Here is a 72,089-nt window from a genome sequence, read left to right as displayed (position 1 = left end):
TAGATGTCCCCTGTATAGGTCCCCTATAGTATACGCCCCCTGTGTAGCCCCCCCCCTTTAGTAGATGCCTCCTGTGTAGGTTCCCTATAGTAAATTCCCCTGTGTAGTCCTCCTATAGTAGATGCCCCCGCGTAATCCCCCTATAGTAAATGCCCCCTGTGTAGGTCCCCCTAAAGTAGATGCCCCTATTTTAGTCCTCCTATAGTAGATGCCCCCCTGTGTAGGTCCCCCGACAGTAGATGTCCCCCTGTATAGGTCCCTTATAGTATATGTTCCCTGTGTAGCCCCCTTTATTAGATGCCTCCCGTGTAGTCCCCCTATAGTAGATGTCCCCTGTGTAGTTCCCATGTAGGCTTACATACATCTTTGATGTGGCATGATTAGATCTGATCTGCAATATTTGCTGCCCAGCATCAGAAGATGAGACCTTCTATCATATCCAGTGAAGTGTCTTTTAGAATCTTACCCTATGCACAGAATCCAAAAGTAAAATGGCGGTCCTTTTTCACAGTCAGACAACAGATAACAGCCATGTGCGAGTATTGCTGTACCCAGAAAAACACGTATAATGCATTGTTCCTGTGCGTCAAACCCCTAGATAGATAAATAGATTGTTTGTAGTGTGTACTTCTTAGGGGTTCCTACATGCTGCCCAAGAAAAATTCCACTAAAACCAATGCTCAAAAGCAAAATGGCGCTCCTACCATTTAAAGTGACTGTACCACCAGGCCCAGGCTGAAGCACTGGAAGCGGGCCGACCCACCCCCATTAAGGGGGGCTTTTTTCACATGGAAACCACAGTATAATAATTCCTTTATTCATATAACAACAACTTAAAGGGGTACCCCAGCGAAAAGCTTTTTCCTAGTAATTGAAACACATTGAAAAGTTATATAACTTTGTAATATACGTAAATCACCTATCTTCCCCCCTTCCCTATCTTTTTCCCCTTAGTCCCCAGGAAGTGAAGTAAACTAATTCTTACCTAATGACTGTTGACCCCAGGCTGCTCTGTGGCAGCCATTTTGTGACAATGACAACATCAAAAGGGAGGCGGGTCTAAGCCCTGTTAAGCCAGCCTCCTTTTGTCAGATGACTCAGGTTGCTCAGCTCTGATTGGCTGAGCAAGCTGTAAGCCATCTAACAGTTTTACAGAGTCAGTTAGACATCACAGGACACAAACTGTATCATGGGAAAGCCCAAACCAGGAAGTGAAGAAAAAATGATGACACCAACTGGAGCTTCAGGGACCTTTTTTTTATCAGCGCCAGAGTACCCCTTTAATCTGCAGTACTTCACTTAGATTGGTCTCTGTCCCCACTAGGGCTCACAATGTAAGTTAACCTATTTATATGTTTTTGGACTGTGGGAAGGAACCAGAATATCCAGAAGCAATCCACACAAACGCCTTCCAGATGTCGTCCTTGGTGGGATCTGAACCCAAGCTGCTGGGCTACCCCTCAATGCAATATAACATTTACAGAAGGCACACAGCATATACATATTCCCCGATTTTACCCTCCTTACATCTATGGGACATTACTGATCTTTGGCTGATCCTGGGTTACAACTTGTATCATTCTCCTTAAGTAGACTTCAGAGCTGAAATCCTTCCGCTTCCCTGCTTGTGGAGTAGTTGAACACAAATTTACATTAAACACCTGTCTACAGATTATAGCAGGTGTCTGTCAAACTTTTTTTCTGTTTCTAATCAAAACCAGTCAATCGAATAACTAGGTCATCATGGGGGTCTGAAAACTGGGACTCCAGCGGTCACGAGAATGGAGGTCCACTTGTCCTGGAGCAGGAGAAGCATGCCACCTGCCCGCTGCTCCATCCATTCTTGGTAATGTTAGAGAGTTCCATGCCTGCTGCCGATCCGGTCCCTGGTGGACAGAGGGCCTTAGTTCTTGTGATTGTTTGGTTACCGGGAAGAGGAGATAGCTTTGTATTGGTACATGTTTCTTCAGAGGTCTCTAATGTCATCGATCATGAGGATGATTAGAGATGATACTTGGTGCCATTGATGGTGAAGTTCTGGTAGATGTCAAGAGAATCAGATGCCTAGGGAGTCTTCTGATGTTTATTGGTAATCATGGAGCACAAAACCAAAAACTGGAAGAAAAAAAATCAACAAAATATTGCCAAATATTCTCAGCATGAACGATAATATGAAGCTAAAAGCAAAAGGGAGAGATCTCCGTATGAGTATAGTCTATATAGTCCATGTAGAAGTCATTCCTGCACATATACTGTAGTTGTCACTATCTGCTGCCTTATTCTACTTCTGTATACTTACATCCCTTCTTGTAGCAGCCGCCGAATAGGTGGAAGGAGCTAAAATAAGACACGAAGAAAGATAAACATCAATGGCTGTGAGCGCCTCTTGGACATTTACTTCTACAGTCAGATTTGCACTGGTGGGATCCATCCCATAACCTGCCTATTACCGATACAGCACTCACACAGACGTTCAGTATAACTCAGTAAATCAATCTAATGTCAAGAAATCATCAAATGCATGAGTTCTAACGCTGCCTTAACATAAACCTACAAAAAAAAGTTGATTGATTTGTAGCAAAATTTAAGACGTTTTTAGAATATAAAACCGGTAAAAAAAAATTAACGGTTTGCTTAATAAATCTGTTAGTTGTGGCAGGTTTTAAAGGACACGCCCACTTGACAAGTTTTTGTACAAAAATTTGTTGGGTTTTTAGACAAAAATTACCGGTGTGTCAGGTTTTTGGAAAAATTGTGTCACGCACCGGTAGTGAACAAGTTGGAACACTAAACCAACAGGAAAACTGGACAAAACCCTGACAATTTGCTGCCGGGAACAAGTTAGTAAATCAGCCCCGCTGTGTAGCACTGACCTTGTACTGCTTTACCAGGAACGCAGGCATACATTTCATCTCCATCATGAAGATTATTCCCCAGTTCTGTCAAAAAAGGTAAGTTTGTCAACCCTTTCGTTTTAGGACTCGATGAATTATGAGGTCGATACCCTATGTGGCAGAAGGTAAAACTAGAGCCCAAAAAAGTAGACTAAAAGGAGTAAAAGCGAAAGGATTGGAAAGAGAAAAGGAAGGGAAGAAAAAAGCAAAACCAAATGTAAGAAAAGTAGTAGAAATGGAAAGAAAGAAGAGAAACAATGGTGATTAGACACCAAAGAGGAAGGAGTGGAAAATACAGTGGAGGGAAAAACAAAGGGCTAAGAATGAGGATGAGGTTCAGCTATGTTCTGAGGTTCCGTTAGGTTCTTTTCCTACCATTTTCGTAGACTCCTTCCGAATTCCTTGCAGTATTTTGCCGTTTTATGTCGTTGTTTTTCTGTAGCATCTCCAATCCTGTAAAGTAATTGTGACTGTTTTATGGCCTTTATCAATTTCCACTAAAAAGTCATTCACAACCAAATATAATTTCTTAAAATTGAATAGAGCGAAAATGGATAATCAAGGGTAAGGGAAGGGATGATAAAGTAAAGGAAGGAAAAACTCAGCCCTTAAAGGTCTATCAATAAGCTGTGTTCTCTTGACCCCTTTTGGGCGCCTTAAAGTGGTACTTTGGCCATGGAAAACTTTTTATATAATAAAGATACTTTAAGACTTTAAGACATAAGGATGGTAGTCTTACCTTACCTTGCTCCCCGAGGGTCCTCCTGTGGCCTCTTCAGGTCCCTCGCTGAATGCTACCACTGCCACCATTGTCCTGTCTCAGTCAGTGATTGGTTGAGTCGGCTGTCACTGCTGAGATGAGTCCCAGAAGTAGTGGTGAGAGCATTAATTGGGGGACCCAAAGACATTGTATATGGACATCAGGGGAGCTTGGTAAGATTAGAATAGCATCTTTATTATGTTTCTTGGAAGGGCAACAATATATAAGAAGTTTTCCATTAGAGGATTACCCCTTTAAGCCAAGGCCCACTAATTCCACTTAGACTACTAATTTTTCAGGTGACCTGAGATGAAGTGAGGAGCTTCACATTCCATGAACTCTTTATATTCAGTTAGAAGAGTTAAGTAGTATTAATGTCTAATAGGGAGCAAAGCTACAAATAAGCACAGTATTAGTATGGTGGGTGGTAGCTGTGTGATATCAGGTTGAATATTTGGATATTAGTAGTCATGACCTGTAGATGGTGATGAAGGTGATGTCTTAGGACAGCATCTGACACTAGTCACTTTCTTCCTGTAAATTAAGAGCAGGCCAAGTACTAAGACAATGACCAGCAGCAGAATCCCAAGGATTGACCAATAGATACTACGGCCTGTGAAAAAGAAGAAATCACAAGATCATAAGAATGTTGTCATTATTTACAATCATTGTAAGGTGCAGAGTAACTGTAAGTCTTATAGAGAGGGAAAAAGAAATAAAAATATCAAAAGGTGAAGAAGAGGGAATAGACAACAATAAAGACGAGGAAATTAACATAAAAGATAAAGAAACTAAGTAAAAGATGAAGATGAAGAGGAGGAAGACATAAGAAAATGAAGAAGACAAATTAGAATACAATGAAGAGGAGGAAGAAGACATAATGAAAACTATGAAATTAAAGAGAAAGAGAAATAAAGATGCTGTTGTAGAGCAGAAGAAGAAGACAAGCTCATACTTAGAATGAGGAAATGTTTCAAAAGTTAAGTTTAGCTGAATTGCACTTCACATCAAATTAATTTGTGAAAAACCCCCGGCATGACAGAGTTGTAGTTTTGAAACAGCTTAGGTAGGAACCTAGGTTAGCATAGGTATAGGAAACGTGTTCTGTGCACCAGAAAGGAAAAAAGAAACTAGTTTCCTGGGAGGGTTTCCATTATTTTCTACAACCAGCAAGATACAAAACTAAGCAGTAGCAGCCTGGCATTACCAGAATGGCTATTTATTTTGGGAGCCTAAAAATACCAGCCTGCTTCTGGTCATCTGGGGACATCATTTTTTGATGCTTAGGTCCTGATGGTATATGGTTCTCCCTGGTACTCCTGTGCTGGTGGGTACCAGGGTAATAATCTTGAGTTAGAGATAGCCGCAGGTGATATAGGAGTAATAATGGGTAGGCTAACTTTAGACATTTATTGACTAACATTCAGCCCGACTTAATAATGGATGCTGTCTATTTGACGAATTCCATGTCAAGGCCACATGTAAGTCAGGGGAAAAACGTAAAAAAAAAAAAAAAAAAAAAAGACAAAACAACCCCTATTTCTCATTCATATGATGATGATGGTAAGAGATGACGAAAATAAGGATGATGGCAGTCATTGATGATGATAAACAAAACTACAAAAAGTGCTCTCATATAGCTTTCCCTGAATCTTTCCCTAGACCTGTCCCTGAACACTGACCATGACACCAGACCCCACTGATGTCTTGTTTCAGCAAATATCCCTAATAACCATCCCTATCTGCAAACAACCCTATGACAATCCACTGACGGACAGTAGCAGACACCTATGAATTAATATTTTCCGCAACAGATATTTTTTTAAATACCCGGAATCCATACCAACCTCCTATACTGATATAGGACACGTCACTCATCTTCATCACCGTATCCGATAGAGTCCGCACCTCACAAGTATAATTCCCAGCATCCTCCAGCTGAGCGGACTGGACTGTGTATATATTAGATGATCCGGGTTCCTGCAGTCTCTGTCCATTTCTGTAGAAGGTATACATCAGCTGTGTGTCCTCTCTGAGAGGGTTACGTCTTGTGTCACACCGCAGGGTCATGGTGTCTCCTTCCCATATGTCGGAGGGGAATGATATTTCTGGTCTTGTGAAGAGATCTAACACAGAGTATAATAATAATCTGGAGATTAGGACTAGGACTGTCCTTACCTTGGATGGTACCTGATGTGCCACCTTCTATTAGTAACGCCATCCTCATATAGTGTACTGTCTTATAGTGTACAAATAGCAATATCATACAGTGCCTAGATATAAGGGCCATATAGTATAGTGCTTAAATAACAGTGCTGCAATAATACCCCATAGGTTCCTCTGAGGACCACTTCCCACTGAAGGGTTTTAAATATTTTTAAACCGGCGACAAGACCAACCTGGCATTGACCTCTTTTCTCTTGAGGTCCCAAGGAACCTACGTGAGATGCCTACATGGTCTAATATAGGGAACCACTTTGAAGAGAATGGGGGTATTAGGCTCAGTAAGTGTTACCTTGGACAAAGATAAATGTTTCTTCTGCCTTTAAATTTCTTTTCGGAAGAGTTTTTTCGCATCGGTAAATCCCGCTCATGCATTTGGTCACGTTCGGTAGATGTAACATCTGGCCTGATCCCTGGATAATGACACCATCCTTATAAAATGTTGTATTCCCCTTCTTATTAATGTATCTCGGAGGACTGTGACATCTCAGATCCAGGGCGTCGCCTTCCAGAATAGTGGGCGGAGTTTGCAGGATGACATCATGATCTGAAACCAGAAGAAATAAGAGAAATGTCCGCAATGTCCTGTAGCCTCCTCTGTAGATAAGAGCTGGCACAGATGGGGCAGATACTCACCTGGGGGGTGGACATGGAGTCTGAGGGGGTAACTGGCTCCTCTCCCTCTATCACATGTATAATCTCCAGTATTATTACTATTCGCACTTTTAATTGTGGTGTCTTTTTGCTTATTCCTGATCTTTTTATTGTTTCTCCTCCACACATATGTCCGGCCTGGTGATACAGAAGATTCTCCCTCACAAGACATCACCATCTTCTCTCCAGCAAATATATTTCTGTAGTTTGGATGGAAGTTAATAGTAGGTCTATCCTTTAAATCTAAAAATAAAAAATAAAATATGAAACATATTATGTTTATACATGACATCTTTATACATGACATAAAATAAATCTCGGTTTCTCTAAAAGCAGGGTTATGGACAGTACAGAATGAAGGTTAGATAGGTGAGATGTGTATAGACTCCCTTCCCTCCATGGGATAACCACTGCGATTCCTAACATATTGGCAAATCATTTAATTCACCGACAATTACTGCAAAACAGAAAAAAAATCCCAGCCAATAGATATCTGCATCCTTTACAATGATGTCGACCATCGATTGTCAGGGAAAATCTGTCTCTAGTAACAGCTTCATCAGGACAAATTAGAGGGAAAAATGGGGAAGCTTTTGAAACAAACAGAACATGTGGCAGCTAGTCCAGGCAGACCAGAGAGCAAGGGGGGTAACCACTCGAGTTGCCAAACAGACTGTACAGGCCAATATGTAGACACATATCACACCAGATACAGGTGACAGATGCTGGATACAAAGACACAAGTGCAGGTCACACAATGCAGGTAACTCTGTGCAGGAACAGGTAGCTGGTACCAACACAGGTCCAGTCACACTCATTACAGGAAACTGTAACTTATTACAGGAACACACAAGAACAAGGGAAACAACTGGGAGTGCAGGACGAGACAGCAAGAACATCAGAACATAAGAACACCACAGGAGGAACACAGGAACCAAGAACGCCAGAACATAAGAACACCACAGGAGGAACACAGGAACCAAGAACGCCAGAACATAAGAACACCACAGCAGGAGCACAGGAAACAAGAACGCCAGAACATAAGAACACCACAGCAGGAACACAGGAACCAGAATGGCAGAACATAAGAACACCACAGCAGGAACACAGGAAACAAGAACGCCAGAACATAAGAACAACACTACAGGAACCAAGAACGCCAGAACATAAGAACACCACAGCAGGAACACAGGAACCAGAATGGCAGAACATAAGAACACCACTGCAGGAACACAGGAACCAAGAACGCCAGAACATAAGAACACCACAGCAGGAACACAGGAACCAAGAACTCCAGAACATAAGAACACCACAGCAGGAACACAGGAACCAAGAACATAAGAACACCACTGCAGGAACATAGGAACCAAGAACGCCAGAACATAAGAACACCACAGCAGGAACATAGGAACCAAGAACGCCAGAACATAAGAACACCACAGCAGGAACACAGGAACCAAGAACATAAGAACACCACTGCAGGAACATAGGAACCAAGAACGCCAGAACATAAGAACACCACAGCAGGAACACAGGAACCAAGAACGCCAGAACATAAGAACACCACAGCAGGAACACAGGAACCAAGAACATAAGAACACCACAGCAGGAACACAGGAACCAAGAACGCCAGAACATAAGAACACCACAGCAGGAACATAGGAACCAAGAACGCCAGAACATAAGAACACCACAGCAGGAACACAGGAACCAAGAACATAAGAACACCACTGCAGGAACATAGGAACCAAGAACGCCAGAACATAAGAACACCACTGCAGGAACATAGGAACCAAGAACGCCAGAACATAAGAACACCACAGCAGGAACATAGGAACCAAGAACGCCAGAACATAAGAACACCACAGCAGGAACACAGGAACCAAGAACGCCAGAACATAAGAACACCACTGCAGGAACACAGGAACTAGAATGGCAGAACATAAGAACACCACAGCAGGAACACAGGAACCAGAACGGAAAATGCAGGAACACTGGTCAGGGTAATAATGGGTACAGAGAGTCAGGAATACTTGCTTAGCACAATAATATATAGACCGGGAAAAAAAGACCACAATGCTCAGGCAGGGCACATCTCCTTGAATACCTAAGCCACAGGTGAGGATAATTAAAGGGGTTATCGAGTGTTAGAAAAACATAGTCACTTTCTTCCAGGGACAGCACCACTCTTGTCTAAAGTACAGGTGTGGTATGCAATTAAGCTTCATTCACTTCAATGGAACTGCAAAACCTGCACCCAAACAGGAGCTAAGAGTGGTGTTGTCTCTGGAAGAAAGTGGCCAGGTTTTTCTAATGCTGGATAACCCCTTTAAGCCACTGAACCTTTAAATCCAGAGAGACCTCTAGTGGGCAGGTCTATACTGCACAAAGAGAAAGGACACAGGCTGCTCCAAAGGCCTGAAGGACCCAGGACACAACAGAGAACAGGGCCACCACCCCATAGATAGATAGATAGGAGATAGATAGATAGGAGATAGATAGATAGATAGATAGATAGATAGATAGGAGATAGATGAGTTACCTCTCTGTATAACATACAATGTGAGGGGGTGACTACGATCACCAGATCCGCTCCAGCATACATAGTCCCCGGTGTCAGTAGATTCTGCATTACTAATTGTAATCTCATATCCTTGTTGTGTTACCAGTTTATTGTCTTTAGACCAGTAGTAATAGTTATTGCTGATGGTCTCATCTGGTCCAGTGTCACATCTTATAGTCACGGAGTCTCCGCTGTATATGTGGTTCCAGTTAGGAGAGGAGGTGACCACCGGCCGGGAGGAGGAGCCTGCAAAGACCAGAAATACAGTGTACAGATAGAATGATGACTCCCAGCACTAAAGAGGAACACAGAACAACAATAATACAGATGTTCATGTAATTTTACAACTGCAAGCTGCTAAATCATGGGAAACGTTATCACAGCCCCGCCTCCTGTATATAATGTGTACAGAGAGGTAGTCACAGCCCCGCCTCCTGTATATCATGTGTATAGAGAGGTAGTCACAGCCCCGCCCCCTGTATATCATGTGTATAGGGAGGTACTCACAGCCCCGCCCCCTGTAAATCATGTGTATAGAGAGGTAGTCACAGCCCCACCCCCTGTATATCATGTGTATAGAGGTAGTCACAGCCCCGCCAACTTTATATCATGTGTATAGAGAGGTAGTCACAGCCCCGCCCCCTGTATATCATGTGTATAGAGAGGTAGTTACAGCCCCGCCGCCTGTATATTATGTGTACAGAGGGGTAGTCACAGCCCCGCCCCCTGTATATCATGTGTACAGAGGGGTAGTCATAGCCCCGCCCCCTGTATATTATGTGTACAGAGAGGTAGTCACAGCCCCCCCCTGTATATCATGTGTATAGAGAGGTAGTCACAGCCCCGCCCCCTGTATATCATGTGTATAGAGAAGTAGTCACAGCCCCACTGTATATCATGTGTATTTTTTACCTGAATTTTCCTGGATCAATGCTGAAAGAAAAACAGATATACAGTTAGTAAATTATGAGAAACAAAGTCATATCTGTGATAAGAAAGATGCTACTATACCAGAGCACATGTACAATATACGGGACGAATAGTCTGGATTAGGGATGGTCCGAACCGAGTTCGTACGAACCCGAACCATCCACAATGATTACCGCTGTCTGCCCGCTCCGTGCAGCGGGCAGATCCAGCGGGAGGAACGCCTGGAAAACTGGGATACAGCCATAGCCATAGGCTGTATCCCAGTTTTCCAGGCGGTCCTCCCGCTGGATCCGCCCGCTGCACGGAGCGGGCAGACAGCGGTAATCTAATGCCGAGCATTCGGGTTCAGCCAAACCCGAACATCGGCGAGTTCGGACCATCCCTAGTCGGGATGTTTCCTGTTCTGTAGTACTGGATGTCTATAGACCTGCCTTGTATATGTATCCTCAGGGGCGGTACCTGTGATGTAACTGCCCCTGAGCATACACACACTGCAATTCCCAAGAGGACAGCGGCCTCCATAATTCCTACACTGTAGAAGTTTAGAACAAACGAGCCTCTTCCTAGAGCTGCTGCCCCACCAAGCGAACACCACAACCAATACAGATTGCTGCATTTATAAGGCTAAAGGACATATGTTGCACCTGTCCGGAGTCTGATTGGCCCCCCTGAGGAATAACCGCAGAATGCTAATAGGTTATCATGCCAGCAGGAGGTCTTCTCACTACGGTAATACAATCTGCCTCAAGCAGACCTTAGTAGCCGAGTGCCTAGATCACAGATACAGTGCAATTGCATTACCGTCTATAAGCAATCCTATGATTGCTTATGAAAGTCCTCTGGGGCTTTAAAAATGTTTCTAAATATAGAAAAAAAAACAATAATAAAAATTAAAAATCACTTTAATTAGTAGGATACGTTCACCCATTTGTATTACATTACCTAACCATTTATCTGTGGCTGCATACACACATCCGTAGGTAGAGACAAATTTTCAAAAGTTCGGTTCAGCGGGTTTGGCAAATCTTGAAGCCAAAATTGGGTTTGCTTCAGACGAGCCCAAATTTTTCCTAATACCCTAAAATATTGCCTACAGTTAGTTTTCTGCATGCTAGCTTTCCATAAACACAATCCTCATATATGCCGTGTTAAATCCAACAAATGTTTAGAAAGAGCTTGATAAAAGTTATGCTGGGGGGTTGGTTGTTGTGTTCAGGGGGCACACGACACAAAGAAAACAGTTGGTGCTTGTGCACCTCTCATCATTCCAGTGTTACAGGAGATGTACGTTTGTCCTTGATGACTCTCCCGGTCTGGGCGCACAATGCAAGGAGATGGAGAGAGGCTAAAAGCCTGGTGCACCAACAAACACAAAGCCAACAGTTGGGGCATGAGGTTGCCAGTCTCTCTCCATCTCCTCACACACCCAGACCGGGATGGATGAGAGGTGCACTAGCAGCAACTTTTTTGTGTCTCCTGAAGACAATGACAACCCCCAGATACAACGAGCCATTCCTGAGCATTAGAGATGAGCGAAATGTTCAAAAGTTCGGTCCAACCAGACTTCTGGATTTTTTTGAAAAGTTCGGTTCGAGCGAATTTCGGATTTCTTCAGATTTCATAGTTTAAAGCATCTATATGATACGGGGGTAGTGTATTTGGTTGAATTTAGGGCTCTACATGTCAGTAGCATCATTATCTTTTCAATATCTCAAAGTCAATTTTTTTTTAGATTTCAATATTCACCATTACAGGGTCTATGCAGGAAACTCACCATTACAGGGTCTATGCAGGAAATTCACCATTACAGGGTCTATGCAGGAAACTCACCATTACAGGGTCTATGCAGGAAACTCACCATTACAGGGTCTATGCAGGAAACTCACCATTACAGGGTCTATGCAGGAAACTCACCATTACAGGGTCTATGCAGGAAACTCACCATTACAGAGTCTATGCAGGAAATTCACCATTACAGGGTCTATGCAGGAAACTCACCATTACAGGGTCTATGCAGGAAACTCTCCATTACAGGGTCTATGCAGGAAACTCACCATTACAGGGTCTATGCAGGAAACTCACCATTACAGAGTCTATGCAGGAAATTCACCATTACAGGGTCTATGCAGGAAACTCACCATTACACGGTCTATGCAGGAAACTCACCATTACAGGGTCTATGCAGGAAACTCTCCATTACAGGGTCTATGCAGGAAACTCACCATTACAGGGTCTATGCAGGAAACTCACCATTACAGAGTCTATGCAGGAAATTCACCATTACAGGGTCTATGCAGGAAACTCACCATTACACGGTCTATGCAGGAAACTCACCATTACAGGGTCTATGCAGGAAACTCACCATTACAGGGTCTATGCAGGAAACTCACCATTACAGGGTCTATGCAGGAAACTCACCATTACAGGGTCTATGCGGGAAATTCACCATTACAGGGTCTATGCAGGATACTCACCATTACAGGGTCTATGCAGGAAACTCACCATTACTGGGTCTATTCGGGAAACTCACCATTACAGGGTCTATGCAGGAAACTCACCATTACAGGGTCTATGCAGGAAACTCACCATTACTGGGTCTATTCGGGAAACTCACCATTACAGGGTCTATGCAGGAAATTCACCATTACAGGGTCTATGCAGGAAACTCACCATTACAGGGTCTATGCAGGAAACTCACCATTACAGGGTCTATGCGAGAAGCTCACCATTACAGGGTCTATGGAGGAAACTCACCATTACAGGGTCTATGCAGGAAATTCACCATTACAGGGTCTATGCAGGAAATTCACCATTACAGGGTCTATGCGAGAAGCTCACCATTACAGGGTCTATGCAGGAAACTCACCATTACAGGGTCTATGCAGGAAACTCACCATTACAGGGTCTATGCGAGAAGCTCACCATTACAGGGTCTATGCAGGAAACTCACCATTACAGGGTCTATGCAGGAAAATCACCATTACAGGGTTTATGCAGGAAACTCACCATTACAGGGTCTATGCAGGAAACTCACCATTACAGGGTCTATGCAGGAAACTCACCATTACAGGGTCTATGGAGGAAACTCACCATTACAAGGTCTATGCAGGAAACTCACCATTACAGGGTCTATGCAGGAAACTCACCATTACAGGGTCTATGCAGGAAACTCACCATTACAGGGTCTATGTAGGAAACTCACCATTACAGGGTCTATGCAGGAAACTCACCATTACAGGGTCTATGCAGGAAACTCACCATTACAGGGTCTATGCAGGAAACTCACCATTACAGGGTCTATGCAGGAAAAAGGTCACAAATGCAGTGAAGGAGCAGTCTCTCCACTACACTCTACACAAGGGTATAGTACTTATATATCTGTATAGCACGTTTTTGTTCTGTGCACCCTTTGCTCTCCTATGCCTAAACTATCTATCTTTCGCCCTCTCTATTTTTCTCTCTTAATCACTATGGGGGAGATTTATCAAAGGGTGTAAAATTTAGACTGGTGCAAACTGCCCACAGCAACCAATCACAGCTCAGCTTTAGGCAGTGCTGAAAGGAAAGCTGAGCTGTGATTGGTTGCTGTGGGCAGTTTGCACCAGTCTAAATTTTACACCCTTTGATAAATCTCCCCCTATATGTTTCTCCTCTCCGCTTTCCTAACAATCTTTTGGTCCTTGCTTTTGTACAATATCTTCTCAGTAGTCAGTACAGCAGAGTACAGCAGCAGCAGCGTTTTGTCACACAGTCTCCTTCCTCTCTCTCTGCAGACTGCGTCGTGCGGTCATGTGACCGCTCCTCCTAAAGCCATACCGACGTCACACAGGGAGTGGGCTAGTGCAAGATCCCTGCTGATTGGATGTGTTCCGGGCATCATGGGAAAGCGCTTTTCCCGCGCGGCTGCCATTTTAGAAAGCAAGAAAAAAAAATCGGAGCGGACTTCCAAAAATCCGACCGAACCGGTTCGCTCATCTCTACTGAGCATCTGTTGGATTAAGCTCTTATTTTACAGACCGAATGCAGGTATATGGACCTTATACTGACAAACCCCATCTAACAACTATATGGACCAGCGTTTTCCAACTGGGGTGCCAGGAGAACCCGCCAGGGGTGCCACAGGATCCCGGTGGGAATTGTGATACTGTCACTTTAAGTATCCCTAGAAGCTGCGGTCGCGCAGCGTCTCGGGATACACAGATCACTTTGATGTTCCGCCTGCACAGTGAGCGGGCGGAACATTAAAGTGAACAGAATGTAGGAGCCGGACCTGTCAGCGTCCTGCTCTTACATTCAATCCCATAGGCCAGGACACTTCATACCTGCAGCCTATGTGACAACAGGACGTGACCTCTCCGGCAGGCATGATGATGTGACGTCATCACGCCTGCCTGGGGTTCCGTCCCCGCAGCTCGCAAGATGGAGCCCGAAGAGGAAGGAAAGCTGCTCCCTGCAGCCACACAGCCTGGATTAGGTGAGTAGGATGTTTGTTTGTTTTTTTAAAACTGTGCACAGGTTTAAAGCAGGTGGGGGGGGGGCTAAGAAGTATGGGGGGCAAATCATGGGGGACATAATTACTAGGGGCAGAGCAGGGGGCATTATTGCATGGGGCACATCTGGGGGCATTATTATTGCATGGGGCACATCTGGGGGCATTATTATTGTATGGGGGCACATCTGGGGGCATTATTATTGTATGGGGGCACACCTGGGGGCATTATTATTGTATGGGGGCACATCTGAGGCATTAATATTGTATAGGCGCAGAGCAGGGGCATTATTATTGCATGGGGGCACATTTGGGGGCATTATTATTGTCTGGGGGCATTATTGTATGGGGCACAGCAAAGGGCATTATTATTGTATGGGGGTACACAGCAGGGGGCATTATTAGTATAAGGGGGCACATCTTAGGGCATTATTATTGTATGGGGGCACATCTGGGGCATTAATATTGTATGGGGTACGCAGCAGGGGCACTATTGGTATATGAGGGCACAGCAGAGGGCATTATTATTGTATGGGGTACACAGCAGGGGGCATTATTAGTATAAGGGGGTACATCTGGGGGCATCATTATTGTATGGGGGCACATCTGGGGGCATCATTGTATTGGGGTACACAGCAGAGGCATTATTAGTATATGAGGGCACAGCAGAGGGCTTTATTATTGTATGGGGGTACACAGCAGGGGGCATTATTAGTATTATTAGTCTAAGGGGGCAAATCAGGGTGCATTATTAGTATTTGAGAGTACAGCAGGGGATCCTACATACAGGGGGCAACCCACATTCCTACTCGCTTTACTGCACATAACACCTTAACAGCGCAGTTACTTTGGGAGCCTATAGGAGGGAGAAAGGAAAGGAAGTTGCTAGAAATGTGCGGAGCCTGAGATGTTTGTCTGGCAGGTTCTAAAGAGATGAGTTGTAGCTGGAAGAAATCATGGTGGTCCGGGCCGGATGGAGAAGAAAAGGGAAAGTGACACCTCAGATCAAAGAAGACGTCACCTGTAAGTTACTGTATGATGGTTTTTGTATTTTGTAGAACATTATTTAGTAGGGGTGCACCGAGGTAATATTTTTTCCCAAGGGGTGCCCCGAGGTAGAAAAGGTTGGGAAGCACTGGTATGGACTAAACCTGTGTGGATATGACTCGTTCACACTGTTCATTGATTGGTTGAATTCATTTTACAGAACCTTCATTGATTCGTTATGACAGCATGTTCTTGTTCCAATGTTGTTGTTGGAAAAGAAAAACTGCAACATTGGAATGAAAACATGTATATACACAAAACAAGCTAGCGGGGGACTCGGGAGATCTGTAGGAGGACACTGGGGGACCATGGACGGATAAGCAGAGGCTTTTTTCTTTTTTCATGTGTATTAAATTGAACGGCTGCCATGTTTACCAACTGGTTACAAATCTGCCTCAGTGAAACAGTCCTGTTTCAACACTCTTCAATGAGGCTCCACAAGCTCTTCTTTTGCATACTCATGTTTTCCAGGGAGCAATGCACCTAGGATTTCACTGCATTGAGTGCTTTCACTAGCAGCCAGCAGTGTTGTCATTTGGCTGGTCTCCCTGAGATCAGGGAACTGTTTCTCTTATGGCTCTAGGCATTGTTCCCATCTAGCCAAAATCCTTCTCCACACTGATGAGGGGCAACACACTGAAACAGCTGTATGTGGATGGATACCTAGCCTTGGTTTTTCCTTTGTCATTACATTGACTTATAGGGCCACTTAATATGGTGGTTTTGGTGGTTTCCTTACAGAAGCCACCCCTTGGCTGGGTCCTTCCCGGAGGGATATCTGGCTAGTCCTGTGTTTCAAGACTCTTCAATGAGGCTCCACGTGCTCTTCTTTTGCATACTCATGTTCCCCAGGGGGCAATGCACCTAGGATTTCACTGCATTGAGCGCTTTCAGTTTGGAAAGTTCAGTTCGGTCATCTCTTCCGATAGATGTTACCAGTCCATGCTAGGGTCAGAATCACCTATAACTCTGTGCACTTGTGGACGGCTCCGGATGTGTGAATGTAGCCTCTGAAGGAACGGGGGGGGGGGGGGGGGGGTGGAGGTAAGAAGAATGCATCTGTTTTTATCACTTAATTAGTTTCCTCTTAATGGTGCGTTTACACAGAAAGATTATCTGACAGATTATCTGCCAAAGATTTGAAGCCAAAACCAGAAACAGACTATAAACAGGGATCAGGTCATAAAGGAAAGCCTGAGAGACTTTTTAAATCCACTCCATCTTTTCAAATCCACTGGCTTTGGCTTCAAATCTTTGGCAGATAATCTGTCAGATAATCTTTCTGTGTAAACGCACCATTACTTTTACACACAGGACTCAAATAAAAGGAAGGTGGTGGAGCTACTGCTCAGGGTGACAAATCGTGAACATAGCTCAACTTTGCAGAGAACTGGTATAAAAACCACAACAAAGAAATAACTAAAAATTCGATTGAAAAAAAGTGATAACATTTTCATTATTAAAATAATAGAGCTGGAAAAGTAGCAAAATTTAAAAAATAAAAAAAGGAAATATACATTTTTAGGTGTTTATTTTTTCCTCCTCCTCGTCTAAGCTCTGTAACTCTTTTATTCATTCATTTTATATGTACAGAGCCACATGAGCCATTCAGAGCCATCCTTCATATTCATATAATATGTAAATAAAACAGAAATGTACAGTAAAATACAAAATGTTTTTACACCATCCGTTGTGCGGTAAACATGAAGTGTTACCGCGTTTCCCCCCCCCCCCCCCCAAAAAAAAAAAACCCAGACCCTGAAAATAAAACCTCGCTTTATTTTGGAGTTGTTTTTTTTTAAGGAGGCTTGAAATGTAAGCCCTACCCCGAAAATAAGCCCTAGCTCTTTTCAGAGGAAAAAAAATAATAACAGGACTCAGTTTTATTATCTAATTAAAAACAGTTACCGTTTTATTAGAAGAAACCTGTCACCACGGTTGTTGGGGCAGAGCCCAACTGACCCTGATGGAGCCCCAGATACTTACCCCTTCCTAGAAGTCCCACTCCTGGGCCTGGTCCCGGCGTGGAGTTATCACCGCCCAAAGATGAGTCCAACGTCCATAGAAAATGACTGGAGCAGTAATTTTCTATGGAAATTGGACTAATCTGTAGTGATTTGCATAACGCGTGCGCACAGCTTCGGGTGCCGTTTTCTTTGGGCCAGAACTGGGTCCAGGAATGTGACTTCCAGGAAGGGGTAAGTAACCGGGGGTCCACCGGGGGGTTGGTCGGGCTCTGCCCCGGCAACCGAGGTGACAGGTTCTCTTTAATAAAACATGATGGAAACTGTATAGTCAGTTCAGTGTAGTCTGGTTTTTGTCTAAGTGTATATAGATGCAACTAGAGACACCTAGGGGGACATTTATTAAGTCCAGCGTTTTCTTCGCCGGGCTTAAAAATGTCCCTGCAGCTACGACAGTACGGAGATTTATGTAGAGGCGCACCAGTGTGTGTGCACCAAGGAAACCTACGCCAGCTCAGACCTGGCATAGGTTTCCTGATAATTTTCAGCAAGAAAAATGATAAATGGAGCAGAGCCAGAGTCCGCTACACCCCACCCCCCCCCTGGCGCAGCGGGCGTAAAATGGCCAGATGTGAATATTTATTGGCAAAATGGCCATTTGTGAATAAATTTATTCGCATCTGCTCATTTTACGCCGAAAAATACACCTTTTTCTCTTGATAAATGTCCCCCCTAGTTCTTTCAGTACTTATATTATATCTACTATGCAGTGCTAAATACTACTAGAGGCAGAAGAGACTAAGAACATCCTAGCCCACGCCATGAATCAGTGTAAAAGTTGCAGGGCAGTATACTGATATAAAAGAGGAACTAGTTTGGATAGGACAAAGCTACCAGAAGGTCTACGTATCCTATCTCACAGTGCAACTGGGACGCCCTGGGAACTGAGCTTCACCCAGATAACCACGGCTGGGACTAGTATCACCCTAGTAGGACGAGTCACTCGACACTGTAGGGCAGAAGGTGGTCACACTAAAGTCTATACACAGGTACAAGTAACTTCTCACTCTCAAGTATTCTCTCAAGTTCCGGCACAGTACATTGCTACATTGGGCTAGGACTTCCTTGACAAACTCCTCTACGCCACACCACTCTACTTTCAACTCTTCAAGCACCGCTACAACTACCTCTACTCTACTTCTTCAAGCATCTCCTCAGCACAAACGAATTTAAGCACTAAAGTCTGTGTAAAGATTCTTCTATTTTGCTGCAAAAGTGTGTTGTACTATCAAGAGACTGTACAGTAAGGCTGTTATATTTTTATATCACTGGGACTCAGTCATCCTTCCTCCGCACCAGCACCTATACAAGACGCACACCTTGGGCTATTTTGGGTAAATTGCCACTCAGGAATACCGTGACAAGAGCGCAAGGGACCCATCACAACCTGGCAGGTCACTGACCATCTGGGGAAAAGTACAGCAGTGGAGTCACGGCTATACCATCCCTGGCTGAGCTGCACAATACCACTGATACCATGCATCCATCAGTATTACTGAACAGGCCACCACAATAGTCCTTGGGGTCAGAACAATATATCACTACTTACAGATGAGGGTGAGGAGGAGGACCGACATGGTGGACTCTCGGTGGCCGCTCTCAGCTCTCTGTGTCATATATTCTTTCACTTCCGCTTAGTAAAGTATTTTTACCATGATGTGAGTGATAAGAAGAAGGAGGAACATTGATCTCCTGAGATTAATCCCACCGCAGGGAGGTGTGAGCTCAGGCTCTAATATTAGGGGGTCCGGATCCTTCTACCGGACCCCCCAGAACAACAAAAAAGTGGGCTTTTGACTCTTTTGGAGTTTGTAGATACTGGAGACATCTGCTAAAAGACGTTCTATATAATAAGATAAAGAATCACAGACACTGGCCTGGCTTCATGTAACTCATGATTATAACAAGGCACATTTACATCCCCAATATACATAAAATATATAAATATAATATAAAAATATACACAGAACTAGAGATGAGCGAACCGCCTGGAAAACTGGGATACAGCCTATGGCTATGGCTGTATCCCAGGTTTCCAGGCGGTCCCCAAGGTTGTATCCACCCTCTCCACGGAGCGGGCAGACAGCGGGAATCAGAAGCCGAGTGTTTAGGTTCATATGAACCCGAACCTCGGCCGGTTCGCTCATCTCTACACAGAACCCATGAAATACAGAAGAGAAGCAGAGTCTATAGAATGATGGACGTTGTATAAGATGCTTGGGCCAGTGTATATTAATCCAGGGCTACAAGCTGAGTGGTCGCACCCCCCACCCCCGGTCTGTTACAAAGGTCCCACTATATAATATACAAGCCGTGCACATCACTAGAGCCGGTCACTATAGGTATACAAGCCGTGCACATCACTACAGCCGGTCACTATAGGTATACAAGCCGTGCACATCACTAGAGCCGGTCACTATAGGTATACAAGCCGTGCACATCACTAGAGCCGGTCACTATATAATATACAAGCCGTGCACATCACTAGAGCCGGTCACTATATAATATACAAGCCGTGCACATCACTAGAGCCGGTCACTATAGGTATACAAGCCGTGCACATCACTAGAGCTGGTCACTATATAATATACAAGCCGTGCACATCACTAGAGCCGGTCACTATAGGTATACAAGCCGTGCACATCACTAGAGCCGGTCACTATAGGTATACAAGCCGTGCACATTACTAGACGTGGTCACTATAGGTATACAAGCCGTGCACATCACTAGAGCCGGTCACTATAGGTATACAAGCCGTGCACATCACTAGAGCAGGTCACTATAGGTATACAAGCCGTGCACATCACTAGAGCCAGTCACTATAGGTATACAAGCCGTGCACATCACTACAGCCGGTCACTATAGGTATACAAGCCGTGCACATCACTAGAGCCGGACACTATAGGTATACAAGCCGTGCACATCACTAGACGTGGTCACTATAGGTATACAAGCCGTACACATCACTAGAGCCGGTCACTATAGGTATACAAGCCGTGCACATCACTAGAGCCGGTCACTATATAATATACAAGCCGTGCACATCACTAGAGCCGGTCACTATATAATATACAAGCCGTGCACATCACTAGAGCCGGTCACTATATAATATACAAGCCGTGCACATCACTAGAGCCGGTCACTATAGGTATACAAGCCGTGCACATCACTAGAGCCGGTCACTATATAATATACAAGCCGTGCACATCACTAGAGCCGGTCACTATATAATATACAAGCCGTGCACATCACTAGAGCCGGTCACTATAGGTATACAAGCCGTGCACATCACTAGAGCCGGTCACTATAGGTATACAAGCCGTGCACATCACTAGAGCCGGTCACTATAGGTATACAAGCCGTGCACATCACTAGAGCCGGTCACTATAGGTATACAAGCCGTGCACATTACTAGACGTGGTCACTATAGGTATACAAGCCGTGCACATCACTAGAGCCGGTCACTATAGGTATACAAGCCGTGCACATCACTAGAGCCGGTCACTATAGGTATACAAGCCGTGCACATCACTAGAGCCAGTCACTATAGGTATACAAGCCGTGCACATCACTAGAGCCGGTCACTATAGGTATACAAGCCGTGCACATCACTAGAGCCGGTCACTATAGGTATACAAGCCGTGCACATCACTACAGCCGGTCACTATATAATATACAAGCCGTGCACATCACTAGAGCCGGTCACTATATAATATACAAGCCGTGTACATCACTAGAGCCAGTCACTATAGGTATACAAGCCGTGCACATCACTACAGCCGGTCACTATAGGTATACAAGCCGTGCACATCACTAGAGCCGGACACTATAGGTATACAAGCCGTGCACATCACTAGACGTGGTCACTATAGGTATACAAGCCGTGCACATCACTACAGCCGGTCACTATAGGTATACAAGCCGTGCACATCACTAGAGCCGGTCACTATATAATATACAAGCCGTGCACATCACTAGAGCCGGTCACTATATAATATACAAGCCGTACACATCACTAGAGCCGGTCACTATAGGTATACAAGCCGTGCACATCACTAGAGCCAGTCACTATAGGTATACAAGCCGTGCACATCACTACAGCCGGTCACTATAGGTATACAAGCCGTGCACATCACTAGAGCCGGTCACTATAGGTATACAAGCCGTGCACATCACTACAGCCGGTCACTATATAATATACAAGCCGTGCACATCACTAGAGCCGGTCACTATATAATATACAAGCCGTGCACATCACTAGAGCTGGTCACTATAGGTATACAAGCCGTGCACATCACTAGAGCCGGTCACTATATAATATACAAGCCGTGCACATCACTAGAGCCGGTCACTATATAATATACAAGCCGTGCACATCACTAGAGCCGGTCACTATAGGTATACAAGCCGTGCACATCACTAGAGCCGGTCACTATATAATATACAAGCCGTGCACATCACTAGAGCCGGTCACTATATAATATACAAGCCGTGCACATCACTAGAGCCGGTCACTATATAATATACAAGCCGTGCACATCACTAGAGCCGGTCACTATATAATATACAAGCCGTGCACATCACTAGAGCCGGTCACTATAGGTATACAAGCCGTGCACATCACTAGAGCCGGTCACTATAGGTATACAAGCCGTGCACATCACTAGAGCCAGTCACTATATAATATACAAGCCGTGCACATCACTAGAGCCGGTCACTATAGGTATACAAGCCGTGCACATCACTAGAGCCGGTCACTATACGTATACAAGCCGTGCACATCACTACAGCCGGTCACTATAGGTATACAAGCCGTGCACATCACTAGAGCCGGTCACTATATAATATACAAGCCGTGCACATCACTAGAGCCGGTCACTATATAATATACAAGCCGTGCACATCACTAGAGCCGGTCACTATACGTATACAAGCCGTGCACATCACTAGAGCCGGTCACTATATTTATACAAGCCGTGCACATCACTAGAGCCGGTCACTATAGGTATACAAGCCGTGCACATCACTAGACCGGTCACTATAGGTATACAAGCCGTGCACATCACTAGAGCCGGTCACTATATAATATACAAGCCGTGCACATTACTAGAGCCGGTCACTATAGGTATACAAGCCGTGCACATCACTAGAGCCGGTCACTATATAATATACAAGCCGTGCACATCACTAGAGCCGGTCACTATATAATATACAAGCCGTGCACATCACTAGAGCCGGTCACTATATAATATACAAGCCGTGCACATCACTAGACCGGTCACTATAGGTATACAAGCCGTGCACATCACTAGAGCCGGTCACTATAGGTATACAAGCCGTGCACATCACTAGAGCCGGTCACTATATAATATACAAGCCGTGCACATCACTAGAGCCGGTCACTATATAATATACAAGCCGTGCACATCACTAGAGCCGGTCACTATATAATATACAAGCCGTGCACATCACTAGACCGGTCACTATAGGTATACAAGCCGTGCACATCACTAGAGCCGGTCACTATAGGTATACAAGCCGTGCACATCACTAGAGCCGGTCACTATATAATATACAAGCCGTGCACATCACTAGAGCCGGTCACTATATAATATACAAGCCGTGCACATCACTAGAGCCGGTCACTATATAATATACAAGCCGTGCACATCACTAGAGCCGGTCACTATATAATATACAAGCCGTGCACATCACTAGAGCCGGTCACTATAGGTATACAAGCCGTGCACATCACTAGAGCCGGTCACTATAGGTATACAAGCCGTGCACATCACTAGAGCCGGTCACTATAGGTATACAAGCCGTGCACATCACTAGAGCCGGTCACTGTAGGTATACAAGCCGTGCACATCACTAGAGCCGGTCACTATAGGTATACAAGCCGTGCACATCACTAGAGCCGGTCACTATATAATATACAAGCCGTGCACATCACTAGAGCCGGTCACTATATAATATACAAGCCGTGCACATCACTAGAGCCGGTCACTATATAATATACAAGCCGTGCACATCACTAAAACCGGTCACTATAGGTATACAAGCCGTGCACATCACTAGAGCCGGTCACTATAGGTATACAAGCCGTGCACATCACTAGATCCAGCTTCATGATACATGAAGTCACTCAATGGCGGATTATAATGTGGGCGGTTTGGGCGGCCGCCCGGGGCCCGAGGCTCCGGGGGGCCCATGCCACGCCGCCCACATTATAATGCCGCTGCGGCCCGGCCCCCCCCTCGCCACTGCAGGCTCTTGTGACCGCAAGCATTGTTTTGCTTGCGGTCACAAGAGTCCTGCTCTTACTGTCCCGGCTGATGTGCGGCTGCCGGAGGTGTCCCGTCCTATCCCCTGGCAGCGCGCGCATCAGACAGCTCCCTGTGCGCCTGTGGCTGTGACTTCCGTCGCACGGGGAGCTCTGTGATGCGTGCGCTGCTGGGGGATAGGACGGGACACCTCCGGCAGCTGCGCAACAGCCGGGGGACAGACGGAGCCTGCAGGACAGGAGAGGATCGACGGGGGAACGGGTTGTAAGGTGAGTTTTCTTTGTTTTTTTTTTTGTTTTGTTTTTTTAAATCTGCCTGCACGGGGGAAAGGGGGGGGGGGCACCTATAAGAGGAGGGGGGGGACCATCTATAAGAGGGGGGGAGGGGGACCATCTATAAGAGGGGGGGGGACCATCTATAAGAGGGGGGGGAGGGGGACCATCTATAAGAGGGGGGGGAAGGGGGACCACCTATAAGAGGGGGGGGGGAGGGGAGGGGGACCATCTATAAGAGGGGGGGGAGGGGAGGGGGACCATCTATAAGAGGGGGGGGAGAGGGGTACCATCTATAAGGGGGGAAGAGGGGGACCATTTCCTATAGGATTAGCACCCTCCTTTCCTGACATCCTCTGAGCTGCTGTGACCTTCCCTATTAGATCAGCACCCTTCTCTCCTGACATCCCCTGTGCTGCTGGGACCTCTCCTATAGGATTAGCACCCTCCTCTTCTGACATCCTCTGTGCTGCTGGGACCTCTCCTATAGGATTAGCACCCTCCTCTTCTGACATCCTCTGTGCTGCTGGGACCTCTCCTATAGGATCAGCACCCTCCTCTTCTGACATCCTCTGTGCTGCTGGGACCTCTCCTATAGGATTAGCACCCTCCTCTTCTGACATCCTCTGTGCTGCTGGGACCTCTTCTATAGGATTAGCACCCTCCTCTCCTGACATCCTCTGTGCTGCTGGGACCTCTCCTATAGGATTAGCACCCTCCTCTCCTGACATCCTCTGTGCTGCTGGGACCTCTCCTATAGGATTAGCACCCTCCTCTCCTTACATCCTCTGTGCTGCTAGGACTCTCCTATATGATTAGCACCCTCATCTCCTGACATCCTCTGTGCTGCTGTGACCTCCCCTATAAGATCAGCACCCTCCTCTCCTGATATTCTCTGTGCTGCTGTGACCTCCCCTATAAGATCAGCACCCTCCACTCCTGACATCCTCTGTGCTGCTGTGACCCTGTGAACTCCCCTATAAGATCAGCTCCCTCCTCTCCTGAAACCAGGTGGCAATATGTTTATTGGGGGCAGTGGAGGTGGGGTGGACAATGCTTACTGGGAGCAGCAAGGGACCAAACATTATGTTTATTGGGGCCAGCAGGGAGGGGAGGCAGGCAGTGTTTATTGGGGACAGTGTGTGTGTGTGGGGGGCAGTAGCGGAGTATAATGTGGGCGGATTGACGGGGGGGGGGGGGGGGGGGGCGCCAGGTTGGGTGGACAGCCCGGGGCCCAGGGTACATTTAATCCGCCACTGACGTCACTATGGGTTGGTAGAATCTTCTTGGGGAGATCAGCACTGAACTCCGGGAGGATGAAGGTTCTGGTAGAGATCAGTAGAATCCGCTCTCACTCCGGTTACTTCTGGATCTGTTGTCGGCTGAGAAAACGTGAGGGCAGAATATGTAACGGAGAATTCTTCCTAAGGGGAAAATCATAATTATACTGTTATCCAGTTTTCCGGGCTCTGTATATACTAGAGTGGCTCCTCTTTGGTCGGGGGTGACCTGGACTTGCTGAACTCTTTGGGTTTAGCAATGTTCTCCAAACCCGAATGTTCAACATTTGACTCCCGGCAGCTGAAGAAGTTGGACGGCGTCCTAGGGAGTCCTGGAAACCATGGATAGGCCATAGCCTGTGTCCGTGTTTTCTTGACATCCAACATCTTCAGCTGCCGGAAATCAAATGCAGAGCGCTAAATCCACTCAACACTAATCCTGAGCTGTCATATAACTCCTTTACCGGAGAAATCCCTTCTTCTCTCTTTCCCGAACGTATTTCCATATCATTCCAGAACATTCTCAGGCCGATAATAGCAGTAAGTTTAATACTTGTCTCAAAACGGAAATTAGACTCCAAACCACCTATACAGTCTCTATCACAGTCACAGTCTCTATCACAGTCTCTGTCACAGTCTGTATTACAGTCACAGTCTCTATCACAGTCACAAGTCTCTATTACAGTCATAGTCTCTATCACAGTCACAGTCTCTATCACAGTCTCTATCACAGTCTCTATCACAGTCACAGTCTCTGTCACAGTCTCTACCACAGTCACAGTCTCTATCACAGTCTCTGTCACAGTCTCTATCACAGTCACAGTCTTGAGATGTGCTGATCCATCACCCAGCACATACTGATCTTCTGTTTCAAAGAAAATCTAAAGAAAGCCGCTATAATCCAGGAACAGGAAGGCCGTTCCTTTTCAGAGATAACCTTTCGTAGGGTAATACTCTTCACATGATCACTCTTGTAGATACTTACGCTGCTTTTTCCTGGAGGTGAAGAAGCTGTAAGAAAAACATTGATCTATTATTAGAATGTGAGAAATATCACCAGTAATGGAAGGATTCTTCACAGTTACAGCAGGTAATGCATACAGACCCTGCCACTTACCTTCCTTCATCTGACTACTAGTAACTTGGGAATAACACACTTCATCTTCACACACAGCGAGATTCCTAGAGGAGGCTGATGAAAAGAGAAAAATATGGATATACCTGGGAAATCTGGGGTATTCTTTGCTCTGTTATAATTAGAATAGACATTACACTGGGGGAAGCTGTCTGTGTCACTAGTGCTGCAACCTCCCCTGATGTCTTTATAATGTATGTTATCATTAGAATAGACATAACACAGGGGGAAGCTGTCTGTGTCACTAGTGCAGCAGCCTCCCCTGATGTCTTTATAATGTATGTTACCATTAGAATAGACATAACACTGGGGGAAGCTGTCTGTGTCACTAGTGCAGCAGCCTCCCCTGATGTCTTTATAATGTTTGTTACCATTAGAATAGACATTACACTGGGGGAAGCTGTCTGTGTCACTAGTGCAGCAGCCTCCCCTGATGTCTGTATAATACATGTTACCATTAGAAGAGACATTAAGCTGGAGGAGCTGTCTGTGTCACTAGTGCTGCAGCCTCCCCTGATGTCTTTATAATGTATGTTATCATTAGAATAGACATAACACTGGGGGAAGCTGTCTGTGTCACTAGTGCAGCAGCCTCCCCTGATGTCTTTATAATGTATGTTACCATTAGAATAGACATAACACTGGGGGAAGCTGTCTGTGTCACTAGTGCAGCAACCTCCCCTGATGTCTGTATAATACATGTTACCATTAGAAGAGACATTAAGCTGGAGGAGCTGTCTGTGTCACTAGTGCTGTAGCACAGTGTATTAGAGAGAGCAGTGACTGATTGTTATCCTTATGCGCTCTGCTATACTGTCTGAAACAGGAACCTTCCTCCACTATTTTTTTTTTATAAAATGTGTGGGGATGTTTTTATTATAATATTTTTTTTCTCTCTGGTGGATTGTTTTTTTTACTCACTTTACAGGATCAGTAGTGGAAGCTGTCTGGTAGACTGCGTACATTACTAATCTAAGTGCTTACACTAACCCTCACATAATTACCCCAGTACCCACTGCCACAGGTATACTGGGAAGAGCTGGGTACCAGTAGTCCTGGAGCATCGAAAAATGGCACTCCTGGACTGAAACTGTAGCCGGCTATAAGTATAAGACTAATAAATAAATCTTCCTGCCCTGATATTACTAGGCTGTTTGGCTTTTACATGGCTGGTTATGGAAAATAGGGGGAACCCTACATGCTTGAAAAAATAAATAAATAAATAAAAAGTGTGTAACCCCATCCCCCTTTTTTTCCCCATAACCAGTCAGGGAAAAACCAAACAGTAGCAGCCTAGTAGTACCAGGGTGGGAAGAGCCATTTATTCTGTCCTTTACCAGTTTAATACTACCAGCCTGTTACAGCTCCAGACCAGGCGTGCCAATTATTGTCGTTCTACTACTACCGGTACCGCTACCGATGCTTCCTAGTATCCCTGTGGCAGTGGGTACTGGAGTGAGTACGTGGGTTTTAGCCATTTTACCGGCTAACACAAAGCCCCAGCTTAGTAATGGACCCCATCTATCAGACAGCTTTCACTACTAAGTCTCTACAATGCAGGAAAAATACCCCATAGAGATGGTTTTATTGCAATAAAAACATTGCCACGCCATATTATTAAAAAAAAAAAAATCTACCAATTATCGACTTGATCACCTCCAGGTGCCTGGCCTAGCAAGAAAGGTGTCAGATAGCAATCACTATTCCCTTAGTGGTAAATATGGCCCAGTACCATGACATTGACTTTAAAAGAAAGGATGAGAACTAGGACACCACATATTGGGGATTGTTACCGTTAATGTAGATGTAGTCTTCCTGGCCGTCGTCCACTGAACTTGCCGGCTTCTTTGTAATTCTTAACGACAATGAAAAGGGCGATATAGTCAGATGATTTCATGTTACAAAGCCACATTAAGGCGATGTTCACACACTGGTTTATGGCGGTATTGTACAGCTATAAATAACAGTTGTAATTTATAACAGTAAAAACTGCTGTTTTTCTCAACTACTTTTAGGCTGGGTTCACACTACGTATATTTCAGTCAGTGTTGTGGTCCTCATATTGCAACCAAAACCAGGAGTGGATTAAAAACACAGAAAGGATCTGTTCACACAATGTTGAAATTGAGTGGATGGCCGCCATTTAATGGCAAATATTTGCTGTTATTTTAGAACAACGGCTGTTATATTGAAATAATGGCCGTTATTTACTGTTATATGGCGGCCATCCACTCAATTTCAACATTGTGTGAACAGATCCTTTCTGTGTTTTTAATCCACTCCTGGTTTTGGTTGCAACATGAGGACCACAATACTGACTAAAATATACGTAGTGTGAACCCAGCCTCATGATCAGCTTTAAAGGCGAAGTCCTTTCCTGTCAAGAATCTGGGGAGATAATAACAAGCAACCCTTACTTACCTCTCCCCGTGCCCATGATGAGCAGCGTCAGGGCCGGCTCCAGGACCCCCCGCTGGAAGGAATTTCCCCCCCCCCCCCCCGAGTTGTGATGACATGGGAGAATGCCTGTCCCAGCTGATGGACAGCCCGCTTAGCCAATCAGTGACTGCAGTGGCGTCCCGCCCCAGTCCATCAGCCGGGGGTGACATCAGCTCTAATGGAGATCCCGGAGACCGGAGGCGGGGGTCCCGGAGCGGCGATCCAGTGCTGGAGAGGCACAAGGAGAGGTGAGTTGGTGGTTTTTTTATGTTCCCCCTACCCCTGAAGTTAGAAAAAAATTTCCCTTGGTCAGACTTCTCCTTTAAAGTACGGCCATATTTTTGAATGAAGTTCTTCTTTTGGAGCAATTCAACTGGTACAAATAGGCCCTTTATTTATCTTTTCCTATTAGCAAGTATTCCAGGCTGCTTTACACAGTATAAATGAGTGACACTTATGGGTAAGAAACATTTTAACACTATATTGCTAAGCAGTTTCTTAATCTATAACGTTAGGAGAGCTAAAGGGTCTCGGGTAAAAATACAGACTAAAATATGCGCATGGACATATACAGAACTTCTGTCACACAGAATCTAAATACAATACACGTAAACCCTTCTGGAATTGTATAACCATGAGCTTTTTTTTTGGTGACAGTACAGAGAGATTTGTTTTTGAAGATTTTTTTTTTTTTTTTTTTTTTAAATTCTTTATTCTTTTCCATTTAACCAATTCAACAATCTTACAAAAAGAAACATATGAATTAACATACCGTTTCATACATCAAGGGGAATATACACATTCCTCCCCATTTCCCCCCACCCCCTCCCCCCACAAAACCCCCCACCCTCCCTCCCCACCCAACCCCTGACCAGCCGTGAAGAAGATAGAGGGGAAGAGGAAAAAGCAAAAAGATGAGAAGAGAGAAGAAAAAAAAAAAAAAAAAAAAAAAAGGAAAATTTAATTTTGAGGCTTGTGATAAACCATAATAATATAACCACACCCGCACTTGTCATCCATCTTATCACATCCAATTTTTCCACATCCTGCTTAACCTTCCACCTCCCAAACCCTCCCCCCCCCACTTCGGGGGCTTCCATTCTCTTAATTTTGCTAACCTGATTAATCCATTCCTGTTTAGAAGGGCCTTCCGGGTTTAACCAATTCTTTAAAATTACTAATCTCGCTTGGAACAGAACAGCACTGACAAGGGCATATTGCTTCCCCATCACGCTGCTCTCTCCCAATACAGCACCTTCAAATCCAAGGGGTTCGCACAACACTCCCCTACCTTGAAGATCGCCCATGACCTCCAACCAGAACTTCCCAATCACTGGACATGACCAGAACATATGACTCAGACCGGCATCCTCCATATTACAACGAATACAAGCTGAGTCTTCTCTAAGCCCTATACGTTTCATTAATACGGGTGTGTAATAAGACCGATGTAAAATTTTAAACTGCATTAATTGATACTCCGGATTTGGAGATACTTTAGATATGCTACCAACAATGCTATCCCAAAACCCATCAGATAGTGTACCTATTTCCCTTTCCCATTGGTTCCTAAACCCACACAGTGCCATTCTATATTTTTGCTTCCCCAAAATTTTATAAATTTTAGAAATACGGTGCCTAGTGATATCAATACCCCTCAGCTGTTCAATGGCCTCGCTAAAATCTACTCTAAAGAGTTCTTTATCCTGGGTCTTAGCACAGGCGTTTTTCAGCTGAAAATATCTAAATCTGTGCCCCCAATCTTCACTATTACCCAACTCACACTCATCTTTAAGAACCCCCCCCTTGAAAAAATCTACCACTTTAAACTTATGTGTTTTTTTCCAAAAATTTTGTGTGGGAATTTTAGTAAACTCTTCAAAGCAATTATTATCCCATAATTCGGTGAAATCCAAACTACCCCTTACTCTGCAAATCCTTTTTATCTCTTTCCAGATTTTGGCTAAATGTGCCCCAAACCAATCTTTCCCCTGACTCTTAACTTGTATCCCCCCTGACTCGCATTGTGTAATGATATCTTTGTCCTGTTTAACCAAACCTTGATCCCTAAAAAAAGAAAGCGTCTTATTGTCCAATAGAAATGAAAACTGGGCGCTCAAGTAATATAGCCTAAAATCCGGTAAGTTCAGTCCGCCATCCTTTAACGTAGGACAAAAATGGGAGTATTTTAGTCTAGCTCTCTTTCTTCCCCAGATTCACCCATTCAAAACAACCTCCAGGCCTCGAAACCATTTATCTTTGATCCAGACCGGAGAGGCTGATAAATAGAAGTTAATCTGGGGGAGCACCACCATCTTTATTAATGCAATTCTAGATGACATCGAGATAGGTAATTTTCCCCATATCTTAGCTTTACCTTTAATCTTATCTAGGGCCTTCTTCAAATTACATTCTATAAACCTGCGGGGGTCCACCGTAATAGAAATCCCTAGGTAATCCAGTTCCTGTTCTGGCCTAAGAATCTTAAGTCCCTCCATGGATGAACTCAAATTCCCGACCAAAGGGAGGACTGATGACTTGGTCCAGTTTATCTCCAATCCCATAGGCCCTCCAATATTACGAAACCCTTCCACTATAATTGGTATACTTTCCCTGGGGTTGGAGACAAAGAGTAGCAGGTCATCCGCATAAAGAAGTATTTTCTCATCCTTACCTCTAACCCCAAAACCTTGAAATTTACAACAGCTACGCAACCATTCTGCCAGGGGCTCTATATATAAGCAAAATAAAGTGGGGGAGAGGGGGCATCCTTGTCTGGTACCTCTATTGATTTTAAAGGAGGAAGTCAGGACCCCATTAACATTGACTTTTGCCTGCGGGTTTTTATACATTAATTGTATCATGCGAATCAGGCCCTCACCAACGCCAAAAGCCCCCAAGGCCTTCCATAGGTACGACCATTCAACACGATCAAAAGCCTTGGTAGCATCCAATGCCACCAAGGCTCCATCGCTCCCTTCCGCAATCTGCAAATTAAGAAAGGTTCTCCTGATGTTGGTGAAGACCGTACGCCCCGGCCTAAAGCCGCTCTGGTCATCTGAGATCACATCCTCCAGAACGGAGTTTAACCTTCTGGTAACCAACTTAGAGAAGATTTTGTAGTCTGTATTGAGCAGCGAGATGGGGCGATATGCCTCCACCTCAACTGCTTCTTTCCCCTTCTTTTTGATAAGGGTGATGACTGCCTCCTCCATAGAGCCTGGTAACTCCCCCTGTTTACAGGATTCATTAAGAACCCTCAACAAAATTGGTAGCAGTACCTTAGAAAACCTACGATACAGTTCATATGGAAGGCCATCTGGGCCTGGTGCTGAGTTACCCTTAATTGAGGCCAGGGACTCTTCTAATTCTGTTAGAGTAATGGGCTGTTCCAGATAACACATCTTTTCCTCTGGAACCCTAGGCAGCTGTATATGTGCAAATAGATCATTATCTAAACCGACAAGATTAGGATTAGAGGATACATATAGACCTGAGAAGAAATCCACAAACCTATCCCTTATCTGGTCAGGATCAGTTGTCAAAGAGCCATCAAGGCCCCGGATAGCTTTAATTTCAGAAGATTCAGTCTGATTCAGAATCAAATTAGCAAGGAACCTCCCAGGTCTATTGCCTTCCCTATGCCGTTTCTTGTCAGAAAAGAGCATTTTATGGTGGGACTTCACCATCATATAATTAGCATACTCTTCTTGAGCTTTTTTTAATTTGTCTAAGTACTCCTCCCCCGGATTGGAAGAATATTCCTCCCGAGCTTTATCAATATTCTCTAGAAGTGCCTTTTCTTTAGCCACAAAGCTCTTTTTTTCCCTACATATTTCCTTGACATATAGCCCCCTCAAGAAGGCTTTCAAGGCATCCCACACTGACTGAATTTTGGCCGAACCCACATTGTGCTCCAAGAATATCTCAATTTCTTTTGCAATAAATTCTTCATTACCCAATAAAGAAAACCAATGCGGGTTCAGTCTAAACTGACGAATAGTGGCCCTTGCCATGCCCACCCCCCGTGTCTCCCAGATCAGAGGCGTGTGGTCGGAAATAGATTTAGGCGCATAACTTATATGACTAACCTCTCTTAGTCCACCTTGATTGCACAACAAGAGATCAATACGCGAAGCTGACTTATAGGCCGAGCTAAAACAGGAAAAAATATTGGTCGACGGATTTAACAATCTCCACACATCATACCAACCCCCTTCCTCCGTGAACCTCTTCAAAGGGGAGTTAACAATAATTTGCCTACAACTCGAAGACCGCCTATCCCTAGGCTCCATAACACAGTTGAAGTCCCCGGTTATAAACAAATTAATATAGTCCTTATCTTTAGTAAAATTACATAACTCCAGAAGTACGTCCACGGAAAAAGGGGGGGGAAGATATACAAAAGCCAAAATTGTACTTATCCCTTCCAGAATTCCCCAAATGAAAACAAATCTCCCTCTACTATCCGACCGATATCCCTTAATTTCAAGATCTACCTTCTTATGCACCATGACCGTCACCCCAGAGGAATATGAAGAACCAAATGAGTTTAATACGGTCGAGGTCCAGCCCTTTGAAATATACCGCACGGATTCACAGGTAAGGTGCGTCTCAAGAAGGCATACTATCGCCGGTAGATAGCTATTAATCCGATCAAATACACTAAACCTCTTGAGGCGATCACCTAGACCACGAACATTCCATGAGATAACCTTAACCATCTTAAATTAATCACGCATAGAAAGAACGAAGCTCCAGAAGAATAGACAAGGAAGAAAGGGAAGAAGGGAGAGAGAGAAGAGAGAAAAAAAAAAAAAAAAAGAGGGAAGAATCCCCTAACCTCTCCCCGGCTGATCCCCACCCGAATCCCCCCCCCTTCCCACCCCTTTTAACCCTTGCCAACATACCAAAGGTTCCTACTACTGCACCCTCCTCCCCCCCTGCTGCTCCCACCCTCCACTCCCCCCCCCTCCACCCCCCCCCCCCCAATTCAGCACCCGTCATTATAGGCCTCTCATGTATACAAAGTAAATAACAGGGGTACAAAGTCCTCTCATAGACCTTCCCTTTCCAACCAGTCAGAGGCTGATAAAGGGTCATTGAAAAACATAACATTATTGTTATACAAGATTCTAAGCCTGGCCGGGAACAACAAGGAGAACTTAATCTCGGCCTGATGTAGCCGTTTTTTAACCCCTGCGAAGCTTGCCCTTTGGGTTTGTGTGGCTCTGGAGAAGTCGGGGAAAAACGCCACCTTATTACCATTGAATTGTAAATCTCCCAAATTCCTCGTCTTCCTCAGAACCACATCTCTGTCCCCTGAACACAGAATTTTAGCTATTAACGTACGTGGGAGGGCACCAGGGGGTGGCGCTCTTGCAGGAACCCTATGTGCCCGTTCTATCCCAAATAATGGGGACAGCTCAGTCTCCCCTACCGTTTCTTTTATCCATTTTTGTAAGAACACTGTAGCATTGTTTCCCTCAGCCCCCTCCGGGAATCCCACTATCCTGAGATTACATCTTCGTGATCTATCCTCTAGTTCTTGCAGTTGGTCCTAATTTCTAGATTGTCTTTCCTCAGACCTTCCAATTCCCTATGTGAATGTTTCAGGGCTTGATCAATAGTAGGCATTTCTTTTTCTATTCCCATCACCCTGTCCTTAACTTTATTAAGATCATCTTTAATTAATGTAATATCAGACGAAACCTGGGATAGTTGGGAGGATAGCCCTGAGATGGCCCTGACACAATTCTGTACTTCAGCCAATATCTCACCTAGTTCTGGTTGGGGTGTACCTCCTCCCGCCTCCCCCTCCCCTTCGGTGCCCATATCTGCCAGTACTGAGTACCTAGTCCCAGGAGTATATAAATTAGAGACGAGGGATAGCCTATCTTTAGTACCAGACCTTTTCCCTGCCGGAGGGGTCTTTAAAAATTTGTCCAACCTGGTGCCCTCCCCCTTATCTCTCGGGGAACCTTTGGGAGCCCCTTTATTAGCTGGTTTAGGTGGCATAGTTGTAATAGCCTCGTTACAAAAAGGGGAGGGGAAAAGAAATAGACAGCTACTTGGAAACCTATTAAAAAACAAAATCCAACATCCCTAACTCTAGTATACACATATAATAGGGCAAATACTACTTTGTATAAAAGAGTACACACCAAGAATATAGGACATGCCCTTCAGACGTCCCAAATTGTAAAATTGTACATCACAAAAGATGGGCACATATAATAGGGTAAATATTGCTTCTATAAATAAACATGCCCACCATAAATATATGAAATGCCCATCAAAAACGCCCTAAATTATAAAAATTTTACAGCACAGACAATGTCACAGCCCTCAATTCTGCCTGCAAAAGCAAGATCAAGGTTCAGTCCCACACAGCGTTAATCCCCATGCATAGGATGCAGTCCAGTGACCTTAGGATAGAGTTTGTACAGCTTCCAATGAAGAGACGGCCTTTAATGCAGCCTTATGACCAGCGAGGTTCAGTCGGGCCCCTGTAGGACCTGGAAAAAAGTATATATATATAGCCATAAGTCCGCGAGCTCCATTACAGCGGTGGGCAAAGGGAAAGAGGAAGCCACCACTAGCCCTCATGATATATAGATTTATAGGTTTATAGATTTGTGGAGGAAAAGGAGGGGGAGGGGGGGGACCTCAATAAGAGTGTGGATACCTTCCAGCCAGCATGTTACAATCTCCCATTTAAAACACGGTGCCCAGACATCCTGGAGCATACATTTCAGATGCAGTTTTCCACGGTACAGCTTATCTTCCCCCTCTCAAACTGAACATCCATCGGACTAGTAATAGGGCTCGTGATAGAGCATCAAGGGAGTGCTAACCGAGTTGTTCAATGTTCAAAGTCACGCCACTTATGCTCCTATGACAGAAGCCAAACCAGTTGTTGTTAGTGGCAAGTCCTTCTTTGATAATCCCAGAATCAAAAAACAGGAATACACCACAGTACCTCAGAGCTCCTCAAGTCCCATGAACTGAAATATTCAATATTCAAAGTCACGCCACTTATGCTCCTATAACAGAAGCCAAACCAGATGTTGTTAGTGGCAAGTCCTTCTTTGATAATCCCACAATCCAAAACCAAGAATACATCACAGTACCTCAGTGCTCTTTAAGTCCCATGCGTTCCTGTGCAGGTCTCAAAATGGTGGAGGGTGTTTGTAGCTTTCCCCAGATGGCCTGCTCTTATATGTGATCACTCCATCAGACTCAGACCAGGCATACCGAGTGCCGAGCATCCACCGACACCTGGGGACGCCGCACCCGGATACCACCACCATCCGCTGTCTCAGCCTGCCACCAGGCACCCCCATATGAGCCACGCAGGGGCTCTCCCCCTCCTACCCTCCACCTTGCTCCATGCTCCAAGGGACTCCACTCGGCACTCCACTCGTCTAGGCTGCCTTTCCCAGCCTTCTCAACCTCCATGTGACGTCCTCAGCCGGGTCACGTGACTCCGCTCCTCCACCTCCAGCAGGGTCCCGAAGGCCGTCCTCCCCGGCGAGACCGCGACCCATCACTGCCGCCTCAAGCCAGCCTCCTCTCCCAATGCCACCGGCCGCCGCGCCTCCCGGAGTCACCAAGAGCACGACTCGCCCTGGCAGATAAGCGGACCGACGGGTAGGGGAACATTCATGCTGCGGGAGGGAGGGACGGGGGGGAAGGGGGAATCCGGAGAGTGTTCACCTCCGCAGGGAGGATCGCAGCGGCGTTACGTCGTGCCGCACATGCTCCTCTCCTTTATTTATCTTTTACTTAAACAAACTCGTGAACAAGTATTTATTGATTTTTTTTATAAAAACAGGTGAAGAATAATTAGCATATTTATTATTTTTACACCCGCACACAATTACTGCCGTTTCTCTACACTCTGGGGGAGATTTATCAAACATGGTGTAAAGTGAAACTGTCTCAGTTGCCCCTAGCAACCAATCAGATTCCACCTTTCATTTTCCAGAGAATCTGTGAGGAATGAAAGGTGGAATCTGATTGGTTGCTAGGGGCAACTGAGCCAGTCTCACTTTACACCATGTTTGATAAATCTCCCCCCACATAATTTTCACTCAATTTTACAGCCTTATTTTGCTATTATTTTACTGTGTTCGAACATAGCCTTCAGCTACAGACGTAGTCACAAATGTAATTAACAATACGGCTGTATTTTTGCCTCAAAATGACGTCCGTCAAAAAATACAGCTGAAAACAAGTGTTGTGAACCTAGCCTTACACTCATCCCATATAAAGCACACAAAGCCGCTCACCTCGCCTGCTCTTTAGTCGTTTCTAAAAGAGACAAAAAGCGAAAAACATAAAAATCACAATAAAAACTGTAAAAATAAATAAACAGATCAAAAATGCACAAAATATTAATAAATAAAATGACCTGTTTTGAGTTGTTGTCGGGCGCGGCTTCGGAATAAAGAGGCCACGTTGTGTCTATACATAACACCCAGGGCGGCCGCGAGAACAGTCAACAGCACAACCCCCAGCACAGTAAACAGGACGCTGCTTCCTGCTAGAAGGAGATTGGTGAAGTGATTAGACATAGGCCATAAATAACAAAAAAAAAACTAAAAAAATAGGTTATTCAAGCTATAAATGGGTATATGGAAGGCAGTATCAAAAAAACTTAATTTTGCATTAACCCTTAGAGGACCGGGCCAATTTAAATTTTTGCGTTTTCGTTTTTCCCTCCTTGTGTTTAAAAGGCCATAGCACTTGCATTTTTCCACCTAGAAACCCCCATGACCCCTTATTTTTTGCGCCACTAATTGTACTTTGCAATGACAGGCTGGATTTTTGCATAAAGTACACTGCGCAACCAGAAAATAATTCAAAGTGTGGTGAAATAAAACAAAAAAAACGCATTTCTTTAATTAGTTTTTTCTTTCATTTTTACGCCATTCGCCCTGGGGTAAAACTTACTTGTTATGCATGTTCCTCAAGTCGTTACGATTACTATGATATATAACATGTATAACTTATATTGTATCTGATGGTTGTAAAAAATTCAAACCATTGTTAACAAATATATGTTCCTTAAAACCGCTCCATTCCCCGGCTTATAGCGCTTTTATCCATTGGTCTATGGGGCTGTGTCAGGTGTCATTTTTTGCGCCATGATGTGATCTTTCTATCGGTACCTTGATTGCGCATATACAACTTTTTGATCGCTTTTTATTACATTTTTTCTGGATTTGATGCAACCAAAAATGCGCAATTTTGCACTTTGGGATTTTTTTGCACTGACGCCGTTTACCGTACGAGATCAGGAATGTGATAAAATAATAGTTCGGGCGATTACGCACGCGGCGATAGCAAACATGTTTATTTATTTATTTATTTGTTTACTTTTATTTAAAACCTGGGAAAAGGGGGGTGATTCAGACTTTTATTAGGGGAGGGGGCTTTTATTATTAATGACACTTTAATTTGTACGTTTACACTTATACTAGAAGGGTTAGGGTTATTCCCCCTGGGGTTAGGGTTATTCCCCCTGGGGTTAGGGTTATTCTCCCTGGGGTTAGGGTTATTCCCCCTGGGGTTAGGGTTATTCCCCCCCTGGGGTTAGGGTTATTCTCCCCTGGGGTTAGGGTTATTCCCCCCTGGGGTTGGGGTTATTCCCCCTGGGGTTAGGGTTATTCCCCCTGGAGTTAGGGTTATTCCCCTTGGGGTTAGGGTTATTCCCCCCTGGGGTTAGGGTTATTCCCCCTGGGGTTAGGGGTATTCCCCCCCCTGGGGTTAGGGTTATTCCCCCTGGGGTTAGGGTTATTCGCCCCAGGGGTTAGGGTTATTCCCCCTGGGGTTAGGGTTATTCCCCCTGGGATTAGGTTTATTCCCCCCTGGGGTTAGGGTTATTCCCCCCTGGGGTTAGGGTTATTTCTCCCCTAGGGTTAGGGTTATTCTCCCCTGGGGTTAGGGTTATTTCCCCCGGGGTTAGGGTTATTCCCCCTGGGGTTAGGGTTGTTCCCCCCTGGGGTTAGGGTTATTCCCCCTGGGTTTAGGGTTATTCCCCCTGGGGTTAGGGTTATTCCCCCCTGGGGTTAGGGTTATTCCCCCTGGGGTTAGGGTTATTCCCCCCTGGGGTTAGGGTTATTCCCCCCTGGGCTTAGGGTTATTCCCCCTGGGGTTAGGGTTATTCCCCCCTGGGGTTAGGGTTATTCCCCCTGGGGTTAGGGTTATTCCCCCCTGGGGTCAGGGTTATTCCCCCCTGGGGTTAGGGTTATTCCCCCTGGGGTTAGGGTTATTCCCCCCCTGGGCTTAGGGTTATTCCCCCTGGGGTTAGGGTTATTCCCCCTGGGGTTAGGGTTATTCCCCCCTGGGGTTAGGGTTATTCTCCCTGGGCTTAGGGTTATTCCCCCCTGGGGTTAGGGTTATTCTCCCCTGGGGTTAGGGTTATTCCCCCTGGGGTTAGGGGTATTCCCCCCCCTGGGGTTAGGGTTATTCCCCCTGGGGTTAGGGTTATTCCCCCCTGGGGTTAGGGTTATTCCCTCTGGGGTTAGGGTTATTCCCTCTGGGGTTAGGGTTATTCCCCCCTAGGGTTAGGGTTATTCTCCCCTGGGGTTAGGGTTATTCCCCCTGGGGTTAGGGTTATTCCCCCTGGGGTTAGGGTTATTTCCCCGGGGTTAGGGTTATTCCCCCTGGGGTTAGGGTTATTCCCCCCTGGGGTTAGGGTTATTCCCTCTGGGGTTAGGATTATTCCCCCCCTAGGGTTAGGGTTATTCTCCCCTGGGGTTAGGGTTATTCTCCCCTGGGGTTAGGGTTATTCCCCCCTGGGGTTAGGGTTATTCCCCCCTGGGGTTAGGGTTATTCCCCCTGGGGTTAGGGTTATTCCCCCCTGGGGTTAGGGTTATTCCCTCTGGGGTTAGGGTTATTCCCCCCCTAGGGTTAGGGTTATTCCCCCCTGGGGTTGGGGTTATTCCCCCTGTGGTTGGGGTTGTTCCCCCTGGGGTTAGAGTTATTCCCCCCTGGAGGCGGCCCTGGATGTACTGGTACGTCCAGGGTCGCCTAGGGGTTAGAAGGAGACTTCAATAATAAATAAATTGTCTTGTTGATGAGAACTTAAAGGGAAACTCCAGCAAATAAATAAATAAAAGTTATACAGATTTGTATATTACTTCCATTGACAAATCTCCAGTCTCCCAGTACTTATCAGCTGCTGTATGTCCTGCAGGAAGTGAGTGGTGTATTCTCTCCAGTCTGACACAGTGCTCTCTGCTGCCACCTCTGTCCATGTCAGGAACTGTCCAGAACAGGAGAGGTTTCTATGGGGATTTGCTGCTGCTCTGGACAGTTCCTGACATGGACAGAGGTGGCAGCAGAGAGCACTATGTCCGACTGGAAGGAATACTCCCACTTCCTGCAGGACATACAGCAGCTGATAAGTACTGGAAGACTTGGGATTTTTTTTTTTTCCCTCCAGACTACCCCTTTAATTTAGTTTAGTTTTTTGGTTTAGTCATGTTGTTATAGTCACATGATGCTCCTCACCAGCTGGGCTCGGCTCCAGGTCGTTGATGGTCCAGGGGGCGCTCAGGGCGGAGAAGGTCCTGTTGGGTGGTAATGTGTTGCTGGCTTTACACCGATACGTTCCTCTGTGATGACTCTGAAGAGAATCAATATACAGACGCTTCCGGTCGTCCGTCAGCCGGTAGAACACGGACCCTTCTTCTATTACGTCCTCATTGTGGAGCCATAGAAATGACGGGGAGGAGCCGCGCTGGACCGAGCAGGTGAAAGTTACCTGATGACCGATGACATAATCCTCCTCACTGCTGTCCGTCGTAACGGAGATATCGTCCACCGGGTCTGTATCAACCAAAAATACCATAGAGGGAGAAAGACAGGGCTGAGATAGTAGGTGTCCATGTAATGACCCCCCAGCTGCCATAAATGGACCTGTTGTTGTCTATGTCCATGAGGCTTGCTGTAAAGCATGTCACTAACTGCTGTAAAGAAAAACTCCAGCAAGATGGCAGCCACCATAACAATATACAAAAAGTGAAAAAAATAAAAATTACAGTCAGAAAATAGACACAGAATAGAATAAAAGAACACGTTTAGTATCGGACTCTAATCAGTAAAAGAAAATCTTGGCGACACCTTCCCTTTAAGAGGTCAAGAGGTCAAGAAAGATTAAAGCAATGACTAAAACCTCAAAAACATCTCAAAAGTCGTATTTTGTTTCATCTACAACATTTCCTAATGAGATATAATGTATCCAGTACTCACCCACGATGAGCACAGTCACCACCTCACTGGGCCGCGCCATTGGTGCCATGTCATTCCTACAGTCACAGTGGTAGGGTCCGGTCATGGCCGCTGACCTGATGACCTGGGTCAGTTCTCCTCTTCTCTCCTGGTAGACGGTAACATTTCCCAGTAAGGTCCCATTGTGATAGAATCGGTAGTGGATAGGAGGTAATCCCCCGGAGGACTCACACCGCAGGGTAACCTCATCGCCCACCGCCGCATTATCCGGTGAGATCGCCAGTCGGGGCTGCTCCACTGCAACTATGGGGGGGGGCGGAGCTGAGTATTATACAATGTATTACTAGTTATTACACCGCCACCTACTGTATATACACACCACCACCTATATACTCGCCACCTATATACACACCACCTATATACACCACCACCTATATACACCCCCCACCTATATACACCCCCCCATCTATATACACCCCCCACCTATATACACCCCCCTACCTATATACACCCCCACCTATATACACACCACCACCTATATACACCACCACCTATATACACACTGCCACCTATATACACACCACCACCTATATACACACCACCACCTATATACACACCACCTATATACACCCCCCACCTATATACACCCCCCACCTATATACACACCCCCATCTATATACACCCCCCACCTATATACACCCCCCTACCTATATACACCCCCACCTATATACACACCACCACCTATATACACCACCACCTATATACACACTGCCACCTATATACACACCACCTATATACACCCCCACCTATATACACACCCCCATCTATATACACACCACCTATATACACACCACCTATATACACACCCCCACCTATATACACACCCCCACCTATATACACACCCCCACCTATATACACCGCCACCTATATACACCCCCCCACCTGTATACACACCACCTATATACACACCATCACCTATATACACAACACCACCTATATACACACCACCACCTATATACACACCACCTATATACACCCCCCCACCTATATACACACCGCCACCTATATACACACCACCAGCTATATACACACCACCTATATACACACCACCTATATACACCCCCCACCTATATACACACCACCTATATACACACCACCTATATACACACCCCCACCTATATACACACCACCTATATATACACACCACCACCTATATACACACTGCCACCTATATACACACTGCCACCTATATACACACCACCACCTATATACACACTGCCACCTATATACACACCACCACCTATATACTCACCACCTATATACACACCACCACCTATATACACACCCCCTATATACACACCACCTATATACACCCCCCCACCTATATACACATCACCTATATACACACCATCTATATACACACCACCTATATACACACCACCATCTATATACACACCACCTATATACACCCCCCCACCTATATACAAACCCCCTATATACACACCATCTATATACACACCACCTATATACACACCACCTATATACACACCACCTATATACACACCCCCACCTATATACACACCCCCACCTATATACACACCCCCTATATACACACCGCCACCTATATACACACCACCTATATACACCCCCCCACCTATATACACACCACCTATATACACACCATCTATATACACACCACCTATATACACCCCCCCACCTATATACAAACCCCCTATATACACACCATCTATATACACACCACCACCTATATACACACCACCTATATACACACCACCTATATACACACCCCCACCTATATACACACCCCCACCTATATACACACCACCTATATACACACCACCTATATACACACCACCACCTATATACTCACCACCTATATACACCCCCCCCACCTATATACACACCACCTATATACCCCCCCCACCTATATACACACCCCCACCTATATACACACCACCTATATACACACACCCTATATACACACCACCACCTATATACACACCACCTATATACACACCACCACCTATATACACACCACCACCTATATACACACCACCTATATACACACCACCAGGGGCGTAGCTAATGTCTCCTGGGCCCTGGTGCGAGAGGCCAACTTGGGCCCCCCCCCCCCCTCCTTTCACGACCAAGTGATGCTATTGTGTGTGTGTGTATATATATATATATACACACACAGTGGTGCCTTGGATTATGAGCATAATTCGTTCCAGGACCGTGCTTGTAATCCAAATCCACTCTTAAACCAAAGCAAATTTTCCTATAAGAAATCATGTAAATGCAGACAATTGGTTCCGCACCCCAAATATATTTATTATTCTGTACTGTACAGTAATGGAGAGGATGGGAAACACAAGGGCTGACAGAGACTGCAGGGAGCATGAAGGAATGAGCAGTACAGATGTGGGCACATACATGCAGCACTCTCTGTCCGGGGAGAGAGGGGTTACAGCTATGGAGAGATTACCCCCCCCCCCACAGTCCTGTCCCCTGATGTAAGCCCCAGCCTGAAGGGGATCTGCTATGATTTGGAAGGTGTTTAGAGTACAGTGCTGTAGACCCCGCTATGCAGGCCATGCCCCTTCTCCACTCGCGCCCCCACCCAATACAGGAAGTTCTTAAACCAAAGCAATGTTCTTAAACCAAGTCACAATTTTGAAAAACTGTGAGCTCTTAAACCAAAACGCTCTTAAACGAAGTTACTCTTAACCAAGGTACCACTGTATGTATGTATATATATATATATATATATATATATATATATATATATATATATATATATATATATATATATATATATACACACACACACACCAAGACAGATATTACCTATTACCGCCATACTGTTACCGACCAAATCCTGTATACTGAGACCAATATTACCAGTGATACCAGTATATAGGGAGGAAACATTACCGCCACACCACAACCACTACCATCACCACCATATTGTTACTGACCAAATCCAGTATACTAAATCACCTCATCCAGTCATATAGAGGTGGCCCCAGCTCTACACAGGCTCTATACACCATATACATTACTGTGCAGTTATATCAGGTGACTCACAGGAGACGTCTTTTCTGATCGGAGTTCTTCCCTTTTCATCATCTTCTCCATCCGTCCTGGGCCGTTATGAGAACTTCTCCGAGCCACGAATCCACAGAATCTGCCAGACAGACATATTAGGCTCCTCACACTGACACCATCCTCATCTATATACACACTGCACATCTGTACTGTCCCCTTTACACCCTCATTTAGTGGGTAGCCCTGACTCTGTGACCTCCTAATAATATATGCCCCCCTCTGTGTATTCCCTCTCCCCCTATGTTGCCCCCCCAAATAGATGGCCCCCTCCCTTATAGATGGCCCCCTCTACCCCCTCCCTTATAGATGGCCCCCTCTACCCCCTCCCTTATAGATGGCCCCCTCTCTCCTCACCCTCCCTTATGGATGGTCCCCTCTCCCCCCACCCTCCCTTATAGATGGCCCCCTCTCCCCCCACCCTCCCTTATAGATGGTCCCCTTCCCCCCCCCTCCCTTATAGATGGTCCCCTTCCCCCCCCCCCTCCCTTATAGATGGTCCCCTTCCCCCCCCCTCCCTTATAGATGGTCCCCTTCCCCCCCTCCCTTATAGATGGTCCCCTTCCCCCCCTCCCTTATAGATGGTCCCCTTTCCCCCCCTTTATAGATGGTCCCTTTCCCCCCCCTCCCTTATAGATGGTCCCCTTCCCCCCCTCCCTTATAGATGGTCCCCTTCCCCCCCTCCCTTATAGATGGTCCCCTTTCCCCCCCTTTATAGATGGTCCCCTTCCTCCCTCCCTTATAGATGGTCCCCTTCCCCCCCTCCCTTATAGATGGTCCCCTTTCCCCCCCCTTTATAGATGGTCCCCTTCCTCCCTCCCTTATAGATGGTCCCCTCCCCCCCCCCACCCTCATAGATGGCCCCCCTCTTTCCCCCCACCCTCATAGATGGCCCCTCTTTCCCCCCACCCTCATAGATGGCCCCTCTTTCCACCCACCCTCATAGATTGCTCCTCTTTCCACCCACCCTCATAGATGGCCCCCTCCTTCCCCCCACCCTCATAGATGGCCCCCTCCTTCCCCCCACCCTCATAGATGGCCCCCTCCTTCCCCCCACCCTCATAGATGGCCCCCTCCTTCCCCCCACCCTCATAGATGGCCCCCTCCTTCCCCCCACCCTCATAGATGGCCCCCCTCTTTCCCCCCACCCTCATAAATGGCCCCCTCTTCCCCCCCCCCTCAGATGCCCCCCTCCTTCCCCCCCACCCTCATAGATGCCCCCCTCCTTCCCCCCCACCCTCATAGATGCCCCCCTCCTTCCCCCCCACCCTCATAGATGGCCCCCTCTTTCCCCCCCACCCTCATAGATGGCCCCCTCTTTCCCCCCCACCCTCATAAATGGCCCCCTCTTTCCCCCCCACCCTCATAGATGGCCCCCTCTTTCCCCCCCACCCTCATAGATGGCCCCCTCTTTCCCCCCACCCTCATAGATGGCCCCCTCCTTCCCCCCCCCCTCATAGATGGCCCCCTCTTTCCCCCCCCCTTTATAGATGGTCCCCTCCTTTCCCCCCACCCTCATAGATGGCCCCCTCTTTCCCCCCTCCCTCATAGATGCCCCCCTCCCTCATAGATGGCCCCCTCCTTTCCCCCCACCCTCATAGATGGCCCCCTCCTTTCCCTCCACCCTCATAGATGGCCCCCCTCTTTCCCCCCACCCTCATAGATGCCCCCCTCCCTCATAGATGGCCCCCCTCCTTTCCCCCCACCCTCATAGATGGCCCCCTCCTTTCCCCCCACCCTCATAGATGCCCCCCTCCCTCATAGATGGCCCCCTCCTTTCCCCCCACCCTCATAGATGGCCCCCTCTTTCCCCCCACCCTCATAGATGGCCCCCTCTTTCCCCCCACCCTCATAGATGCCCCCCTCCCTCATAGATGGCCCCCTCCTTTCCCCCCACCCTCATAGATGGCCCCCTCCTTTCCCCCCACCCTCATAGATGGCCCCCTCCTTTCCCCCCACCCTCATAGATGGCCCCCTCCTTTCCCCCCACCCGTACAGGCTGATAAAAAAAACAAAACTTAACTCACCTGACATCGCGCTCCCACGTTGATTCTCACTCCTCCTGGTCTGTCCTCGGCTGCTGCGCGGCTGCCGGGGGTGTCGCGTTTTATCCCCGGCAGCGCGCGCATCCCAGAACTCCCTGCGCGCCGGAAACCGGAAGTCAGGGCCCAAGGCGCGCAGGGAGTTCTGGGATGCGCGCGCTGCCGGGGGTAAGACGCGACACCCCCGGCAGCAGCCGGGGGAAGACGGAGCCCGACTCTTGTGACCGCAAGCAAAACAATGCTTGCGGTCACAAGAGTGATTGATCGGGGGGCCCCGCGGGCCCCCCTTGTGGCGGGCCCGGTCGCGGCGGCGACCCCCGCGACCACGGTGGCTACGCCACTGCACACCACCACCTATATACACCCCCCCACCTATATACACACCACCTATATACACCCCCACCTATATACACACCACCTATATACACCCCCCCACCTATATACACACCACCTATATACACACACCCCCTATATACACACCACCTATATACACACCACCTATATACACACCACCTATATACACACCACCTATATACACACCACCACCTATATACACACCCCCTATATACACACCACCACCTATATACACACCACCTATATACACACCACCACCTATATACACACCCCCTATATACACACCACCACCTATATACACACCACCTATATACACACCACCTATATACTCACCACCTATATACTCACCACCTATATACACACCACCACTTATATACTGTACACACAGCCACCTATATATACACACCGCCACCTATATACTCTACACACATCACCTATATATACACACCACCTATATACACCACCACCTATATACACACTGAAACCTATATACTCACCACCACCTATATACACACCACCTATATACACACCGCCACTTATATACACACCGCCACCTATATACACACCACCTATATACACACCACCTATATACACCACCACCTATATACACACCACCACCTATATACACACCACCTATATACACACCACCACCTATATACACACCGCCACCTATATACACACCACCACCTATATACTCACCAAAACCTATATACTTGCCACCTATATACACACCCCCACCTATATACACCCCCCCACCTATATACACACCCCCACCTGTATACACACCACCTATATACACCGCCACCTATATACACCCCCCCACCTGTATACACACCACCTATATACACCGCCACCTATATACACACCACCACCTATATACACACCGCCACCTATATACACCCCCCCACCTGTATACACACCACCTATATACACACCACCTATATACACACCACCTATATACACACCACCTATATACACACCACCTATATACACACCACCTATATACACCCCCCCACCTGTATACACACCACCACCTATATACACACCACCTATATACACACCACCTATATACACACCACCACCTATATATACACACCACCTATATACACACCACCACCTATATACACCCCCCACCTATATACACCCCCCACCTATATGCACACCACCACCACCTATATACACACCGCCACTTATATACACACCGCCACTTATATACACACCGCCACCTATATACACACCACCTATATACACACCACCACCTATATACACACCACCACCTATATACACACCGCCACCTATATACACACCACCTATATACACACCACCACCTATATACACACTGCCACCTATATACACACCACCTATATACACACCGCCACCTATATACACACTGCCACCTAAATACACACCACCACCTATATACACCCCCCACCTATATACACCACCACCTATATACACACCACCACCTATATATACACACCACCTATATACACACCACCACCTATATACACACCACCACCTATATACACCCCCCACCTATATACACCCCCCACCTATATACACACCACCACCTATATACACACACCACCTATATATAAACCACCACCACCTATATACACACCGCCACTTATATACACACCGCCACTTATATACACACCGCCACCTATATACTGTACACACAGCCACCTATATACTCTACACACACCACCTAAATATACACCACCACCTATATACACTCCACCACCTAAATATACACACCACCACCTATATACACACCACCTCCTATACACTCACAAACCGCCAGCTATATACACCCCCCCACCTATATACACACCACCTCCTATATACACACATATACATTTCGTACACATATTTAAAAAAAAAATCCCTTAAAGAAAAAAAACATCAAAGATAAATCTAGAAGAATTTTTTTTTCCAGAATTGGAAATATAATTTGGCCTATGTCCCTGTCCCCTATGTGACCTGGTCCTTGTAGTCCGCCCACCAGTAGATGTGATAGACCTGATTGCCCGGACTACTACCCTGTTTCCCCGAAAATAGCACAGTGTCTTATATTCATTTTTTGCTCCCAAAGATGCACTATGTCTTATTTTCAGGGGATGTCTTATTTTGTCATGAAGAAGCATTCCCATGTCACATGCACAGCATACTTGTACAGGACAGCAGGGACAGTGTACGGTATAACAGATTCTGACCACCAGGGGGAGCTCACCACAGCAAACTGGTACAGCACAGCAGGGACAGTGTATGGTATAACAGATTGCAGCCACCAGGGGGAGCTAACCGCAGTAAACTTGTACAGCACAGCAGGGACAATGTACGGTATGGCGGCTTTAAGACCTCTATTTCGTCTTATTTTCAGGGAAACAGGGTAGGAGACAGGAATTTCGCTGCAGTTGTTTCATTGAGTGTTCATTGACACCAGGCAGTGAAGCTAAAACAGTGACACCTAGTGGCCAATGTTGTAACTTTGAATTACACACAGAAAACAACATTTTTTTTTTTTTTTAAATGAAGTGAATTATAAATATATTCGATCTTGGCGCTTCTGTCAGAATATGCACAGTTGTTGTTAAGGACAGCGGCCATTTATAGTACAGATGTAAGAATAATACATGTATACTCACATCCGCTCTCTGTCTCCACTTTCCTGAGGCCTCCATTGTCAAAGGGTCCTGAAGTGTTGGAGACACTATGTGACTATATACTGCTGATATACAGAGTCATCCTCTATTACTATATACTGCTGATATACAGAGTCATCCTCTATTACTATATACTGCTGATATACAGAGTCATCCTCTATTACTATATACTGCTGATATACAGAGTCATCCTCTATTACTATATACTGCTGATATACAGAGTCATCCTCTATTACTATATACTGCTGATATACAGAGTCATCCTCTATTACTATATACTGCTGATATACAGAGTCATCCTCTATTACTATATACTGCTGATATACAGAGTCATCCTCTATTACTATATACTGCTGATATATACAGTCATCCTCTATTACTATATACTGCTGATATATACAGTCATCCTCTATTACTATATACTGCTGATATATACAGTCATCCTCTATTACTATATACTGCTGATATACAGAGTCATCCTCTATTACTATATACTGCTGATATATACAGTCATCCTCTATTACTATATACTGCTGATATATACAGTCATCCTCTATTACTATATACTGCTGATATATACAGTCATCCTCTACTACTATATACTGCTGATATATACAGTCATCCTCTATTACTATATACTGCTGATATACAGAGTCATCCTCTATTACTATATACTGCTGATATACAGTCATACTCTATTACTATATACTGGTGATATACACTCATCCTCTATTACTATATACTGCTGATATATACAGTCATACTCTATTACTATATACTGCTGATATATACAGTCATCCTCTATTACTATATACTGCTGATATACAGAGTCATCCTCTATTACTATATACTGCTGATATACAGTCATACTCTATTACTATATACTGCTGATATACAGAGTCATCCTCTATTACTATATACTGCTGATATACAGTCATCCTCTATTACTATATACTGCTGATATACAGTCATACACTATTAGGCTATGTTCACACTACGTAAATTTCCGGCCGTAGCGCGTTCCATGAATAAGCGGCCGGAGACTTACGTAGTTTGCGTATAATGGAAAGTATACGAAGTACGGCCGCACAGTTCACACTACGTACGAACTTACGCCAGGATCGTACGCGGCGGCATAAAAAATGAACCAGACCATTGTTTGCGGACGAAAATGCCGCAACTTACGCCCGTAGCGTTACATGCAGTCCCGTACGTAGTGGTGATATCTTCATTTTTGCAGCTTTTTGTGCCGATCCAAAAGGTTCTGTGGGGTGTCTGGGGCTAGGCGAAGGTTTCCAAGTAAAAGACCGCTCTCAGATCGCTACGTAGGGCGCTCGGGAAGCGTAAGTAGACTTCGGGCGTAAGTTCGCGCTCCGTACGTAGCCGGCCGCAACTTACGTAAATCCCCGGCCGGAGTTTAACATGTATATGTCCGGCCACGAAAATATGCGGCCGGACATATACGTAGTGTGAACATAGCCTAACTATATACTGCTGATATACATCTATTACTATATGACTTCTCACCTTTTACCGCAATGTCGACGACTTTGCTGAATTTTAACCCTTTATTATCCTGGGTTATACTTGCACACTGATAGTATCCGCTGTCGTCCTCCTCGGCCTCCGGGATGATATACGTGTTATTCGCAGTATATTGGCGCACAATGGCTGCCGCTCTGTGGAAGCTGTAGAGGAGACGGCTTCCTGTCGGAGAGGAGGTCACACACTGTAGTATCACCTGCTCTCCTCTCCTCACAGAGGCTGATGGGAAAACCTGCAGCACCGGGGCCATCAATACCTCTAATAGAAAATTGTAAAATATAAAAAAAAAATATTTAAATAAAATTATGAAAATGAGATGCTATGTAATATGTGACAAGACTGCGGCCACTAGGGGGCAGTGCAATCCCATATACACACTGTACATGGTCGCCACTACCAGCCAGTTATATCACTCACCTTCTACCTGGAGGCTTAAAGGGTCACTTGTTTTTCTCACGATACCAGATAATGTTTTCACGTCACAGGAATATTTCCCAGAATGCCCCAGCTGAGCCGGGGAGACCCTGTATTCATCACTGGGACTAAAGTCCTGCACTTTCTGTTCATTTCTGTAGAAGGCAAAGTGTAGCTGTGTGGAGGAGAATCTACGAGGAGCCAGGGCGGTGTGACAGGTCAGCGCCATCTCATCCCCCTCCAATACTGATGGTGGCGTCAGCCTCAGAACGGGGACCGAGAAGAGATCTGAAGAAGAAATGATGGAAGGGATGGGAAGGGGAGGGAAAGGGATGGGAAGGGGAGGGAATGGGAGGGAATGGGAGGCGAGGGAAAGGGAGGGAATGGGAGGGAAGTGGAGGGGAAGGAGAGGGAGGGAAGGGATGGGAAAGGGAGGGAAGGGTAGGAAAGGGATGGGAAGGGGAGGAAAGGGGTGGGAAGGGGAGGAAAGGGATGGAAGGGGATGAAGGAAAGGGAATGTATGGGAGGGAAGGAATGGGAAGGGGAGGCATGGGAAGGGGAGGAAAATGAAAGGATAGGGAGGGGAGGTAAAAGAAGGAAATGGATGGGATAGGGAGGGGAGAAAAGGGAAGGGAAGTGGAGAGAAGAGATGGGAAGGGGAGGGAAAGGAAGGGATGGGAAAGGGAGGGAATGGGAGGGAGGAAGGAGGAGAGGGAGGCGAGGGAAGGGATAGGAAAGGGAGGAAAGGGGAGGAAAGAGATGGAAAGGGGATGAAGGAAAGGGAAGGTATGGGAGGGAAGGAATGGGAAGACGAGGCATGGGATGGGAAGGGGAGGAAAATGAAAGGATAGGGAGGGGAGGTAAAAGAAGGAAATGGATGGGATAGGGAGGGGAGAAAAGGGAAGGGAAGTGGAGAGAAGAGATGGGAAGGGGAGGAAAAGAATGGAAAGGGGTGGGAAGGGGAGAAAAGGGATGGGAAGGGGAGGAAAGGGGAGGGGAGGGAAGGGGAGGAAAGGGATGGAAAGGGGTGGGTGAGGGAGGGAAAGGGGAGGAAAGGGATGGGAAGGGGAGGGAAATGAAGGAATGGGAAGATATGGGAGGGAAGGGACAGGAAGGGGAGGCATGGGATGCGAAGGGGAGGGTAAAGGAGGGGAGAGAAGGGTTGGACAGGGGAGGGAGAGGAAAGAAAGGGATGGGAAAAGGGAAGGGAATTAATGCACTCTAATTACCATGGAAAATCTGATATAAATTTATTCAAATCATGAAGACAGTGAGCAGTCATTGTCTGACTATATACTCACACCATTGGATATAGATAGATAATGTCTTGACCTCAGGTAAAGTTGGGCCAGGGAAGGGACGGGGTGCGATATCATGATACAGGAAACAAGAGCAAGACGAATAAAAACAAGGATAGCCAAACAGACTGAGGTCAAAACCAAAAGTACAAAAAGAAAACTCCAAATAGTGAGGTCAAAAGTACCGTAAGCCAAAAAGTCAGGTAAGCAGGTATAGAAGGCGGGGAACAGAGAGGCAAGGGGAATGCTAAGCACGCTCACATGTAAGACTAGCAGCCAGCAAGGGGATCAGGGGGTCTGGTTCAGAATGGGATTGCAGCAGCCCCCTGATCCCAATCACAAACACTCGGGACTCATAGACCGGATATTTCCGACACCTTTATAAAAATTGTATGGTATGATATTATATGGTGTCAGCTTCTCATTGTCACCTGATTACCAGTTATACTTGGATTTTATCGGTATTCGTTACCATGGACGAGGACACTGACTCCTTGTGATGTATAAGGAAACATTAATCGTCTTCTTTTACAGTGATAGACTCCGTTGTCCGTTTTATCCATACAATAACCCATGTTTCCTATCTTTCGGTTGTCCTTGTAAATTGTCACTCCGTTTGAAAACAGGGCATCCCAACCACGGCAATTTAAGGTTAACCTGTCTTCTTCATGAATGTATACAGGCGCTTGAAGAATCAGCCAATCTGTAAGAGAGGAAAAATGGAGATCATTCTCTGTATGACGCTATGTATCTGGACTCTGTATTACACTAGTTATCTGGGCTTTGTATGACACTATGTATCTGGGCTCTGTAGGATATTAGTTATCTGGGCTCTGTATGAAACGGTTTATATGGTCTCTGTATGATACTATTTATCTGGCCTCTGTGTGACCATATTTATCTGGGCTCTGTATGACACTATATGTCTGGGTGATACTATTTATCTGGGCTCTGGGTGATACTATTTATCTGGGCTCTGTATGATATGGTTTATCTTGGCTCTGTATGACATTAATTATCTGGACTCTGTATGACACTATCTGGGCTCTGTATGAAACGGTTTATCTGGTTTCTATATGACACTATTTATTTGGGCACTGTGTGATGCTATTTATCTGGGCTCTGTATGACACTATTTGTCTAAGCTCTGTATGATACTATTTATCTGGACCCTGAATGATACTATTTATCTGGACTTTTTATGATACTATTTATCTGGTCTCTGTATGATACTATAATCAGGACCTTTTATGATACTATTTATCTGGACTCTGTATGTTGCTATTTATCTGGGTTCTGTATGATACTTTGTATCGGAATCTATTATACTATTTATCTAGACTCTGTCTGAAACTATTTATCTGGAATCTGTATGACACTGTTTATCTGGACTCTTTATGACACTATTGGGGTAGTATGTGACAGTATTTAACTGGATGCCACATGACAGTATTTATCTGGGCTCTGTGTGACACTTTATCTGGGCACTGTGTGACATTATTTATCTGGGAACTGTTTGACACTAATTATCTGGGCACTTAATGACACTATTTATCTAAGCTCTGTGTGACACTATTTATCTGGGCACTGTGTGACACTTTATCTAAGCTCTCTGTGACAATTATTTTGGGCACTGTGTGACACTATTAATCTTTGCTCTGTGTGACACTATTTATCTGGGCACTGTGTGACACTATTTATCTGGGCACTGTGTGACACCATTTATCTGGGCACTGTGTGACGCTATTTATCTGGGCACTGTGTGACACTATTTATCTGGGCACTGTGTGACACTATTTATCTAGGCTCTGTCTGACACTATTAATCTGGGCTCTGTGTGAGACACTATTTGTGTGACACTATTTATCTGGGCACTGTGTGACACTACTTACCTGGGCTGTGTGTGACTATTATTCTGGGCACTGTGTGACACTATTTATCTGGGCTCTGTGTGACACTATTCATATGGACTCTGTGTGACACTATTTATCTGGGCTCTGTGTGACTATTATTCTGGGTTCTGTATGATACTATTTATCTGGGCACTGTGTGACACTATTTATCTGGGCACTGAGTGACACTATTTATCTGGGCACTGTGTGACACTATTTATCTGGGCACTGTGTGACACTATTTATCTGGGCTCTGTGTGACACTATTCATATGGACACTGTGTGACACTATTAATCTAAGCTCTGTGTGACTATTATTCTGGGCTCTGTATGATACTATTTATCTGGGCACTGTGTGACACTATTTATCTGGGCACTGTGTGACACTATTTATCTGGGCTCTGTGTGACACTATTTATCTGGATGCTGAACTGACTTCAGGAGCAAATATACCATTACATGTTCCCCACTGAAATCAGTAAGTATAATGTCCAGTGTTTCAATCATCTCACCATTGCTCACTTCCAGCTGGACTGGATCACTTCTGGGACCAGTAGTTGTTTTGCACTGGTAACTTCCGCTGTGTCTTATTTCAGCACTCTTTATCTGAAATGTCGGCTCATAAATGTCTACCAGTTGATTATCTTTATACCACCGAAACCTTTGCTCCTCCTCCTTCTCCTCCTCCTTCCATCCAACGGAATAAATAACATTACAGGTTAAGGAGACCTTGTCCCCCTTGAATATGATCCTCCAGTCTGGATCCAGAGTCACATAGGGAAGTAGAGCTGCATCTGAAACAGGACAGTACATCAGCAATTACTACACATAGTGATCACTCTCATCACTCCCATCACTTCCCATCACTCCCATTACTCCCATCACTTCCATCACTTCCCACCACTCCCATCACACCCATCACTCCCCATCACTCTCATCACTCCCATCACTCCCATCACTCCCATCACTCTCATCACTCCCATCACTCCCATCACTCCCATCACTCTCATCACTCCCATCAATTCCCATCACTCCCATTACTCCCATCACTCTCATCAATTCCCATCACTCCCATCACACCCATCACTCCCCATCACTCTCATCACTCCCGTCCATCTTTGGTGGACATTAACCTCATCTATAGTGATCAGTGCCAGGCAGCAGCTGCCAAGGCTAATAAAAAAAATCGGGATGCATCAAAAGAGGCCGAGATGCAAAAGATGAGAACATATGTGGTGTTCACCCCCGGTGTAGAGGAGCAGCCGGTCACTCGCCAGATGGTTGATGCCAGTGATGCCTGTGGTGGTTGTATAGCCTTGCCCGGTGGAATTGTGTCATGACGCCAGTGCCGGTTGGGCGGGTTATACCTTGTTCCCCTGTGGACAGTGACCTGCCGGGTTGTGGAGTAGTGACCCACCTGGACTATTGGTACTGCCACCCACAGAAAGGGGAGATGACCCAAGGAAGGTGTGTGTGCTGTGTTGGTGCTTGACGAGAAATCACAGAGTCTCTTTACCATAAATATAATCTTGTTTACTCTGAAGATACTTGAGGTAGGTAGCAGATAATACAGCTTTGCCTTGACACAAGACTTTACAAGTCTTCCCATACTAATTAGCTGCTGTATGTCATGCAGGAAATGTTGTTTTATTTTTAGTCTGACACAGTGCTCTCTGCTGACATCTCTGGCTGAGACAGGAACTCTCTCTTGGTTTTCTATGAATCCCCATAGAAAACCTCTCCTGCTCTGGACAGTTCCTATCTCGGCCAGAGATGTCAGCAGAGAGCACTGTGTCAGACTGGAAATAAAACAACATTTCCTGCATGACATACAGCAGCTAATAAGTATGGGAAGACTTGAGATTTTTTAATAGAAGTAAACTACAAATCTATATAACTTTCTGGCACCAGTTGATTTGAAAGAAAAAGATTTTTGCTAGACAATCCCTTTAATACTTTAGAGTTCAGATCTTCGCTGAGAATAGAGGGAGTGGTACAGTCGGGCTGACTGGGTTGCGTGAGGAGAAGTAGAAGGGAGGATCAGAAGAGTAGAGAGGAGGATGTCCCAACCCAAGTAATACTGTGCTCTGCTGGAACTTCGGAGGTAGAAATAAAGGAATACTTGAGAGTAGAGAGAATACTTGTGCCTGTGTTTTGACTCTTTGGTCTTTGCACCACCTATTGCCCACCAGTGTCGAGTGACCCGTCCTAGAGGGTGACACAAGCTTACACCCGCACTGCGAGATAGAGTCCATAGGCTTATAGCAACTTTGTTTTTTATGGCTACTGTCCTGCACTGTGTCTCCCCTGGCCCACGGCATGGGTTGAGATGATCCCTGACTTTTCCTCTCTGGTGAAGGCTTAATACTGCATAGTGTTGAGTGAGGTTTCTTGGGAAGAAACTGTAAGGAGCGTCCTACCTCTACAGAGTCTAAGGGCAAAAGATCCGACACTTCCTCTACCCATGTGACTTTCTTCCTACAGTGCATGCAAGGTGTGCTGCGAGTGGGTGAGGAGTGCGTGTGTAAGAAGTAAAGAGAGATAGGATAGGTGAAGAGAAGAAAGAACTCTCATTGGGGTTCAGATCCATGCAGTACACAAACAATAACCCTTTGGGTACTACAGCCATGCAATACCCAGGCATACATACTTATAGCAACGACATCTTGTGGCAAAACTCTGGTACTAGTACATCTACACTTAATCTTAAAAGTACAGGCTTTTACGAAGGGTGTAACCAATAGCAACACCTGTCGTGGGACACCACATACTCCCCCACTTGGAAAAAGCCATCCACAGCGTAACACCTTGAGGAAAGGTCTGGGCATTAAGTTAAAGACAGAGCATTGGTTGTGAAATGCAAACATATAAATATTAACAGTTTAACACCAACAATCATAATAATCATTGCAAAGGCAATAATCCAATTGTCCATAGTGAAAGCAACTGGTCATCAAAAGTCCTTGAGAGCAACATATATACAATAGTCCATTTAGTCCGTGGCTTGTTCTCTTCAAATAAACTAAAATTATCTACACTACTTGCACACTTTGAGGGAAGGAATAAATCGAAGGGTCCTAAATCGAGGGGCAAAAATAAACAAAAACCGAGTCATGGTAGCGTGCAGGAGGTTGACCTTTGGTGGATCTGGTAGATCTTCTCACTTGAGGATGGTCTTCTGGGAGGACAACAGAGTTAATCTGGTGGTTGTCCGCCAGATCATAGGAAAGGAGGTGATCTGGGCTTCTCGGCTGACCATAGGGAACCTCTGCCGGAACTGGACTGGTAGTCAGGCTGCAAGGTAGATAGAGGGGCTCTGTGTTCAGGAACACTTCTCCTTTGAAGGCAGGCGAACTGGAGCAGGACACACCCTAGTATTTTCAGCAGCTAGTGGATTGATGGGTAGGTCTCTGTCGCTGTAGAGTTTCAGCCTGTTGTGCTGGACATTTATGGGTGACTTCCCAACTTTTTGGATCTAGTACACGCCAGCAGCTTCATGAGGAATGGAGATAACAGTATAGGGATCTTCCTCCCACAGTGGATCAAGTTTCCCAGAACGATGACCATCTTTCAGCCAGACTTTATCACCAATCTAAAGAGGTTGGCACGACGGTTATATTCTTCCTCTTGGCGGTGATGGGCTTCTCTCATCCTACTGTTGACTATTTCTTGGGCTTCCTGGATTCTCCGCTGGTGTTCTTAAACCCAGTCTTTTTGTGGTAGCAGGTTAGGAGAATCTGTGACTTGAATGCCTAAGGCCCTGTCCTTAGGTAAGTGACCTTATCGCCCGAACATCAAATAGAAAGGAGTGTAGCCGGTAGAACAATGAACAATGTTATTGTAGATCTCCACTAATTCTCCCAGGAGATCAGGCCATTCACCAGTTTGGATACTGCAGCTGTTCTCAATATGTTGATGACCACTTGGTTCATGTTCACACAGTCCATTTCCTTGTGGTTGATACGCCGTGGTTCTAAGCTTCTTGCATTTGTGATACTGACAGAGTTCTTGGAAGAGCTGAGATTCGAATGCTGGGCCTTGGTCTGAGAGAATGGCTTCAGGGCAACCATAGTGCTTGATATAATGGTGGTGCAGCATAATAGCTGTGGTTCTCGCTCTCACTACTGCCCACTTACTGTAGTGGTCAATCGTGGTCAGGGCATAGCTGTAGCCGGATCTGGTAGGGGCAAATTTTACATGGTCTATGGCCACAATTTCTCCTGGTCTGGAGGTGCTGATGGGATGTAGAGGGACTCTGGCATCTGTCTTCCCTCTCTTGGCAAGATTGCAATCGGCGCAATTATGACACCAACCTTCAATGTCAGTCTTCAAACCGACCCAATAAAATCTTCTCTGGATCGTAGCTTCTGTCTTGTGTTCTCTGAAGTGGCCGGACTGATCATGGTAGGCATCTAAGACCATCTTGGCATCTCGCCTGGGGATGAGGATCTGCTGGACTCTCTCACCTGTGACAGGATCTAGGGAGTTCCTGAGGAGTAGGCCTCTCTGATGGAAGAAACACTTCCTGTGGCGCCTTTTTTTTTTTTTTTACTATATATATACTACAGTATATTGTACCATACTATACTATACTATATATTATATCTACTGATAAGCACAACAACATAGGGAAACCATCATGGACGTGTCACACACACACAACAATTCATAGCAGGAAGAATTCTTTTTAGATAAAATATACTCACTGGAGAAATCCATGAGAAACACTGAAAGAAAAGAGAGAACATATCAGACGCAAGATAGCAAACAGCTGGAATGTATTATTGCTTTTTATTGTTATAATTAAAAGACATGTAACCTCAGCCATCCCTGACTGCAGGAGAAGAAGCTGACACATGTTGTGGCCTGATATGGTTTAGAAGCCTCAAGGCCTTCTCCTTTGCCAACACCCAGGATCTTAACTTCAGGACAGTCACCCCCTAAGAAGAGAGGAAGAGGGACTGATCTGCACTAGAGCACAGATGCAAGTTAGCCGCTCTCTACTGACTACACTCCACTATGTGGGAAAACTCTCACTAGTAAGCTTTACCCAGAGACAGAGGCCTGGGACTCGTACTACCTCACAGGGTGGCCTCCGCGACTGTGTAGGCAGAAGGAGGCCAGATAACACAGACTTGTCTAAACGTAAGTACGAGCATTTCTTTAAGTTATACTTCACACACATCCCAGCAGAGTACTGTACTAATAAGGCGAGGACTCCTCGCCAACTGGCTGGTACAACACCAGTATCCAGCACCCTGAGCCACTGCATGTTCACTCCTCCTTTGATCACTAAGATATCACATTCTTCCCATAGACGTCAAAGGGCAGAGGCAGAAAGATGTGGTGAGCCCCCCGATGATGTTGTAGCGGTAGGACGGACGGTCACTTGCTAGGTGGAAGTGTGTCGCCACTCCTGTGGTGGATGGCCGAGATACAGCCGGACCTTAAGGATTTTGTCAAGTGACGCCAGTGCCTGGTGGGCACACAGGTATGATGGCACGCCTGCTTTTATAGTGTAAGGTCGGTTGTACCCTTCACCTCTGTGGTCGCTGTCCTGTCGGGTTGCTGCACGGTCCCTTGGGATTATGTCACAGGTGGTCAAAGTGGTGTAGTAACCCCCCGAATAGTGGTAGGACCCGCCACCCACAGAAAGGGAAGATGTCCCAAGGTTGCGGTGTACATGCTGTGCAGGTGGTGGCCAGTAATCACAGAGCCAATAATAACGTTGACTGGGTTTACTACTCGTTAATGTGCAGCAGGGAATACAACAAATCTTGAGATACACTTGATACAGTTCCAATAAATACACGAACATAGAACCACCAGATCTGTGTGATAAGTGCTGAGTAGGATGGAATGGTTAGGATTTTCTAAGTACACCCGTGCTGCGAGATGGAGTTCTTCGACTTTCTAGTAACTTTGCTCCACCCGGATCAGTTCCTAGGTCTATGGCTTTTATACGGAGACTGTCCTGCACTCTAGTGACTCCTATTCCTCGGCGTGGGTTGAGGTTATCTGTAGGCTAGTCCTCTATTGGGGCTTAGCAGCGCATCATACAGCGTGTTTGGTGCTTCAAGAAAAAGGGTTGTGAGAGCTGAGTGTTTTGCGCCCTACCCATGCGGGGTACTGACTAAAAACTAACTTGTAGAGGGGACCTGACAGAGGGCCAGCGCCCAGGTAGAACCACTGAAAAGAGCTGTCTGAGCTGTGTCCTTTCTCCTCCAAGGCTCAGCTAAGACTCCTCCTCACCCAAGGGACTAACTTCCTAACCAGCGAGTGTCCTGTGTGGTGGTTGGGTGGAAAGAGTTCAATAGGGAAACGGGATAGAAAAGAGAGAGTAGGAGAGATCCTACTGGACAACAGAATCTGGTGCATAGACAAACAGTAACCCTTTAGTATACTTCAGCCGTGCAGTTTCTAGACCTTAGTTACATGCTATAGCGACATCTAGTGGTCATCTTCATTAACACAACAGCTATAGTGAGATCACAGACAAGTACAGACTTTTACGAGGGGTGTAAAGAATAGCAACACCCACAGTGGGAGACAAGATAAAAGCTCTAGTAAGTCACTTCTCTGACCTTAGTGCTGCATTCATAGCTTACACTGCTCAGTACTGCTCTTTAAAGTCCTCCATGCTGCTGCTGCTTCTAAGGGTGTGCTATAAAGGTATAAGGGAGCAGGACGCCCCTTTTCTGTGTGTGCAGTGTATGGGAGACATTGTAGAAGCTATTGTACACCCACTAGCTCAGAGATAACTGACAATTACAGAAGAATAAGGGATAACTGGTGAAAAATGGCATGTTCACATTATAGGATGGTCAGAAACAGAGCTGCTCCGCATGTTCATACAGCTCCCTGAAAGGTCAGTGGTCATTTAAAACAAAGAGGAAGGAAATATTTTATGTTTTCTAATGGTAATATATAAAACCATGTGAGAACATGAGAATATAAGGGCAGGAAAAACAGGAACTTTCTACTCTGCTCTCCGAATATATACATTATACATACAGTGCATATATATATATATATATATATATATATACACACACACTTACACACACACACACATATATATATAAATATATAAATAAATAAATAAATAGATAGACACACAATTCTTTTAAATTAACTGGTGCCAGAAAGTGCCAGGAATTTGTAATTTACTTCTATTATAAAAAAAAAATATCTCCAGTCTTTCAGTACTTATAAGCTGCTGTATGTCCTGCAGGAAGTGTTGTATTCTCTCCAGTCTGACACAGCGCTCTCTGCTGCCACCTCTGTCCATGTCAGGAACTGTCCAGAGCAGCAGCAAATCCCCATAGAAAACCTCTAGAATACATCACTTCCTGCAGGACATACGGCAGCTGATAAGTACTAGAAGAATCAAGATTTTTTTAATAGTAGGAATTTACAAATCTCTGGCACCAGTTGATTTGAAAGAAAAACATTTTGGATGAACAACCCCTTTAAGCTACAGTCCAAGAAGTCTCATAGAGTTATTTTCTACCCAGGATACAGACGATGTCTACAAAGATGTAACGATTTGTCAATGAAATCAAAGAGTTGTGGGTACTTACAGACGGAGACCATCGGCAGCAGAGCCCACATGGTGTCTGGATACGGTGGAGGTACGGTGACAATGGTCGGATGAAGACAGCCGGAACACATCTCACTTCTCCTTTTCTGTAATGTAAAAGTCAAGTGAAAATAGAATCACCAGGTGGGGAGAACTCGGCTGGGGCCCGGCCCTATCAGTGATATCATGTGAGCAGGACCATGAGGCATTGCTGGAAACTAGAAAAATATGATATTTTATAGCAGGGGGCGCTAGAGTTTAGTCTACGACCATGTTGGGGCAAGGTCACTTTCTCCATACTGAGTCCATGCCGATGGTATAAGACGCCATTGTGTGGAGTCCACCTCAGGTTTTCTTGCTAGCAAGCAGACCAGGAGCCCCCCACCAACCCCATCTCTGATAAAGGAGGAGTACTGGGCACCCTTTATATATCCAAAATTTGATTGTATAAGGCCAATACATAGGTTGCCACCATTGGTTTTGAAGTCAACTCCAGCCAAATCCAGTCCTACAGGAACCAGAGGACCCGACCTGGTCAGCGCCATGATGGTGGCCCATGATGGACATCCTGAAGACTCCTCATCCTATAACCATGAATGGTTCCCTTATTAATATCAATGTCTCCCAACATTCTAATAATCAGTAAATGTTGAAGTAACACGGAGGACGCCTGTGGATCTAGTGTTACCGTAGTATAATATGTATGAATAAAGTACTGTAAATTATGGTTAGAACTTCCTGTATAGGAGATATGAGAAAAGTCTATAACAACTATGGGAAGTGAAACCACAAGTGATTGGTGCCGCCCCGGTACACATGAAAGTAGGTCATGCATGAAGTGGTGAACATATGTGAAGGCAGGACCTCCCGAGAAGAACCCTGATAGGGCAGATGTGCAGCCCTATTATTACACGGTGATATTACATGTATTATTAGGGGGTATACAGACATAACAAGTGAGCAACATAGTTATCCTCCTGGTGGTAGAGCCTCAATGTAACAGAAAGCCTACTGAAAAACACTAAAAAAAACGATAGTTATGTCAGGACAGTTACCCTCCCTCTGCCTCCACACTGCCCTCTTGTGGACGGTCAGGACAGTTACTCTTCCTCTGCATCCACACTGCCCTCTTGTGGACGGTCAGGACAGTTACTCTTCCTCTGCCTCCACACTGCCCTCTTGTGGACGGTCAGGACAGTTACTCTTCCTCTGCCTCCACACCTCCCTCCTCAGGACGGTCAGGACAGTTACCCTTCCTCTGCCTCCACACTGCCCTCTTGTGGACGGTCAGGACAGTTACCCTCCCTCTGCCTCCACACTGCCCTCTTGTGGACGGTCAGGACAGTTACTCTTCCTCTGCATCCACACTGCCCTCTTGTGGACGGTCAGGACAGTTACTCTTCCTCTGCCTCCACACCTCCCTCCTCAGGACGGTCAGGACAGTTACCCTTCCTCTGCCTCCACACTGCCCTCTTGTGGACGGTCAGGACAGTTACTCTTCCTCTGCATCCACACTGCCCTCTTGTGGACGGTCAGGACAGTTACTCTTCCTCTGCCTCCACACCTCCCTCCTCAGGACCGTCAGGACAGTTACTCTTCCTCTGCATCCACACTGCCCTCTTGTGGACGGTCAGGACAGTTACTCTTCCTCTGCATCCACACTGCCCTCTTGTGGACGGTCAGGACAGTTACCCTCCCTCTGCCTCCACACTGCCCTCTTGTGGACGGTCAGGACAGTTACTCTTCCTCTGCATCCACACTGCCCTCTTGTGGACGGTCAGGACAGTTACTCTTCCTCTGCATCCACACTGCCCTCTTGTGGACGGTCAGGACAGTTACTCTTCCTCTGCCTCCACACCTCCCTCCTCAGGACGGTCAGGACAGTTACTCTTCCTCTGCATCCACACTGCCCTCTTCTGGGCTGTCTGGACAGTTACCCTTCCTCTGCCTCCACACTCCCCTCTTCTGGGCTGTCTAGACGGTCATTATTTGGAGTTCAGAAAACAACACGTTAGTGTTACGTGAAGGAGAAAGTGTTAGGAGACTGTTGCACTCTTAGTTTCCATATCATGTAATACGGCAAATAACTTCTGGGGTTTTTTCCCCACAACATCATTGTCCACATTCTCACTTTGGGTAACACCCAGTATTGGAGTGGGCTACCTTGGGCCCACAAGGGAATTTGATTCTAGGGGCCCACCCTACACACACCAGATATAACCAGCTGTCTATGTAACCAGGAGAACTGCCATGGAAACTAAAAACATAATAAAGAAAGTATACTTACCAGTCCCAGTGTCCCTGTAGCCCTTCCATAATGATATCCGACAGCTGCAACATCACATACTCGGCTGATGGACCGCCTACTCAGCCAATCAGTGACTGGGGCGGGACACCTCACTGCAGCTGGAGGAGCCGGAGCCATGACGTACATGGAATCAGGACAAAAATTACTTCTGACGGCTGTGAGAGAGTCCTGAGAGCGGCGCTACAGAGGCACAGGGAGTGGTAAGTATACTTTTATATCTGACATATATCTGACATATACAGACACTCTGGTGTTGATTTTTAATATAGGCCTAGCGGCAATAGTGTCAGCCATAGATGGGATGTGCAGCCGTTCCACTCTCTCCAGTTCGTGTTTCACAATTCTCCCTCTCTGAACAGCTAGCACTCCTTTATAAGACCCACATGACCAAATATTAGCAGGATATGTCTGTGCTCACATGTCTGGACCCTATGTCTTCCCCATTCTGTGAGAGCAGCAATGGTAAGTGTAATACCATATCCATACTTGTGTCGTTTGGGGGCAGCCTTCCCCGCCGGTGGTGCTGGCTGGGTTTTGGTGGGGCTTTTTGGGTTTGGTCCTGTGACATTGGGGTTGCAGGGCCGTTCCATGGCCTCCCTTCCCTGCATGTGCACGCTTTGCGGGGTTGGCGGTCGCTGACCGACACGGTGTGGAGTTAGCGTAGGGACCCGTGTGGACCAGAGGACCTGCGCGGTGGTACACGGGGCAATATGGCTTGATCAATTCATATACAGACACTCTGGTGTTGATTTTTAATATAGGCCTAGCGGCAATAGTGTCAGCCATAGATGGGATGTGCAGCCGTTCCACTCTCTCCAGTTCATACTTTTATATCTTCCCTGTTATTTCTTAGTTTTATGAGACTTCTCCTCTTAAGGGAATCTGTCAGCTGTAATTCATGATGGGGGAGAGGAGAGGGGCTGTGCTGGTCCAGCACACTACATGCCTCTACCTGTCACCCCGGTCACTACCTGCCTCTATACAATAAGATGAAACCCCAGGTTACTATATAGAGGCAGGAAGTGACCGGGTGACAGGCGTGTGCAGCACTGCTGGGGGACTATATGTTGCCCTGAAGCTGCTTAACAGGATGGCCCAGGGTTGCTCAGGGGCCCACCATGGGGTAGAGCCCACCGGGAGATTCCCCTGCTCTACTGTGGGCCAGCCCAAGCCTGGTAACACCTATAACAAAGTGATATCAGACTGATATAAAGATCCCACTACTGGTGCCATCAGCTTCTCCTCTAACACTTGGGTGGGAAACGCCGATCACTGGGAAAATTTCTTCTACTTCTTATTCCTCACTTAGAACGTTTGACATTATGGTGCAATTCCAAATGTGCGTGTCTTTGTAACCTTTACTCTATGTTGTCATGGGCCAGTGTGATGTAACCTCCCTACCCCCTTACTTATTCCGGTGCTTTATCCTGTATAACATTGACCTAGCAGACCTTGTGTTTTTGTACAAGAAAAGAAAAGGAACTTCATTTATTTCATCCTATAATAGTCATTCTTTCAAACATAATGGTAGCCCCACAAAAAGGTCAACTATTGTTCTGGAAGACGTATAGGAAGACATTTACTAATATGTGCCCCTGGCGTACGCCAGCTGTATCCCCCGCTCGTCAGATGGATGGCAGGTATACCCATCATGCCGCAGTTAAGAGGATACAGAGAGGGCTCCTAATGTGCAATTTAACCATTAACCTTACCTGATGAAGCGCCGTGAGCGCGAATGCGTTTGTCCAAGAAGACGTCTGCCTCTCCATCTTCCCCCTTCCCAGCACAGCTTACAGTGATGTTCAATATAGACTGAAGTTGCTTTATCCTGGTGAGTGCTGCTCCTGTACTCTATTCACATTGACCATTTAAATGCTGCTGTCAAAACTGACAGCAGCATTTAAATGGTTTGTAAAATTGGTTGTCCAGTGGAGGGATCGGATTGCCACAATGCAATCACGGCAAGCCAATCAGTTATACTCACTCCTCTTATTCAAGGTGCTGTCGCGGCTTTTCTTGAAGCAATCGAGTGTAGATAAGATTGATCAATGCAGTACATATGTGATTCATTGATCCCTATTTTTTTTTTCAAGCTTTCATTTTTTAAAAGCGGTAAAGTAAAATTAAAGTTCTATACATTGCCTATCATTGTAATCGTACTGATTTGAAGAACATTGATAACATGTCAGTTTTACCAGGCGAACAGCGTATAAGACGGAGATTACCTAATGTGGGGTTGATGCTTCTTTGTGTCTCTGATGTCCTTTAAGGGGTTATCCAGCGCTACAAAAACATGGTCACTTTTCCCCCTACTGTTGTCTCCAGTTCAGGTGCGGTTTGCAATTAAGCTCCATTTACTTCAATGGAACTGAGTTTCAAAACCCCATCAAAACTGGAGACAACAGTAGGTGGAAAGTGGCGCTGGATAACCCCTTTAAGGCTCCTTGCTCTCTCCCTGCACTGTGATTAGCAGCATAGGAGCAGAGCTTTGACTCTCCTGCCCTCACTCCCTGGTCACTGTCTAAATTGCTTTAATTATTGACGTTCATTCATTGATACTAGGAAGCGGAGCTCAAAATAGCGACACCTAGTGGCCAATGTTATAACTGAATTTGACACAGAAAAATAAATTTTTTTAATGAAGTGAATTACAAATATACTAGATAGTGATAGTGTCAGAATATGCAGTTGTTAAAGTTGTTTGTAATAACAGGTAGTCTTTAAGGTTATTATGAGCAAAGTCGCATGAGTTAAATTATTGACAACCTTTTAGGGAACAACAGACGATCGCCATTGCTGGACTGATAACTAACAGGTCTCCAATATTCTGAGATTACTGGGGGGTCCTGGAACTTTCTGTGATGATATGATAAATCAGTATAGAGAGAGTAGCAACAAGTATACAGGCAGACAGGGACAGGCGGATGTAGGGCTGGAGACTATGGTTTTTTGGTAATTTTCCATATATTTCTAGAGAAAAAAGAAGATTTAAAAAATTAGATAAAATCTGTTTATAGATATAACGTATCACAAGAATATCTCCAATGTTGTCCATATTGTGCAGGAAAGCTGAATCTGATGCAGAGAGAAGGTGGAAAGTCTCATCACTGAGGAAACCAAAGGACTCTCTTAAAGAGAGAAGGCTACAGGAGATAGCGATAGTCTTACAGATGCATCTCCACCATCAGACTTAGGGTCCTATTCCATGGGCCGATAGGGGCCCGATCAACGATGTAAACAACATGTTCATCGGCTGATCGTTCTCTCTATTTCATGGAGCGATAATCGGCCGAATTGGGCCGATTTGGCCGATTATCGCTCCGATTCGGCCGATTATCGCTCCGTGGAATAGGCCCCATAAAGTGGGCCAGTCATCAGGAAGACAGCAGGGACTTTGAATTAGTAGCCCCCTTGTTTTAATCAATTGCTAAAGGGGCAACCAGATGGGCCTGGGAGTGGTCCTAGTTTGAGTAATGGTTGTCCCAGCGACAGCATTGCAAGACACCAAGGGGACAGGGGGCAGAGATGGGTCTGGGTTCTGGCTGAAGTCATGGGCTGGTAGCATACGTGCCTGGTCAAGTACAGACAAGAGCGGTATATAGTCAACCAGGGTCATACACAGAAGGTTCAGAATGGTACATGAGAACAGGTGGGAACAGTATCGAGAAACAGTTGGAAGTCATACATTGTAACAAAGTTGCATACATATAACATCTTTACTGCAACACTATGGACCCTTAGACTCTTAGGAGTTCACATGGAGTAAAACTGGTGGAACTCCATGTCATACTGGCTGTCTATGGGAGGCTCACGCGCCTCCTCTCTCCATTTAGAAGAATTGACAAGTCCATTCTTCCGCGCGGAGGGAGGAGGAGCGCAAGCCTCCCATAGACGGCCAGTATGACACAGAGGATGGTGAGATTCTCCGTCGTAGAATTCCACCAATTTTACTCCGTGTGAACTGGCCCTTATTGCCTAGACAGCTTGGTGAGGGTGACGTTGCCTGATATGGGGGCTTGGTGGATACTGGCCAGGGACAAGAGCCGGGAACTACATGAATCGAGAGCACGGCAGGACATGGAGGCACCGACCTGCTATACAGAGTACAGGTAACCCAGGGGTTATACCTGCCGGGAAGAGCAGTGACCCAGGTGCAGACTGGCAGCATTGCACTCTGAGAAGAAACCATTACACTATATATACATGACATAGTCAGGTCATCGTATAGCCGCCATAAGAAGCCATTATCATAGTCACATATCAAAGGGAAGAAACCGTAACACCTACATACCAGGGAACATCAAAAACAGAAAAACAACCATAAAACCATCTATGTAATAAGGAATTACCCATAATACCCAGCATATCATTGGGAAGCAGCCATTATATGTACATGGCATTGACTAGCTGCATGATAACATCCCATATGAAGCCATGTAGAACCATGTAGAATATGTAACCACCGTAATATCCGCTTAGCGTTCATACACACACATCACTTCCCACACAGCATAGTGTGTACTTACCGTTCACTGTGATGTTGTAATACTGTGTACATAGATGTCCCCACAGGCTGGTGAAATGCTCCGCTCTGTACACACGCTGATCTTTGCCGGTCAGATGAGATAGTTTTAGTGACGCGTCCATCGTGACAGATATTCTACCATTATAGCCGGGATCCTGGCGATACGTTACACCACCTGGCCGTGTGATGGCTATATGATCAATGTTATTAATGTCCCATATGGCATATGCAAGTCCTGAATGACTGGGAAGTTCCAAGGTAACACTTTCTCCGACTCTACGATATAATAGTTTGGTGGGACTGCAGGATTCAGTAGGATCTAGTGAATACAAGGAGATGGGTTATTCTTATTAATCTTTTATCCATGACATCTTAACCTACTGCATAATGCCCCTATACACCTTATATTAAAGTCAACTTAACGTTGGGTTCAGCCTCCAGTATACGGTGTATGGGCGGCCTCCCGACAGAAAATGTCAGTGGAGAGAATGGTCGGGTGTCATGAATTTTCAATGCCCAACCCTATTGTTCTGGGAGGGATAAGCCAGTGCTATCGAGAACACATGAACACATGGCCTTGATGATTGTTCATGTGTATGGGGAGGACAGGGGAGACAACTGTCCACCATTGAAAACGTATGGGAACCTTTAAACTCTTTGGACATCAATAGATGGCAGCACTGACATTACTTTAATGTGGCTGCACTAACACATGATTCCTCACAACAAGTCAACTCAGAGGTGTTTACTTCTTGGCATATATTAAGCTTGGTTCCAAGAGTCTAAAGAGCTGTTCATTGGGTGTAGAAGTTTCCATAGGTGCCATTGTTTTATAGTATAGTTCGCCTTCTAAAGGCATTCTTATTATATTGCTGTTGTAGAGTCTGCTTAGCACTTTCACATAGCTGAATATCCTGCTGCTCTGCCATAGATATGACATGTATTGTCCCTGGCTATGTGGATTCTCTCTGCTCTCCCCTCCCTTCTTTAGTTTTTAGAGATGCCAACATGGAGGTGGTGAAAGGTGCTCATGACAGATTGTGTATGATCCATCAGAGAGATGGAGAAAAAAGTAAGCATCCAAGTCATCAGGGAAGGCAGATCACACAGGCTGTACTACAGTATATCAATGTGCAGATAGGAAACGAGACAGACAGCAGTCTAAAGGGTGAAGTCATAGACTTTGTTGTATTGGTGTAGAATGAAAATCTGTAGCAGACTCTCCAGGGGGCGGGGGTGATCATACTCCTAACCATAGGGTTTGCCAGCCCAAGGGTGGACAGCTTTCTTAGGGATTTTAGAAGAGAACATCACTTATACAAGAAAAATCTGTGCATATACACAGATGAAGGCAAGATCAAGACACTGACCCTGTTGTGTGCATGTTTAAAGTGAAGACAACTGAGGACTGATATCATGGCTACCTCTGTACAACGCTACAGAATATGTTGGTTCTATATAAGCAAAAGGAAGTCAATCACTCACCAACACTTGGGGGAACTCCACCACGATCTATAAGTAGAAGAAACAAAATTTATTCATGAACTGAAAATTAGAACGTTTGTACCATATATATTAGATGATGGAGCTGAGGTGCCACCATCTCCACCCATCATCTCATGCCTGGTCCCATAGCCATTAGTCATTGCTAACTCTCGGCAACTCACCATCAGTTCTGAGATCATAAACTTGGACGCACAGATAGACACTATTCCGACCCAGCAGATCAGCCCTGTAGATTTGCCCGTCTTCAGCCGTCAAGTTTGTGATCACTAAAGAGCCATTTCTGGTGCTGAAGAGTCTTCCGAGATACTTGTAGCTATAATCCTCCAGCTTTAGTGCCCTCCCTGGTATCGTGGTCGCAATAAGGTGCTTTTGGAAGTCCCAAGTTATATAAGACGTCCGACTGTGGTTACTCTGTAGTATAACATCTTCCCCTTGGTCAATGGTGAGAGTCCTCGTGGGGCTACAGAAGTAGGCGTCTAGGATAAAAATGTATGTAAATAATTAGAGATGGATAACTGAGGAGGGATCGAAATGATGGACCCCCCCCCCATGATATATTATAAACCCGTCAGTAGTGTCATGCTATTATACACCTATAGACATGGTATATGAGGAAGTCTCGCTACTAACCAGCAGCTATCTCTCTCTATAACAGTATTTCCCAACCAGCTGTTTAGAAACTACAGCTCCTATCATGCCTGGCTGCCGGGATATAATGGGAGGAGAAGATTTGCGCCCAGGTTGGGGGATACTGCTCTACAACCACATGCAAATCACAACAACAACCAAGTATCCAACTAACCCAACAGGACAAATTCTTGGAGGACTTGTATAAGGTTCAACAACCAGAAGCCAAGAGACAACGTAAAAGACAAAAAACTATGAAACTCACTTGTGTTTGGGCAAAGAAGAAGAAGGACCCAGCAGCAGGGCGAGGAGACCATGTTTAATTTCTCGTGTGGCATCTTCAGCTTCTAGGAACAGTCGAGACAGACCACTTCTCTTTTATATCACGCAACTGAGATCTGTCACGCAACATCCTCATTTTATAGCTCTATGTCTTCTCTCCACCTCCCACATCTATTAACAACAACTAACCTTATTGGCCACTTTCTTCACTTAAAGGGGAACTATCAGCAGTTAGACAAATCTAACTTGCCAAAAGGTCACTATTGCACAGGAGACAAAGAGGAGGAAGGTATGTCTCTTATCTTCATCCTCGGCACTGTTCCCATGGACCATTAGGAGCACTGGGACACCGTTAGGAGCACTGCCCACCCCTATAGCACCGATCCGCTCCCAGCTGGCCCACCCCTCTCTATAATCAATGGAGCAGGACGATCAGGGGCGGATCAGCGCTATGGGGGTGGGAAGCAAACTACTAACTGTATGGGAACGGTACCAAGAAGGAAGATAAGACACATATCTTCCTCCTCTGCGTCTCCTGTGCACAAGGGACACGTTAGCAGGTTGGATTCATCTAACTTGCTGACAGTTCCCCTTTAAATGGTTACTGTCCCCCAAAAAATTTTGATATGCCAGAGAGACACATCCAAAACTTTGACCGGAGTGTTCAGACCATGATTAATAA

The 72,089-nt window shown here is 45.7% G+C and overlaps 2 protein-coding genes across 3 annotated transcripts; both read right to left on the bottom strand.

Moving 5' to 3' along the window:
* Positions 1-25,438: 25,438 nt before the first annotated feature.
* LOC138770402 (Fc receptor-like protein 3) lies at positions 25,439-59,298 on the bottom strand. The gene is made up of 14 exons (XM_069949505.1): positions 59,284-59,298; positions 55,090-55,371; positions 53,158-53,388; positions 51,391-51,675; positions 50,956-51,231; positions 49,411-49,458; positions 41,262-41,543; positions 40,521-40,838; positions 37,414-37,545; positions 37,292-37,313; positions 28,352-28,413; positions 26,541-26,615; positions 26,409-26,434; positions 25,439-25,567 (listed from the first exon to the last, which is right to left on the bottom strand). The coding sequence occupies exons 1-14, from the start codon at positions 59,294-59,296 to the stop codon at positions 25,439-25,441; spliced, it is 2,181 nt and encodes a 726-aa protein (XP_069805606.1). The 5' UTR covers positions 59,297-59,298.
* Positions 59,299-62,184: 2,886 nt separating this feature from the next.
* LOC138770832 (uncharacterized) lies at positions 62,185-71,496 on the bottom strand. Of its 2 annotated transcripts, none has more exons than XM_069950086.1 (5): positions 71,391-71,496; positions 70,660-70,974; positions 70,478-70,504; positions 68,994-69,311; positions 62,185-62,266 (listed from the first exon to the last, which is right to left on the bottom strand). In XM_069950086.1, exons 1-5 carry the CDS (start codon positions 71,461-71,463, stop codon positions 62,253-62,255), a joined length of 747 nt encoding a protein of 248 aa, XP_069806187.1. In that variant the 5' UTR covers positions 71,464-71,496; the 3' UTR covers positions 62,185-62,252. The 2 variants fall into 2 exon arrangements, with proteins under 2 accessions (XP_069806187.1, XP_069806186.1); XM_069950085.1 differs by lacking the exon at positions 62,185-62,266 and adding an exon at positions 67,095-67,437.
* Positions 71,497-72,089: the final 593 nt, after the last annotated feature.

Source organism: Dendropsophus ebraccatus, chromosome 13 (assembly GCF_027789765.1).
Source record: "Dendropsophus ebraccatus isolate aDenEbr1 chromosome 13, aDenEbr1.pat, whole genome shotgun sequence".
In the NCBI taxonomy this organism is placed as follows: Eukaryota; Metazoa; Chordata; class Amphibia; order Anura; family Hylidae; genus Dendropsophus; species Dendropsophus ebraccatus.
Note: the sequence above shows the minus strand (reverse complement) of the source record. Positions and strands in the feature narration are given on the sequence as shown.

Bases quoted from the DNA above. Each gene is read 5' to 3' on its own strand.
- LOC138770832 (XM_069950085.1), bottom strand. From the start codon at position 71,463: ATGCCACACGAGAAATTAAACATGGTCTCCTCGCCCTGCTGCTGGGTC. The intron at 69,312-70,477 runs GTGAGTGATTGA...TGTATTCACTAG, and splicing joins TGGAGTTCCCCCAAGTGTTG to ATCCTACTGAATCCTGCAGT. The intron at 67,438-68,993 runs GTAAGTACACAC...TTTTTTCTCTAG, and splicing joins TTACAACATCACAGTGAACG to AAATATATGGAAAATTACCA.
- LOC138770402 (XM_069949505.1), bottom strand. The intron at 49,459-50,955 runs GTGAGAAGTCAT...CCAACACTTCAG, and splicing joins CGTCGACATTGCGGTAAAAG to GACCCTTTGACAATGGAGGC. The intron at 40,839-41,261 runs GTGAGTACTGGA...TGGTTGATACAG, and splicing joins GGTGACTGTGCTCATCGTGG to ACCCGGTGGACGATATCTCC.